Source organism: Giraffa tippelskirchi, chromosome 9 (genome assembly GCF_054371585.1).
Source record: "Giraffa tippelskirchi isolate mGirTip1 chromosome 9, T2T-mGirTip1v1.2.pri, whole genome shotgun sequence".
Classification (NCBI taxonomy): Eukaryota; Metazoa; Chordata; class Mammalia; order Artiodactyla; family Giraffidae; genus Giraffa; species Giraffa tippelskirchi.
The window spans coordinates 148,463,720-148,535,808 of NC_137283.1; the positions used below are offsets into that span (position 1 = coordinate 148,463,720).

The window sequence follows — 72,089 nt, forward strand, 5'->3', positions numbered from 1 at the left end:
GCTAAACTTAGCTGCAGACTCCACTTTCCATTTAACTTTAAATGTATCGCTACTTGGAGCAACTTGGGACCCTCCCTTGTGTTGCAGATAAAGCCTGAGGAATGAGGAGGAGAATGGATAGGTACTTGGTCAGAATGAATATTTCTCATCATCCCAAATTCTCTTTCCATGCCCTGGTTACCAAGGAAATAGAATTCCCAATGTTTTGCTTACAAATGTATATTCTTTACCTTGAAGTGGGAGTTCTCTGAGCCAGGAGGAAAGGGGTGGGTGGGAGGTCAAAAGAAGCTATACCTGGAGTTGATGGAGGATCTTGAATCTGGCTTCAGGGTATCATCAAGGGTCAGAGGGAACAAGATCATGTTGCTCCCTCACCTTGTTGGAACTAGGATGCACAAAAGATGGATGCATTTCTGTACTTGGACTTTTGCTCCCGATTACAAATTGGGCTGGACGGATGTAGGTGTTTCCAGGCAAGTTGGAAGTAGATAAGGGTGGGTCAGGCTTCTATGGCCTACCTTCTGCTCTCATACAAAGCCCTCACAATCACTGCTGTTAATTGCAAGGTACACTTTCTCCATTTACATTTCATATTATCTGACAGCAAGGGTCTTTCTAAAATGTGAACACAGCCCCTACAATGTAGTATAGAAGGTACAGAGTTAAAACATCCAAGTCTATATGAATAGGGGAAAAAGTTTTGTTCCAAAATCTCCATCTGCGATTAGATCATTGCTTGTCTAGAAATTAATGTCTTTGACCTGAGTCATGAACTTATTTTACTTCCCATTTTAGGTAAATTATTAATTCAGCAAGAATTTATCATACCAGGGCCTCTCTGGAAAGAAATTATAGTACTTTGCGGGGAAAGACATCAAAGCTTTATAGAAACAAACTTGAAAGTACAGAAAACAATACTAAATAATGAATAAGTAAGTAAGTAAGTGTTAGTCGCTCAGTCGTGCCCGACTCTTTGTGACCCCACCAGGCTCCTCTGTCCACAAGATTTTCCAGGCAAGGTTACTGGAGTGGGTTGCCATTTCCTTCTCCAGGAGATCTTCCCAACCCAGGGATCGAACCCAGGTCTCTTGCACTGCAGGCAGATTCTCTACCGACTGAGCTATAAATAATGAATAGTGAAATGCAAAAAAGGAGTACACGCAGGTGCAAAAAAAAAAAATTGGTTGAAGTATTGTGTCCTGGGGTCTAGAATTCTGGAGTGTATAATTAAGAAGAGAAATCAGAGTGAACCATAAATCTCTCCTGTAAATGCTAAAAAAGCAAAAACAAAATACACTTCTCTCTTAGAGACCTAACTCAGGGCCATTTTAGGTGTGGCCTCATTTTCCCCTGAGTGAGTCACCTGGTCGTTTCTTGACCTTTTCAATCTGGAAGCTATATTTCTTTTCCATCACAGTTGTGCTGATGATGACAATCACAATTAGAACGCTTAAGTGAGAAGCAAGTGCTGTTGCCCGTGAACTTCCGTCAATATGCTGAGTTAGAAGTTGCTCTTGGTTACTGGTTCACTTGACCATACTTTTGGTGTGGGTGTGTAATGTATTATAATTGCCTATACAAATAGCCTTTGTCCTTTCAAATTTTGTGTAGCCTGATACTGCCAATATTGTAATGGCTCAGTTTTTCTTTTCAGATAAAAAGTGAGTTAGGAGCAGATATAAAGAGAAGCATTTGATTGCCCTCAGTCAGACTCTGGCTTTCACTTGTCATTAAATGAGAGGCTTATTTGAAATCTGTTATTGACAGTAACCCGTTCCTAACCTGCTTATGTGATTCTCGAGTTCGCATGTAATTTCATGTTTTATTTGTTCTTCATGCACTGTTTCCGAGATGTGCTCATTGTTATGCACCATTTCTGGGGAGTCTCACCTTGGAGTGTGCTTAGAAAGCTGGCAGAAAACAGAATTCAGTCTGTAGGTTAGCCATGTGGAAATGACAGTGTAAAAATCAAATTGAAATTTATAAGCCTGGTTCTTTATTCATTGCTTAAGATGATAACTGCAATTTGAAATGGTATCATTTTAGCATTTTTTAGTTTCTTTACTATATATATGGGAGGTATATATTGCTCAGAGTCAGCTAAATTATTAAAGCTTTTCTAATTCCCACCAAAATTCTCTTTGGACTGAAAAAATGTGACAACCTCAGGCTGAAAGTGAACTGACATCTACGTGTAAAACTAGGTGGAATGTATTCATGTTCCACTTCTCTGGTGATTAAAGATTCAATATGAATGTATTTTACATACACATATATATGTGTATATGTATATATGTACTATGCATGTATGTATATGTATTTTATATGTGTGTATATATGTATATATACATATGTATTTGTGCCTATGAATATATACATATATATTTTCACATTGATCTGCTCTACACCTTGTCCTCCATGCCAATTAAATTTCTCTCAAAGAGTAATAGTCATGTCATACATTATTGTAAGTAAACAAATGTGTATGTTAAGATCATTTCTTACCCACATGTCACCTCTAACCTTTGTGTAAAATGTCTTTTGCATTAGCATAAATATTAAGAAGATGCCATTTCTGCTATATATAGGGCTGCTTTCAGCTAATCAGTTTTTCATGCATTTAAATAGGAATATTAGAATGATGGTAATTACTTTAGTTTTCCATGAATGATCCATCAAGACATTGCCTTTCACTGGGTGGTATTGCTCAGAGAAAGTAGGACAGAGTTAAATTGTTAGCTGTTTTGGAATAGCTTCAATGTTTTGTTGGTGACTTTTAAACAAAATTCATTTTTAAGCCTATTATCTTTTCTAAGAGTAAATGTACAAGCTGCTTTGGAAGGACTAGAATAATCTGAGGCACATGCAGACTAAGTGAAATTGTAATGAATTGTAAAATAAGAACTGTTTATTAAATGCATGAGAGACAAAAGACATTCAGACAGATGACAAAACCTTACATACACACACACACACTCTGGCTGAATGTGGAAAATTTCATACATACTTTTTGAAAAGTGCCTTTTATCAAAATGAGACTTTTCCTCGTTTGCACAAACATACTTCTATGGTTTCACAAATTATTTTCACATGTAAACTCAAACTTTAGAAGGTTGAATTTCAAACAACTTGCGTTTTTAGGCATTATACACTTATATCATTAAACTGCCTTTACTCTGCTGGAATTAGATGTCATTAATGAACAAATATTTTAAGTTGCCTGGTAGCTGATGATTTCTGTTTTCAGCCGTGTTTCCTGCTTTGTCGGTACAGCAGTGTTTGTTTACACCAAGATATCAAAATAATTGCATATTTTGCTTCATTGTTTTCTAAAAATTAGTAGGAAATTAGAGAAAATGATTGGTTTGATACTGCAAAAAAGCATAGTCATTTAAACCTACAACCCAGATAAGGACAGCAATCTCAACACATGCTGAAAACAGCTAATCTTTAGCTCAATGAGATAATTGTTGAACTTAAGCCAGGCAAATATACATTCACAGAGAAAGAACAGAAAAAAGATTGAAGCATTGTATTTTCATCTTTAAAAACCTTCCAAAAAATGGTATGTTTATACATGTTTACATACACATGTATAGAAATATACATGCATTCTTATAAATGTATGGAATGGCACATAGCAAATAGACAGCAGTAGTTACCTGGGGGGTGGGATTTATGAAAAAAGAGAAAGACTTTTACTTTTTATTTTAGCATCATCTTTATTTTTTTCAATATATTTGTACGTTCCTTAGATAATCTTAAAAACAGTTAACACGTAAATGACCAAAAGAACATGTATAAAAAGCTTGAAACACCTAGAGGGGTGGGATGGAGTGGGAGGTAGAAGAGAGCTTCAAGAGGGAGGGAACTTATTTATATATACCTATGGCTGATTCATGCAGATGTATGGCAGAAACCAACACAATATTGTAAAGCAAGTATCCTTCAATTAAAAATAAATAAAATAAATAAATAAAGCTCAAAACATATTGACAACATGTCCATCTAAAAGGTGATGTTTAATTAGATTTTAGAATACTTTTCAAAGCTCAGAAAATAGGAGCTCCTTCCAACCCTGCTGTCTATCTTTGGGACAGTAGTCCCTCTTACACAGTGTCAGGAAAGCTTTTTGCACCAAAACACAGGGCTACCTACACACTGTGAAATTTCCTCTTCCTCGCAACTCAGCGGTGTTCACTGGGCAAGCGTAATGATGTCCATGTTATCAGTCAGGTGACTGAAGTTCAAGAAAGCTTATTGGAAATCTGCCCAAGTTCATATGGTCATAGATAGTAGAACTGAACATGAATAAGAGCAGATCTTTGGGTACAGGTCCAAAGTGCTGCCACTGGCTGCTGTGGCCTGAATGTGTCTCCCTAAAATTCATTCGTATGTTGAAGTCCCAACCCCCTGTGGGACTGTATAGAGATGAGCCCTTTAAGAATGGGATTAAAGTTAAATGGGGCTTCCCTCGTAGCTCAGTTGGTAAAGCATCTGCCTGCAATGCAGGAGACCTGGGTTCAATTCCTGGGTCGGGAAGTTCCCCTGGAGAAGGAAATGGAAACCCACTCCAGTATTCTTGCCTGGAGAATCCCATGCCCAGAGAATTCTTGCCTGGAGGAACCTGGCAGGCTACAGTTCATGAGATTGCAAGAGTTGGACACGACTTAGCGCTATCTTTCTTTCTTTAAAGTTAAATGGGGCCATAAAGGTAGTGCTCTGAACCCATAGACCTAGTTTCCTTACATAAAAAGGAAGAGAAACCAGATCTGTCTATCTCTGTCTCTCTGTCTCTCTGCCATGTAAGGACACAGTAGACATCCACAAGCATGGAAAGTGTTCTCATCAGGAACTGAATCAATTGATCTTGAACTTCTCAGCCTCCAGAACTGTGAATAAAAAATTCCTATTGTTTAAGCCACTCAGAATATGATATTGTTGTAATGGCAGCTGAGCAGACTAACACCCTGGTGGGAAGGCAATTGTCTTCCCCAAAGTCAAAGACATTCCAGCATACTTGTGTCCCACAGAATCTTTTTCAATTTACCAAGGAAAAACTACATTATCTGCCTTTTCCAGATTATCAGCCACCAACATTTACAATCATTGCATAGTTTGGTCTGAGGCCTGCTCGCATTGCACAGAAAATAATGCTGGGGTAAAGCACAGACCTCTTACCAATCTAAAAAAGTACTTTGTCACACTATTTTTTTTAATGGTAGCTCTTTTTTTAATTAGAGGAACATTGCTTTCCAATGTTGTGTTGGTTCCTGCTGCACAACAATGTGAATTAGTCATAATCATATATATAGATATAGATATAGATATATTCCCTCTGTCTTAAACCTCCCTCATCCCACCCCTCAGGTTGTCACAGAGTACCAGGCTGGGCTCCCTGTGTTATATAGCAGCTTCCCATCAGCTATCTATTTTGCACATGGTAGTGTATACATGTCAATGCTACTTTCTCCATTTGTCCCACCCTCTCCTTCCCTCGCTGTGTCCACAAGTCTGTTCTCTACATCTGCATCTCCATTCCTTCCCTGCAGATAGGTTCATCAGTGCCATCGTTCTAGCTTCCATATATATGCATTAATATTAACAATTCCAAATGACTCCTGAAAGGTAACCCTTGAGCTTTAGTCCAGTAGTAATCTAGAAAGAACAGGACCTTTGGATTCAGACAGACATGGATTCAAATTCCAGATCTGATACTGAAAACTGTAGAACCAGTTCTTTAGCCTAAACCTCAGTTCTGCAGGAATCAGAGTTGTGCTCGAAGTTTGACTTGTACCTAATAGAATTGCAAGATTTAAATGTAATGATACACATCAAATAATTTACTGAGATTCGGGCACATAATTGGTAACCAATAAAACGTTCTTATTGTCCCTTCTCTTGCTTGCTTCCTTCATATACTTTTGCTTCATTTCTTCTCATACCTTGTTTCTATTTCTGCTCTTTTACAAAAAGTTATTTTTCTTTTGCCAGTCTGTTATGCAGGTCTTAAAAACCTATGGAAGACCTCTGTTATACTTGACATTTCCGTAACAGGTTGGATTTTAACAAAATGGTTCCACATTGTTATTGTTCAGTCACTAGTTGTGTGCAACTCTTTGCAATCCCATGGAGTGCAGCATACCAGGCTTCTCTGTCCTTCACTACCTGGATTTTGCTCAAACTCATGTCCGTTGAGTTGGTGATGCCATCCAACCATCTCATCCTCTCATCTTCTCCTCCTGCCCACAATCTTTCCAAGGATCAGGGTCTTTTCCAATGAATCAGCTCTTTGCATCAGGTGGCCAAAGTATTGGAACTTCAGCTTCAGCTAACATCAGTCCTTCCTGGGAATATTCAGGGTTAATTTCCTTTAATATTGACTAATTTGATCTCCTTACAGTCCAAGGGACTCTCAAGAGTCTTCTCCAACACCACAGTTTGAAAGCATCAATTCTTTGGCTCTCGGCCTTCTTTATGGTCCAACTCTCACATCCATACATCTCTATTGCAAAAACCATAGCTTTGACTGGACAGACCTTTGTCAGCAAAGGGATGTCTCTGCTTATTAATATGCTGTCCAGGTTTGTCATAGCTTTTCTTCCAAGGAGCAAGCATCTTCTAACTTCATGGCTGCAGTCAGCATCTGCCATGATTTGGGAGCCCAAGAAAATAAAATCTTATTTGCTCCTCTAAAAAATGTGTTATTAAGCATGTACTGGGGCTTCCCTGATAGCTCAGTTGGTAAAGAATCCACCTGCAATGCAGGAGACCCCAGTTTGATTCCTGGGTCGGGAAGATTCACCAGAGAAGGGATAGGCTACCCACTCCAGTATTCTTAGGCTTCTCTTGTTGGCTCAGCTTATAAAGAATCTGCCTGCAGTGTGGGAGTCCTGGGTTCGATCCCTGGGTTGGGAACATCCCCTGGAGAAGGGAAAGGCTACCAACTAGATGGACATGAATTTGAGCAAGTTCCAGGAGTTGGTGATGGATAAGGAGGCCTGGAGTGCTGCAGTCTATGAGGTTGCAAAGAGTCAGACAGGACTGAGCAAATGAACTATAAGCACAAACTATGCCAGTTTATGTTCAACTTGACATCACTCCTGTTCCCATTTGTTTTGGACTGAATGTGGGTGTGCACCTAAAGTATATATGTTGAAGCCCTCATCCCCAACGTGGTGGTGTTTAGAGATGGGGCTTTTGGGAAATAATTAGGATTAGATTAGGACATGGAGTGTGGGCCATCGTGAAGGGACTAAAGCTCTTATAGAAGAAGTAAGATACATGAGATTGTCTTGTTGCTATGTGAGGATAGAGTGTCCTCACATGGCCATCTCTCAAGCAGGCAGAGCCGCTCACACCAGACATGCGAGCACCTTAATCTTGGACTTCCCAGCCTCCAAAATTGTAAGAAACAAATATTTGCTGTTTCAGTCAAAAAACATATATTATTAACCATCAGTCCTCACTAAACAACTTTCCCCTGGATCAGCCAGTTGCTCCAGTGTTCCTGGAATCTCGAATATTAACTCTTGGAGAATACAAATTTAATGTCAACCTGAAGCTCAAGATTGTGTTTTATGGGGCCCCATGTTTCATGCCATCAGCATATTATAACACTTTGAAAAAAGTTTAAGTAGATATTGGCTTTTGTTGCCGATATCAAGATTTATTGGTTCAAGAGTTATTGATCATGGGCAAATCTTGGCCATTATTATGCCTTGAGGACAAATAAATCTTTATCAGCTGAACATGAATCAATATAATTATGCTTCACTTATGCACATCTTTTTCCTAACCATATTGGGTTTTCAACCAAATCATGAAATATGAGAGAAACTACTTAGGGAGGCAGTTGTGAGGAATTATGCCAAGAACATTCATGTTTTGCAACAGTGCCAATACTAGCTAAAGCCAACCAGCTCTTGCTGACAGAATTGAGGTAATTTCAGCAAAAGGTAGAAGCTAATTTTTGAAGAAACTGGCTCAGATATACAAATTATCAGAAGATAGAATGAAAGACTTTAGAAATGTAAAGAAATCATAACAATCATATCCTATACTAGAACAGATAGCTTCAAGAATTCTAGAAAAGAAAAGCAAAAATAAAGCTGCAAAAAGCCCAGGAAATCTGAATTTATTTTAAATATTTTTCAGTAATTCTAATGTGCAGGCTTCAGGGAATGATTGACTCCTCTGTTAGATGCAAAAAATATCTTTCAATATTTCCTTCTATTAGCATAGACTAATTTTATGGAGGATTTTTGTTGTTGTTAAACACAGCCATCTCACCTTTGGTGAAAATGAGCGCTTTGGCTCTTGATTAGATGATCTCTGATTCTTGCTTATGATCTATTGTAAATCTACTCTAAATCCCAGGTATTTTTCCTGTTACAATTCAGCTTGTTTTTGTCTGGTGTTTAAGCCTCCAAATCCTTTTGTGTTTTGATTCTGTCATGTTTGTTCATTATCCTGTTCATCTTTGTTTCATGTGTACATTTGATCAGCATCCTTCTCTATCTCCATCCCAGGTACTGATGAAAAGTTGGACCAGAGAGAGTCCTATTGTACCTCCCAAATCTACACTGTTTCACATAGTTATAGTTAATACCTAATGTGGCTTCTTTCCAGCCTGTCTCTACATCTTATACACATGGTCTTATGTTAGGCTTTATAAAATACAAGGCTGAATTTTTTTTAAAAGGTCTTGAATAGGATTTAAGGTGATTTCTAGTTAGCACCAAGCTGCCTGTCAAAACACAAGCACAACATTAATTATGTGGGAGTGTGATTAATATCAAGCATACAACTCTGAACTCTTAGATACAGGAAATCTTTCTTCTATATTCTTTTGTACTGACCCCACAGTAAAATGCAAACTAACTCTGTTTTTAATGCCTTTTGATTTCCGGTTGACCCCACAGATAATTTGAAAACTCACCTAGGGTTGCTGTGACAGTATTACTGATGGAGACTGGAAAGCTGCATGCTGTAGAAGTCCATCCTTTATCACGTGTTTTTTTTTTTTTCTTGCTCATAACCTAGGTGGACATAGCTAAGCAAATTGAAGCCGATCATGGATAATTTCATAGGATGTAATATCCAGTTCTAAGAATTCATAAAAGAAAACAAAGAGCCTGGAGAGGAAAAGAAATAGTGATATGCTATCTTATAATTTCACAACAAAATATGTTTTCTGTGATGTTCAGAAATCAAAGGACAGTGCCTCAAATGTGGGTGGCACAGGAACACAGCTCTTAGAAGCGGGCTGCTGTTGGACTACCAGATGTACAGACTGACGTTCCTAAAGTGCACGCGATAGTTCTGTGGAGGGACACAAACATACCTCACCATTTGCCAAATGCCACATCTGGGGTTTGCCACGTGGCTACATGAACTGGTATACCAAGTCAGAGAGCAGCTGGGGGTGGGAGACATCTGTAAAGCATCCACTGCAGTTTGCGGAGGTGGCTGTACTACAAGTGATTGGCATCATCATGACAAAATCACAGCCAACTATTACAGCTGTAGGTGACAATCTATCCTTCACACTCTCTTCCTTTCTGCATTGCTTTATGATGTACAAAGCACTTTCCCACTTAACTCCTCTAAACTACTTTGTTATATGAGCCCTCTTCCCGTGACATCATTGAGTCAATGGACATGAATTTGAGCAAACTCTGAGAGATAGTAAAGGACAGGGAAGCCTGGTGTGCTGCCGTCCATGGGGCCACAAAGAGTCCGACAGGACCGAGCGACTGAACAACAAACCACCTTCACAGAAAACCCTGAGGCTCAGAGTCGTCTGGGAATCTACTGCAGGACTCCAGCTTCTCATGGCAGCCCAGGCACTGCCTGGAGCTACTCGCTTCAGTCTCCAGCTCTCTCTTCACTAAAACAAGCTCCCTACTTTTATGCCTAAGGTTTTTCTCTACTTATTCCCCCTATATTTCCAAATGTATCAAAAGCCATGAAGATGCTCTGCACCTTCTTTGTGATGGTGGTGGCTGGAACTGGATATTTTCTTAGACTCATACCCTGTCTTTCCACCTAACTCCTGGCCCTTTTGGGAAAGAACTTTTATCATGAGCATCCTATACACAGTGTGCATTGGATACGTGCTTCTTCGGGATATCAATATGAAACCCTTGCAGAAGCTGTTATTTACAGATATATTTCTAAACTCTCTCTTTAGTAATTTAGCGGTGTGTTTGTCCGTTTGCCCATATTAATGAACCCATAATAGGTCTGTAGTCATATATGGATGTGAGAGTTGGACTATAAAGAAAGCTGACCACCGAAGAATTGATGCTTTTGAACTGTGGTGTTGGAGAAGACTCTTGAGAGTCCCTTGGACTGCAAGGAGATCCAACCAGTCCATCCTAAAGGAGATCAGTCCTGAATATTCATTGGAAGGACTGATGCTGAAGCTGAAGCTCCAATACTTTGGCCACCTGATGCAAAGAGCCTGGCATGCTGCAGTCCATGGGATCACAAAGAGTCAGATCCGACTGAGTGACTGAACTGAACTGAACTGAATAGGTCATTGCTGTACTTGGAAATGGATATTTATCCTGTGGTAAAGCAGAGATTAGACTTGAAGTATAGGCCTAGATCTACTGTCAAATTTGTAGGACACCTCTGAGTGTCCTTCCAAGTGTGACAGAGGGAGGAAAATCAGAGGAACATCAGGAACACTGAGACTCCAAGGGGCATGACTAGCATAATAGAGCCTTATGAGTTGGAAGGCCTGGGTTCTAAAAGTGGCTTTGCTGATACTGTATTATAGGACTTTGGTTGAGACCATTCATTTAGTCCCTAAGTTTCCGTTCTTTCATCTGAAAAACAAAGGTTAATGTTACCATGTGAAAGCAGCCCATGAAGTCCTATAGAAATTTAAGATAAAATTGCCATAGTATACACATTTTATGAAAACCATAATAATGTATTTCATTTGCAAATGCTGAGTCAGTCTCTTAAAATATACCCCATGAAAGCATTTTTTTCATGCAAACTCCTATCATTCTCTTTGGTCACTATTATAAATCTCAATATATAGAGAAGGCAATGGCACCCCACTCCAGTACTTTTGTCTGGAAAATCCCACGGACGAAGGAGCCTGGCAGGCTGCAGTCCATGGGGTCGCTAAGAGTCGGACATGACTGAGCGACTTCACTTTCACTTTTCACTTTCAGGCATTGGAGAAGGAACTAGCAACCCACTCCAATGTTCTTGCCTGGAGAATCCCAGGGACGGAGGAGCCTGGTGGGCTGCTGTCTATTGGGTCACACAGAGTCGGACACGACTGAAGTGACTTAGCAGCAGCAGCAGCATAAATCTCAAACAGCAAAAATAGAGAGACATGGCACCTTCATAACAGTTTCAAATCTTAGGGAGACAGAATGCTAAGGGCTGGATCGTCTTTGACTCTATGTAACTCTTTTTCTCATTCACTTGATCATAATTCTGCATTTCATAGGTGATCACGACTCAAAGAAGAACTTACCTTCAGTGTAAAGTCATTAAGTATGCACTGTGCATCTGCTGGAAGTTTAACAGGGCTCCCTTTGCCTTTGTTCATGTTCAAGCGGTTGAATTTTTATTTCCTCCTCAGCATTCAGAGATGGTTGAAAAGGTGATGGCACCTTCATAACAGTTTCAAATCTTAGGGAGACAGAATGCTAAGGGCTGGATCGTCTTTGACTCTATGTAACTCTTTTTCTCATTCACTTGATCATAATTCTGCATTTCATAGGTGATCACGACTCAAAGAAGAACTTACCTTCAGTGTAAAGTCATTAAGTATGCACTGTGCATCTGCTGGAAGTTTAACAGGGCTCCCTTTGCCTTTGTTCATGTTCAAGCGGTTGAATTTTTATTTCCTCCTCAGCATTCAGAGATGGTTGAAAAGGTGAACACTTGAACAAATGTTTGAGGCAAAAAGTTGAGACGTGTCTCCACTTCAGCCTAGGACAGGAGTCACTGCTATGAGAAAACTGCACACATCACAGGAAGGTGTTACTTGGATGGGGAAGAGAAGCAAAACCAATAATGCTGGCCCAAGATAAGATCATGTCACCACTGCTTTATAAACAAAAGCTCTTCAACAAAACCAGTGTCAGCAAAAGGTTCACTAATTCTTGCTTTACTGAGCATGAAATGGGATTGAAAGATGGTATTAAATGGATTATTAAACTGAAGAAATGATGTCTTGTGATCTTTCACACCAAAGCCTCCACTTGAGACAGGCAACTTCTCAGTAAAAAAACTCTCCAAAGGCTCAAGTTTTTATATGGAACCCAAGCCTCTTAAATGTTAGACTGGAAGTTTTATTTTCCATTTTCTTGCTGAACTGTGATTCCTTGGGAGATTACTGTTGCTCTTCATTTATTTTATTCTTATGTCAACATGTAGAAAAGGAATGTTTATGAGAACTTCTAAATTTCACACAGAGAAAACTCTTTCATGTACCAAGAAAGAAAACAATAATTCATCTTAAAGGATATAAAGCCTTTTTTATTTCTAGCATTTCCTTCCCTATTTTTAAAATTTCTGTACGACTCAGCTTAAACATTAGCAATGTGTTTAAAACCTTGCTTGGTTTAGGCTTTTGAAAACAAATTATACAATGAAGCCTCACTTATTAAAAGTCTAAAGAACTAGCAAGATCAAATGATCATTATTTCCTATCCTTATGCAAATGAAAATTGACATTCTCATGTAATTAAGACCCAAGCCACAGAATGACATTAGCAGTAAATATATACTTTACGATTTTAAAAGTTGTAATTGTTTTAATGAACTAAATAACAGTAAATCTAAATATGGTTTCCCAGCCTTCAAAAGAACTCCAAGGTTTGTTTTAGGCAATATCATAGATGATCACAGATGACATACTCTGAATAGAGCCTCCCTTTGAGAAGAACTTAAAATAATGGACTTTTTTAAAAACTTTAAAGGCTTACATGAGATAGTAGGAATGTTAAAAATTCACAGATACTGAAAACCACTTGAAGAAGAAAACAAAGATGTGAGCTGATGATGGAAGCCAGCATATACACTGAGGATGTTTGCTTAAGTTGATCTTGAACTTTATGGTCTCAAGGTGAATGAGAGTTACAGACTAAGGGGGTCTCTCCCAGGAGGGTGAATCTAATAGCAATATTTCCAACATAAAGTATAAAGGCAAACAGAAATAATGTAGCCCTTCAACATTTATCCTTAGCCAAGGAAAATTACCTGTCTGTGTAAAACAGGAAAATTCATACCTAAAGGGAAATGTTTTCCCCTGAATCTCTGTAATAACACCAGACATCAAATGTGATCACAACCCAGATTTCCACTCTCCAATCATTCATAAACTTCAAGTTGGAAATGTACTTTACAGGAGTATTGGATTTGAAGATTTCCTCAGTAACTTTGCAGAGACAAATGTAAATCCTCTTAACTTTGCAGAGACAAATGCAAATCCTCTGTGGAAACTCACCTGCAATCTAAGGTTGGGAAATGTCATGGAGAGTATAAAGGAATAATGACCTTATAATGGAGAACCTAAACATATAACAAACAAGGCTTCATAAGCAAGACTTCAGATACCAGGATTATCAGAAATATAAAAATGTGTATGTTTAATATGTTTTAAAAAATAAGTGGACTTGAAATATATCCCAGAAGCAAGAAACTATTTTTTAAATGACCAAAGGTATTTGAAAAAGAATTAAATAGAACTTCTGAAAAAAAACATGTTGAATGGAACTGAAATCAACAGAGAATTAGACACAACTGAAGAGGGGACTAGAAAACTGAGAAAAAGATTAAAAGAAAAATATCAGATTACAGCACAGAGAGTCAAGAAGCTGGAAAATATAAAGCAAAAGTTGAAAAACAGGATCAAATAAGAAAGACTAACATTAGTATAATCGGAGCCCAAGGAGGAGAGAATGTAAAGAGGAGAAAATACTAATGCTCAGCATCAGGAAGCCCCACAAATCTAAAGCAATAAATACAAAGAAATTCACTCTTTGAAGGGTCATAGTAAAGCTATAAAACACCAAAGGTAAAGAGATTACAGACAAAGAGAAAAATGCCAATTACAACAAGGGAATGACAGTTATACTGATAACTGATCTCTTGAGTAGAAACAAAGGAACCCAGAAACAACACAACGGTATCTTAAAAGTATTAAAAGAGAATCAGCCAACCAACAGTTGTACACTCCATGAAAATGCTTTTAAGAGAAAAATCAAAGATACTGTTAAACAAACAAAAGTAGAGGGAAATCTCTGTCTGTGTATCTTCATTAAAGAAATTCAAAAGGATGCACTTCAAGGCAGAGGGAGGTTCCACATGGAAGGCCTGAGATGTTAGAAGGAATAATGAGCCAAGAAGGTGGTAAACCTTTTTTCATAGCTATATAAAGTAATAAAATAGTATCTTGTAAAGGTAGACTGAAATGTACAATTATATCACATAACTCTAAAGCAGTCAGACCATAGAGAGAAAGTGAAAGATTCTGGTATTACCTAAGGGCTAGAAAATACATTTATTATTTTTGAACATTAGTTAAGTGTACATGTAAAATGTGCCTAGAATAGTCATAAATAGAGAATAGACAAAGTGTGCATAAACTGCTAAACTAATAGAAGGGGGAAATATAATGAGAAAAAAACTCAACCTAAAAGAAGACAAAGGAGATTTTTTCCAGTAGTCATGTACAGATGTGAGAGTTGGACCATAAAGAAGGCTGAGCACCAAAGAATTGATACTTTTGAATGTGGTGCTGGAGAAGACTCTTGAGAGTCCCTAGGACTGCAAGGAGATCAATCAATCCTAAAGGAAATCAACCCTGAAGATTCATTGGAAGGACTGATGCTAAAGCTGAAGCTCCAATACTTTGGCCACCTGATGTGAAGAGCCAACTCATTGGAAAAGACCTGGTTGCTATGAAAGACTGAGGGCAAGAGGAGAAGGGGTGACAGAGGATGAGATGGTTGGATGGCATCACCGACTCAATGGGTATGAGTTTGAACCAACTCTGGGAGATGGTGAAGGACAGGGAAACCTGGCATGCTACTGTCCGTGGGGGTCACAAAGAATCAGACACAATTTAGTGACTAAGCAACAAGAAAAGAAGTGGAAATAGACAGATATAAAATGATAGAAATACATCTAAGTATATTACCTAATTTAAAAAACTGTGAATTTACAGTTTTTTTTAATTTGTTTAGCAGAGACAACTAACACTTGAGAATCAGAGTAATTGGAAGTCAATGGATGACAATAAAAAGAAACAGGAAAATACAACCCAAAAATTAAAAAAAAAAACTGTAGCTAAATTAATATGAAATTAATTCAGCTTTTACAACAAAACATTTCTAATAATTAAAATGCTAACTACAGAATGGTGTGTGTGTGTTAGCCACTCAGTCATGTCCAACTCTTTGCGACTCCCATGGACTGTAGCCCACCACGCTCCTCTGTCCATGGAATTCTCCATGCAAGAATACTAGAATGAGTTACCATTCCCTTCTCCAGGAGATCTTCCCAACACGGGGACTGAACCCAAGTCTTCTGCCTTGCAGGCAGATTCTTTACTGTCTGAGCCACCAGAGAAGCCCATAGAATGGTAGGAGATTCAATTCCACAATCCTCTTCACTAACTGATAGATTCCCCATTGACTCACCAGTAAAGAATCTGCCTTCGATTTAGGAGACATAGTATATGCAGGTTCGATCCCTGGGAAGATCCCCTGGAGGAGGAAATGGCAACCTACTCCAGTGTTCTTGCCTAGAAAAGCCCACAGACAGATGAGCCTGATGGGCTACAGTCCATGGGATCTCAAAGAGTTGGAGACGACTGAGTGTGCCCATACACACACACAGGGATCTTAGACTTCCCTTTGTTTGTAGAAGGGAGTAAGCATTTAAGGAAAGAGAAATATGCTTTTCCAGTATTAAAACTATTATCTTCCCCCATATTTAGATTGAAAATAATTATACACTTTTATTTAAAAGTCAGTTTGTTTAATGTCAGCAAAATTAGTCAAATTATGAATTTCTTGTACCCTTTTTCCCATTAAATTCTAGAAGATCACACATTTCATCAACAATGTCTTTTTCACAATGATTTTCGTTGTCGTTCAGTTGCCAAATGAGTCCAACTCTTTGCAAACCCATGGACTGCAGCACACCAGGCCTCCCTGTCCCTCACCATCTCCCAGAGTTTGCCCAAGTTCATGTGCATTGAATCAGTGATGTCATCCAACTATCTATCTCATCCTTTGTCACCCTCTTCTCCTTCTGCCTTCAATCTTTCCCACATCAGGGTCTTTTCCAATGAGTCGGCTGTTCACGTCAGGTGGCCTCAGTATTGGAGTTTCAGCTTCAGCATCCGTCCTTCCAATTTCACAGTAATGGACTGATACAAAAAAGCAATATGCAGGGCCATTCAAAAAAAAAAAGGATTTGATTTAAATAGATAATGTTCTAATGCTGGGGAATCTATGAAGTAGACCAACAGCAGGTGAGGGAGAAGACTGATAAGTAAGCAGTTAGTTGTCTCAGGATTAAGGAAAGTGGCCACAGTTTTATCTCAGTCCATTTTGTATACAAATACAGCCTAAAATGAAGCCAAGTATTAAGTTTTCCAAGAGAAAGCAAGTAATGCAGGTCAAACTAAAACTGGAAAATTTCAAAACGCAAAAGCAAACAAAAACTGCAAAAGAATACATGTGTATATATATTTTTTGTTTTGTTTTGTTTTTGTTTTTAACAAGTCTCAAATTCAAACACAGTGCAGTGCTTAAGAGCAGAGAAGATACTGTTAAGTGAAAGACATTATCATCAGCTCATTTTGCATTTGTACATTTTGGGTAGCTATGACTGGCGCATTAAGTATCCCCAAAGTAGGATAGCAATTTGCCTGAGAAAAGATGGGGAATGGTAAATGGTGACCTTCTCTTTTAAAAAGAGATTGATGAACCACATTTTGGGGAGGAAAAAACAAAACACCAGTTTTTCCTTTAGTTTGTGATGAATCCTGTCCTGGATGTCCAATTAGAGTACCAACTACAGAATCTTTCAGATTCATCAACTGGAGTGAAATCTGGGTTGCCTGAAGTTTCTGAATTTTGATGAACTGTTTAACAACAATACTTCTTGAACTACAATAGCAGAGTTATCTAATAAAAGACTTCTTGGGGAGAATTAATCTTTAAAGGGAGAGTATCTTTTTTCCCCGTAAAAGAACTTTTACCCTTCATAATGCAAAATGAATTTTATATAATTAGAAAAGGGAATTATGTACCAATGGATAAAGGGGTTCTTGCTAAACCAACCTAGCAGGATTCTTGCTGAAGACAATCCAGGGTGATCAGACATCACCTGGGTGATAGAGAGTGGGGGGCCTGATCAGATATCAGGGGTAGGGGATTCTGGTTAAACTGACTTGGCGGAGTCCTTGCTAGAACTGGATTTTACAAGGAGTGCGGAGAGGGAGAAGGTTTAGGAGCCTGACTAAGGTTTGATCAAGCAACAAAATTTTGTTGCACCTTAATCTCAGACTTCTAGGCTCCATAGCTGTGAGACAATAAATTTCTGTTTTTAAGCCCCCCCCCCCCATTCTGCGGTACTTTGTTACAGCTGCTCTGGCACATTAATAGAATCCATCTAGATGGTGAGTTTCTTGAGAGCAGAAACTGAATGTCATGTTTAACTCTAAGACTTAGCAGTCCACGTTCTACTCAGATTTAACTGCCATTTAGATCTTCTTTTATTGCTGTTTAGCTGCTAAGTCATATCCAACTCTTCATGGCCCCATGGACTATAGCCGGCCAGGCTCATGTGGGTACACTTTATCTGATTGTTATTTTTTCACCTTTTGCTTTTTCATACTAAAACCTATGACATACCTAGAAAGCGTATTAACCCTGAGAAGAGTTGGACATAACTGACTGAACAATATTTTTTCACTATGGATGGAGCAACTAGACAAAGAGCCAGTGAAATGTCTGAGGACTTAATTTGCAGGGTTAAATTATCATTAGAAAGTCTTTGTAAGAGTCAGATAATGGCTCCATAAGCAATCTGGACCCAGCATCATAGACTGAAGTTCATTTTACTGGCTTCAGCTTTATACCAACATGAAAATGTCCTTAATGCTATTTCTCTTTCACTTGCTCTCATTTAGGTGATTGAGCCCAATTTACAGGGAGGGAAATCTTTCCTCTGAATCCAATTCATGGGACCCCCATGAATTGCGTTGAGCCCATATATGACTTTGTCTATGTCTTTATGCTATATGTTAGAGGTGTTTTTAATCTGCTTTGTTGAAGGAGGTGGGTACCTGGGTCAAGTACCTCTTTGATATATTAGTAATTATATTCTGATAATTTATTGAAAGGAGGGAGAATAATATGGGGAGCTTTGGCAACCTGCATGAATAGAATTGATGATAGAGGACAAACCATGTTATGAATAGCCTTGGAAGTGGAATATATTTGAATGGGATTAAAGATATTTATCAGCAGTAAGGGTGACAGTTCCCAGTGTGATTTGCTTGGCTCTTCAGCTACCTGAATATGATGAGATCCCTCTAATGCCACTTCCACTGATAATCTCAGAACTCATAGTGTAATTGCCCACAAGCAGTAAGATTATCATTAAAAACCAACTTCAGCAAAAAGAAAAAAGACACAAGAATGTCAGCAGAAATGCAAAGTTTGAAAATAAATCTGAGAAATTAGAATACAGGATTTGGAACTGCCTAAAGTGTACTTTCAGATGCCATCGCTCTTATCTATCTATATATAGAGAGATAGACTGGCAACTTTTTAAAGCTTTTATACATCACTGCCCTCTTGTATGTAATGTATTTATATTATACATATCAATATAAAACCTTAAACAATAAGGTTTTAAATCTATAAAAGTGAACACAGTGCAGGAAGTAAGTGAACTAGTTGTTCCAATTATTTGTTGCTGTATAAAACATCATCTCAAAAACTAAGTGGCAAAAACAATACTATCTCTTATGGTCTTGGGTTTGAGGGGGTTCAGCCAGGGTTTCTCATTTGGGGTCTGTCATGTGGTTGTGACCAGACAGTGGCTAAAAACTGGAGTCACCTCACAGGACTTCTCACTCAAGTATCTGGAAGTTGACTTTGGCTGTCCACTGAGTTCTTAACTGGACTTTCAGCTGGAACACCTCTACTTCCTCACTGTGGCTCAGCTGGTAAAGAATCTGCCTGCAATGCGGGAGACCTGGGTTTGATCCCTGGGTTGGGAAGGTCCCCTGGAGAAGGGAAAGGCTACCCACTCCAGTATTCTGGAGTGGAGAATTCTATGGACTACAGTCCATGGGGTCGCAAAGAGTCAGACATGACTGAGCAACATTCATTTCACTTCACTTCCTCATTGTGTCGCAGGGGTTCTAAGAGCCCAAATGCCAGGTGAGAAGGTAGAAGCTGCATCACTTTTACAACGTACTCTCAGAAGTTGTATAGTATCTCTTCCTTTGTAGTCACAAGCCCATCTGTGTTCAAGGGGTGGAAACAGGCCCCACTTCTCAATGAGAAGAGAAACATCACTTTGTAAGTGCTTTGAGAGAACTCCCTTGAAAGTGAAAGTGTGAAAGTGTTACATGCTCAGTTGTGTCCAACTCTTTGTGACCCTATGGACAGTAGCTAACCAGGCTCCTCTATCCATGGAATTCTCCAGGCAAGAATACTGGAATGGGTAGCCATTCCTTTCCCCAGGGTATCTTTCCACTCCCTTGAAACAAACTATCCTCATTAAATTCCACCAACATTTCTTAAATCTTGATTCTGTCCTACACACTTAAATCTGTACCCCTACCTCCCACTGCAACCCAAGTTTTAGAGGATACAAATACCAATAGTCGTGACCCTCAAAGAATTTATAATCTAGAAAAGTACAAAAGTACAAGGAGGGAAGGGAAAGATATAAGACATATACATAACTATTAAGAGAGCGCTGGAAACATGGTATCAGAAGATCCCATTTTAGCCAAAGCTTTCCATTAACTGGTGGGTAATTTCTGACAAGTCACTAAATCTCTTTACACTAGCTGCTTCATAATAAATACTGATTTCCTTCCTCGCAATCATAGTATCTTCTTAATAGAGCTTTTTGTTAAAAATACATGATATAGCTCATGTGAACTGCTTAACATGGCTCCTGGTACATGACAAGCCCTCGATAAATGTTCATTTCATTATGATAGAGTGGAGTGGTGGTAGGCGAGGTGGGAATGCTTTGTAAAGTGTGAAGTCTTAGATCAACGTAAGATATTTCCATTCATAACAGACAGAATATAGAACATCCTATTGAAACCTGTAATTCTCTGCTCAGCTACAAGCTCCCCAAACACTACCTTTTTGCTGTTTCCAGAGACTCTGAGGGCTTCCTTGCTCCACCCCACCCCCTTTCCTCACCATTCAGAGCCCAGTTCGAAGACCATCTCAGCTCTAAATTAACCTAACTCTATGAGGCCAAATAGGTAACCCCAACCCATATTCCCTTCACACTTCACCTACACGATGGCACTAGGAACGCTGTTGTCTTACCCATGTTTGCATCCCCAGTGCCTCGAATAGCACCTGCCCATGATGCACATAGATGTGCCTCAGTGTTAATGCAGATGGTGGTGTTAATGAGGATCCAAGCAAGGAGATGTGTGGCACGCATTACGGATGGAGCCCTGACCTTGGACCAGATTTCAGTTGTATCTCTGACTTTTCCGAACTCACTGTTTGACTGTGCACTTGAACTTTAACCTAACCCTGCTGAACTGTCGTTTTCTCATCTGGAAAATGGTAATTGACAGACAAAAATAATTGTGATATGCTACAAAGTCTTCATAACTCTGTCAGGAAGATATCATTAACAGATGAGGAAATCCACATTCACAGAGCTACAGCATTACATGGCTTATATGTGCTATAGCCAGGTCCATCCACCTGAAGGGCCCCAGTTCATGGCCGCTTTACCACACGGTGGCTTATTGCAACAGATACGATCTTGTTTCTTCTGGCTCTGAATTCCATAATGTCATGACACAATTTCTCTTCTTTCCCTCCTATTCTCTGCCTGTCACATGAAAGACATTCTAAATTTACCCTGTTCTATTATTTACTGTTATTCAAGCCTGGACTATCAACCCAGTGGAAGCCAAGGCTATTACTCTACCTCTTAATTTTCTCCCCAAAATGCAGCTGCCAGACCCAACAGGAGTGCTCAGCAGTGATTTACTGCAGTTTAAACAGGTTTCAAGTGGCTAAGAGTCAGGCCATAGGAGCCAGATAAGACCTAGGCAAAAAACACATCACAAAATTGCTTTTCAGTTTTGTTTTTCTGTTGGACTCTTGTCCCAAGGCAAACTATTAGCCATTTGAGCAGCTTTTTGGTAAATATTTTTTAAATTCTAGATAATCCTGTTATGAAATAAACTAGACCAAGGTTTCTCAGCCTTGGCACTCTTGCCACTTTGGACTGGATAATTCTTTGTTGTGGCAGGCTGTCCTGGGTACCATAGGGTATTTGACACCATCCCTGGTTTTTAGCGTAGCAGGGGTAGAGTAGGGTAGCACTCAACACCAGTAGCACCATCACTCTCAGTCTTGACAATCCGAAATGTCTGCAGACAGTGCCAAATGTGCCCTGGTCATTAAATACCCAACCCCCACCCCACCTTTGAACTAGACTGAATGGAGTAGGTGGGCTAAATCTCATTCCTTACTTTACAGAGTCCAGTTTCGTATCAAAGACATTTTTACCCAATGAAGTTAGAAAGTATGATATCAACTGAGGAAGATTTCTTCTCGCTGGGCCCCTCAGGCTCCCCCCTCCCTGGTAAGCCACCATCCAGGGCTTCCTCAGGACTGTGATACACAGTCCTTAATAAGCCGAAGCCGCAAAAGCAGTGTTATGGTTTTGTTCCACCAAAGCATCCCTGAAATTTAAACCTACGTGTTTATCAAGATGTATTCCCCTGTCACCGTGATTACCTGCATCGCCTTGAACTGCAAAGAAAAGACAAGGAGTGATTGAGTGGGTCTTTTTTTCTGTTCCTGTATTGTACCTGAGTTCTGTCTTAGTCTGCTTCCTAAATAGAATAATCAATGCCATTATCTCTTCCTCCCTCATCTAAATCACATCAGGACTGTACAGTAGATCGATAGTTACAACAAAGAAGGCCGAAGCTCTCATTCCAGGGGGACTCATTACTCTGCAGCCCAGGACCTGGGTATGGATCCCAGTAAGGTTATCTACTCCAACGTGGGAGTTAACATCAGCTGTCGGTTATTAATACCGCACCGCGACCCCACCGTAACTGGCTGCCTGTGTGCCGAGAGCACGTCCGAAAACAAACCAGCCAGCTTCCTTCTTTCCCATCTTCCGCTGGTTTCCACTTTCTCTTTGTATTATTTTAAATGGTCTTCTCTAGCCATGTAAAATGTTTGGGACTTCATTGAGATTCTTAACCAGCACAGGTAGCCTGTAACCATTCTCAAGTCTGCTGCAGTATTACAAAGACTAATTAAAATAAATTCAGGTCTTAAATTAGCCCTTTCAGTAACATTTAGTGCTTAAGTCACTGGGCGATAAAATAAATAATTTGGTTAAGCTGGAGAGAACAGTATTTTTAGAATTGTATTTCCTGAGCAGCCATTAAAAGGAGAGTAAAATAGAACAATGATTATGCACCCACTTATCAATTTTTCCAATAGCAGTTTTGTTTTCTGTGGTTCTTCCTCACTTTGGGGCCACCCTGTCTGTCATTAGAGACTAGCCTGTCTGCAGTGTGAGATAAAGCAATGTCAGTGACAAATCACATAACAAACCTTTTTTTAGTGGAAAGGACTGAGGCTGAAGCTGAAACTCCAACACTTTGGCCACCTGAAGTGAAGAACTGACTCATTTGAAAAGACCCTGATGCTGGGAAAAATTGAAGGTGGGAGGAGAAGGGGATGACAGAGGATGAGATGGTTGGATGGCATCACTGACTCGATGGACATGAGTTTGAGTAAGCTCCGGGAGTTGGTGATGGACAGGGAGGCCTGATGTGCTGCAGTCCATGGGGTCACAGAGTCGGACACGACTGAGCAACTGAACTGAACTGACTGGTCATTACCATCTCCAAGTTCTCCAAGATTCTGCAGCTTCCAGTGTTCAGCAGACAGATTTGTGTTATGTAAGCTCTGTAACTCAGGGAACACCAAAATTATGCTTTCCTGCCTCCTATTTTTCAAATTCCTTATATGGATTGTTTTTTTCTGTCTGCCAGTGCGATATTTTAGCATTTTCACTCTATAGCTGGAATTCAATAAAGTTTCACCTACTTCTGTGTATCCCTTTGTGTTAGAGTTTCCCGCAGACTTACTTCAAAGACCTAAACTTTGTTTTTTCAAAGAAGAGATTCATTTTTTAATTAAAAAAAAATCTTTATTGGACATCTGCTGTATGCATAGAGCTCAAATTCTGACCCAAGGATGTTTATTGTTCTTCTGGGCTTATTTTAAAGAAAAATATAGCAAAGAAGAGAAGCACCATGATATTTTTATACCTTATGCAATACTCCAGATAAAAAAGTGAAAAAAAAGTGAAAGTCGCTCAGTCATGTCCGAATCTTTGTGACGCCATGGACAGGGGCCTGCCAGGCTCCTCTGTCCATGGAATTCTCCAGGCAAGAATACTGGAGTGGGTTGACATTTCCTTCTCCAGGGGATCTTCTGAACCCAGAGACTGAACCCAGGTCTCCCACATTGCAGACAGATTCTTTACCCTCTGAGCCACCAGGGAAGCCCAAGAATACTGGAGTAGGTAAACTATCCCTTCTCCAGGGGATCTTCCCAACCCAGGAATAAAACCAGGGTCTCTTGTACTGCAGGTGGATAGTTCCTTTTTAATATTGACCAGCCAAGTTTTTGGTTTATTTGTTATTTTCTTTTTTTTGGACATGCTTTATCACCCTGGTAACTGCCACCAGTGAGCAGATTCATTCAATCTATTGGCAGTTATGCTGTTTTGTTTGTTGTCCTTGGAGCACTGGACCTCTCAGGACCTCTCCTTTTCTGTCACTTTGGTAAAATATGATATGAGGACACAGAGGCTTAATCCAGGTGCAGCATCCAAACCCCCAAAAATCAGAGCAGTTTGTATATCTACCACCACCAAAATGCTTCCGATACAGGACTGGAAAGCTCTAGATCTCTGAAACTTTAGATCGTTTCAGACCCTTGAAGAGACAACTCTATTTCCAGGCCATCTGGTTGATGACTGGGCTGTTGGCAAACTTTGTTCACTGGAATTCAGGCCATTAAGAAAAACATTTTAAGTTGTGGAATGTTAAAACATTGCCTCTTACAAACTGTATTTAAAAGAAAGACACCTTCCTTCTTACAGTATTGAGTTCATTTGTATTTGACTTTACATGTGATACTACTTTTATGGAAAATAACTGGCATTGTATTTATGTATTCTGTTTACTGTTTGACCTTAATTATTTAATAGCAATTTTTCTTATATGTTTTTCCTATGTTTTTATTCCCTGTCCCATTGCTATTTATACTATACCTCTTTAAAGTTCAAAGACACTACTTTGTGCTACAGTGTTTTCCTCTGTGATTCAGCCCCAGCCTCCTTCCCATCCCCTTAGATATAAATGCTGCTGCTACTGCTAAGTCACTTCAGTCATGTCCGACTCTGTGCGACCCCATAGATGGCAGCTCACCAGGCTCCGCCGTCCTTAGGATTCTCCAGGCAAGAATACTGGAGTGGGTTGCCATTTAGCGATAATAAATGTCCCCTGTGCCTTCTGAACTGTTTCCTGGGACGCCTGATGCTGGATAACCTCTATGGTTTCTCTCCACCAGCTGCCCAGCTCTGGTGTTGAAAGCATGAGCTACTCTCACTTTTATTTCTTTGCAGATGAAAAGTTTTTATTAGACACTATTATACAATTTCTCCAAGGACTTTTGTAATTAATCATCTGGTACCTGTCCTGGTGTTAAAAGATACTCCCAGCCTTCCTGTGGTGAGAAAGTAGATTAATGGGTGAAGGCTTGTTTTTTTGGTATTTGTTTAATTCCTGTGTGAACATTTTGATTCAAGAATAATTTATATCCCTTTCTAATTTCTACTGTAGTTTTCTTCTGGGGACCTATTCTTCTTAAGTTGCAATTAGAGGAAATTGTGTGTGTTTATATATAAATATCATGAATACATACATGTTAAACAGACTACACTTAGGAGCACTTGGAGTAAGAATATGTTCTATTCCCTGTTGTTCAGCTCTCTCTTGCTTCAGAGTAACAATCAGGAGGGGAATGTTGGGGAACCCCCATTATCTTTTTAATTCTTACAGTTAATTTTTTAAAATTAAAAGCTGTCAGCATTGTTTACATAGGGAATGTCCAAGGAGTTGGAAGACTGAGAAAAATTGTGATTTCATAACAACAGCTTAATTCAACTGGCTGAAACAGTATGCCCTTCTACCATGATTTTTAGGTTTACTTTTCTGTTGCTGTAAAATTTTTCCAGACATTTGAAGGTTTCTAGGATGTAACTTTTTCTTGTCTTTCTTTTTTTAATATAATTTTACTTTTTCTTTAAGCAGAATTCCAGTGTGAGCTATTGACTGAGCTAGGCCTCTGTTCACTTGCACCAGACCAATCCTAATTAGAGGCTGTTTAATAAATTGGGAGTGTGTTACCTGCAGCTTTTTTGACCTTTGTTTCCCAATTGCCTCCCATTAATCCCCTTGCCCTCTGGTGCTCCCTGTAAACTTTGGGAATTCACTGATTCTGGTTCATTTTGTGAAGCTTCTGAGCCTGTTCGAGCCCTTTAGGAGGTTTCCTTGTGCTAATAACCATCTGTCACTGCCCGTGTTTTACGGCTACAGCTCATGCTGCTGGAGACCAAGGCAGGGCCCTAAGCATACTGCTTGTATCTTTAAATCAAAAGTGTGATCGTTAAGTAACATACCCCCAACATCTTTGTCGTATAAAACTGCAAAGTTACATTAGGTGTAGCACTTTAACCTTTGCCATATTGAAGAGGTAATGATATCAGAGTTTGGCTTCCATGCCTCAAGGACCCATAAATATGCTGTGTGGATACCAGGTTATAGATCACACATGGGCTTACAATATGTGCTCCAGCTTTCTTGCCTCTGTTCCTTTAAAAGTAAAGCAACTGGTAAACCATGCCCATCATGGATAGTCCTACACCTCACCTCTTCAGGATCCTCTAACCATTTGGCATTCAAAGAAAGAATGACTGGCTGCCCACTCCTTCAGTCAGTTCAGTTCAGTCGCTCAGTCGTGTCTGACTCTGTGACCCCATGGACTGCAGCATACCAGGCCTCCCTGTCCATCACCAACTCCCAGGTTTACTCAAACTCATGTCCATTGAGTCAGTGATGCCATCCAACCATCTGTCGTCCCCTTCTCCTCCCGCCTTCAATCTTTCCCAGCATCAGAGTCTTTTCAGATGAGTCAGTTCTTCGCATCAGGTGGCCAAAGTATTGGAGTTTCAGCTTCAACATCAGTCCTTCCAATGAATATTCAAGTCTGATTTCCTTTAGGATGGACTGGTTGGATCTCCTTGCAGTCCAAGGGACTCTCAAGAGTCTTCTCCAACACCACAGTTCAAAAGCATCAATTATTCTGTGCTCTGCTTTCTTTAGAGTCCAACTCTCACATCCATACATGACTACTGGAAAAACCATAGCCTTGACTAGACGGACCTTTGTTGGCAAATAATGTCTCTGCTTTTTAATATGCCATCTAGGTTTGTCATAACTTTTCTTCCAAGGAGCAAGCGTCTTTAAATTTCATGGCTGCAGTCACCATCTGCAGTGATTTTGGAGCCCCCCAAAATAAAGTCTGTCACTCTTTCCACTGTTTCCCCATCTATTTGCCATGAAGTGATGGGACCAGATGCCATGATCTTAGTTTTCTGAATGTTGAGTTTTAAGCCAACCTTTTCACTCTCCTCTTTCACTTTCATCAAGAGGCTCTTTACTTCTTCATTTCTGCCATAAGGGTGGTGGTCATATGCATATCTGAGGTTATTGATATTTCTCCCAGCAATCTTGATTCCAGCTTGTGCTTCGTCCAGCCCAGTGTTTCTCATGATGTACTCTGCATATAAGTTAAATAAGCAGGATGACAGTATACAGCCTTGACATACTCCTTTCCCGATTTGGAACCAGTCTGTTTTTCTATGACCAGTTCTAACTGTTCCTTCCTGACCTGCATACAGATTTCTCAAGAGGCAGGTCAGGTGGTCTGGCATTCCCATCTCTTTCAGAATTTTCCACAGTTTGCTGTGATCCACACAGTCAAAGGCTTTGGTGTAGTCAATAAAGCAGAAATAGATGTTTTTCTGGAACACTCTTGCTTTTTAGATGATCCAATGGATGTTAACAGTTGGATCTCTGGTTCCTCTGCCTTATCTAAATCTAGCTTGAACATCTGGAAGTTCATGGTTCACATACTGTTGAAGCCTGGCTTGGAGAATTTTGAGCATTACTTTGCTAGCGTATGAGTTGAGTGCAATTGTGTGGTAGTTTCAGCATTCTTTGGCATTTCCTTTCTTTGGGATTAGAATGAAACCTGACCTTTTCCAGTCCTGTGGCCATCGCTGAGTTTTCCAAATTTGCTAGCATATTGAGTGCAGCACTTTCACAGCATCATCTTTTAGGGTTTGAGATAGCTCAACTGGAATTCTGTCACCTCCACTAGCTTTGTTCATAGTGATGCTTCCTAAGGCCCACTTGACTTTGCATCCAGGATGTCTGGCTCTAGGTGAGTGATCATACCACCATGATTATCTGGGTCATGAAAATCTTTTTTGTACAGTTCTTTTGTGTATTGTTGCCACCTCTTCTTAATATCTTCTGCTTCTGCTAGGTCCATACCATTTCTGTCCTTTATTGTGCCCATCTTTGCATGAAATGTTCCCTTGGTATCTCTAATTTTCTTGAAGAGATCTCTAGTCTTTCCCATTCTATTGTTTTCCTCTATTTCTTTGCACTGATCACTGAGGAAGGCTTTCTTATCTCTCCTTGCTATTCTTTGGAACTCTGCATTCAAATGGGTATATCTTTGCCCACTCCTTGGCACTACTCAAAATAGTCCAAGATATTGAACTTGCTCTCTGTGATGGCCCCTGAACTTGATCTCGTGATGGTGACCTTATTCTTGAGTCCTCAGAAAGAACTGAGTACCAAAGTCAGCTGCATTACCATATCAAAATTCTCCTTTTCCACATTTATGAAAGGCAAAAGCAAAAAGCTGAACATCCAAAAGAAAATCCTATTATTTACAGTGGTTTTAGAAAAATTTAAATAATTCAAGTCTTTTTAATTGGAGAGGTTGGGCAAAGGGATTTGGGAGCACATTAACTACTGAAAGGTCACATGTTCAGTATACTCTAAATCATAATAGCCTCAAAGCAAACATCTCTTGGAATTCTAGAAACATAAGCAAAAAATTCTATCATCATAATGATTACTGCAGGCTATTCATTTCCCTCCCTTCCTTCCTTATTTCCTTCCTTCTTTACATCTTAACGTCCTTCCTTCCTTCTTCCCCTCCCTTTCCTTTCTCCTCTTACGTCCCCAATCCTTAAAGATTTCTCCTTTCAGATGCTATACAATTTCTCTCCACTTCTCAAAAATAAATACTCTGGAAAGAGTACTCTTACCATTTCCACTTCCTCACCTATTATTCACTCTTGAATTCACAGGAATCTGGTTTCTATCTCCAACAGCCCACTAAAGTCTCTTTCACTAAAAGCTTAAACGATATTACTCCAAATCAGGAAATCCAGTCTGATTCTTACCTTTTTTTCTTATCTGCCTTATTTGAACTTAGGGATCATTTCCTCCATTGTAACCTCTCTTTTTTTTTTTTTTCAAAGTTCAGTGCTTCAAGTTCCCCTTTCAGCTCGATAATGACTCTTCCTCTTCCTTCATGGGCTCTGGCCATCCTGTCAATGTTAAAGAGGAACACCAGGCTAGTTCCAGGGAAACAGGAAGCATCACAGTCATGAGCTCTGCAAGTGCACATACGAAGTTAAACAACAATGAGAGGGACAAGCCCAAGACAATACAGATCTCCCTCAATTGATGAGAAATGCATTGAATACACCCAGTACCAAGCATCATAGCGTAGCTGAACCTACCTTAAATGTGCTTAGAACAATTACATTAACTTACAGTTCAGCAAAATCATCTAATACAAACCCTCTTCTATAATGAAGTGTTGAGGATCTCATGCAATATATTGAACACTGTACTAAAAGTGAAAAACACAATGGTTGTCTGGGTACAGAATGGTTATAAGTGTATCAGTTGTTTACACTCGTGATGGCCTGGCTGGCTGGGAAAAGATCAAAATTCCAAATTTGAGGTATCATTTTTACAGAATCCATATCACTTTTACATCATCATAAAGTCAAAAAATCATAAATTGAACCACTGTGAAGTAGAGGTGTGGGATCTGAAATATGGTTCAGAGAAATCATTGAAGAGTAGGGGTCGAAAGCATCATGGCCACACAGAATATGTGTGGCCCTAAGGGTTTTCAGACTGCATTTGGATCTCAGCCCTGATCATCATAGGACCCTCCTTGGGCACGTTACTTGAGTACAGTGAGCACTTAATGAAATAGTAACACTTACATGATAGGAGTGTTGAGAGAATTAAACAAAACAATGTGTCATTATTTTTGTTGGTATGTGCTTCATGAATATTTGTTCACTTTCCTTATTTCATAGAGAAGAGGAACCTTGGGAAGTCCTTAAAAAAATTAAGTATTTGGATAAGCAGAGAGAAAGAGGAAAAATATTTTAGGAGAGGAAAAAAACAGTGTGAGAAAAGGACTAGAAAAGAAAGTTACTAATAATGTGCTTGAGTCAGTGTGTGGCACTGGAGGGGAGAATGTGTGTGGTAAGTTGAGGGGAAAGAGGTGTAAACAGGTAGATTGTGGCCGTAAAAGGGTTTTAGAGCAAAGAAGGTGGTCTGGCTTATTTATGTCATATTTATTAATATAAATGGACCAACTTCGCTTTGTTATTGTTGTTGTTTAGTCGCTAAGTTGTGTCTGACTCTTTGCAACCCCATGGACTGACGGTAGCCTGCCAGGCCCCTCTGTCCATAGGATTTCCTAGGCAAACATACTGGAGTGGATTGCCATTTACTTCTCTAGGCGATCTTCCAGACCCAGGGATGGAACCTGTGTGTCCTTTATTGCAGGCATGTTCTTTACCACTAAGTCACCCAGAAGTCTTCCAACTCTGCTTAGTTCATTGGACATTTTGTTTAAATATATCATCTTAGTTCACTTCCAGTCAGTAAGGTGTGGGAATTTATGTACTGAATCTCACTGTCCTCTTCAATACATAAGAATGAAAGATAAGCGAAATTAACGTTAATGATATGGTGCATCAGAAAGTGAAAAGGGTGGCGGAGAAACACAGAAAGTTCTGGGTTGAGAATCACATAAGGGTGCAATTTTAAATAAAGTATTCAGCGATATGGGGCTTGAGCTGGTGAAGGAGTGAGTCGTGTGGGTGTCTATGAGAAGGGTAGTCCAGACAAAGGGACTAGGCTGCAGAGCTCCCAAAACAGGAGGCTTCCTGGCATATTTGAGCAACAGCTCATCAACCTGCATGGCTGGATCAGAGTGAGCTGGGGCAGGAGGGTGCTGAAGATGAGGTCAAGGGTGAGTGGGACCAGATCTCAGAGGGCCCGGTTGGCCACTGTGAAAGATGGTGCTATTTCCCTGGAGTGGAATGGGAAGGCCCTGAGGACCTCGGAGAGCTTGATGTGATCAAACTTAACCTTCACTGGGGTCACCCTGCTGCTGGACCAAGGAGGAATGTCTTGGGGCCCTTTCCCTCCTCTCTTCCCATCCAAGCCTAAAGAGGTAGGGGGAGCTCTCAGAGGGGAGCAGAAGAGCCCAGGGGAGAACCAATGAGTACCCCCTCCAACTGTGATCTGCTCAGTCTGAGCTGGGAGGGAGCTTAGGTGGCTGGAAGCCTTTGATTAATGCTGGAAAGATGCCCAGGAAAGGTGAGGGACCTGGTGTGTCCTTCAGGGTTCTCCAGAGAAACAGAACCAATAGGACAGATAGGGTTATGGATATAGAGATAGAGATGTGGATGTATAGGAGAAGACTTACTACAAGGATTGGCTCACATGGTAATGGAGGCTGAGAAGTCCCATCTCTGCCATCTGCAAGCTGGAGACTCAGGAAAGCTGACGGCATAATTCAGTCCAAGTCTGAAGGCTTGAGAACCAGACGGGGGAGCTGCTGGTATAACTCCCAGTTCAGTTCAGTTCAGTCGCTCAGTCGTGTCCGACTCTTTGCGACCCCATGGACCGCAGCAAGCCAGGCCTCCCTGTCCACCACCATCTCCCAGAGTTTATTCAAAGACATGTCCATTGAGTCAGTGATGCCATCCAACCATCTCATCCTCTGTCATCCCCCGCCCAAGGTCAAAGACCTGAGAACCCAAGGAGCCACTTGTATGAGTCCTAGGGTCCAAAGGACAAGGATCATCAGTGTCCAAGAGCAGGAAAAGATAGACACCCCAGCTCAAGATCAGGGAATTTTCCCTTCCTTCACCTCTTTCTTCCATTTGGGCTCCCATATTGATGACACCTGCCTACACTGGTGAGGATAGGTTTTCTTTACTCAGTCTCCTGAGTCAAATGCTAGACTCTTATGGAAACACCTTCAAGACACACCCAGAAATAACGTTTTCTCAGCTACTCAAGCATTCCTTAGTCCAGTAAAATTGAAATATGAAATTAACCGTCATACCCAGTTAAGATTTCACCTGGGTGCCATTCAAAGAGCTTACTGGAAGAAGTGATGAAAAAAAAAAATCCAGTTCTTGTTTTGTTGTTGTTGTTCAGTCACTAAGTCCTATCTGACTCTTTGTGACCCCTGGACTGCAGCACGCCAGGCTCCCCTGTCTTCTGCTATCTCCCAGAGCTTTCTCAAATTCGTGTCCATTGAATCAGTGATGCTATCTAACCATCTTATCATCTGCCGCCCTCTTCTCTTCCTGCCTTCAATCTTTCCCAGCATCAGGGTCTTTTCCAGTGAGTCAGCTTTCGCATCTCGTGGCCAAAGTATTGGAGCTTCAGCTATAGCATCAGTCCTTCCAATGAATACTCAAGGTTGATTTCCTTTAGGACTAACTGGTTTGATCTCCTTGCAGTCTAAGGGACTCTCAAGAGTCTTCTTGACAGTTCTTGTTTAGTTTCATCTATATCAAGACCACCTTATTTGAGATGAGTTTTATATACTTGTAATCCACTGTAGATGTGTAGTACTGTCAAGTCATACATTAAATATAATAAGTGTTAAATTCTTTCCTATTCTAGATAAAGAAATGTCAACACAGGCATCCCAGAAAATGGCACTGCACTTCTCCAATTTGGAGAAAACTGCAAAGGCAGGGCGCTCAATTTGGGGGCAGGCAGTGATCAGTAAGCAGTGTAAATAGAGAGATAGGAGATGACAAATGAAGGTTGTGGCTGTGGTGCTTGACATTTCTATGGTAGAAAAATGGGAGGAAGATGCAGTGGGACAAGAATTGAGGCTCTTGAAATTCATCCCATGTCAGGGGAGGAAGGTAAAGAGCATTCTGAGAACAATCAGAAAAGAAAGAACAGGAAAGAGAATGAGTGATGCCCAAGGGGAGAAGAAGAGGCAGGTTATTTGTGTTACAGACCAAAGAGGAGTGGTTGAGCATGACGAAGATGCAATGTTTGAGTTTCCCAAGGAGGCTTATGAGAAGAGAATTTTACTAAGAGATCAGGCAATGGTTGTGAAATTGAAAAGAACAAAAGGTAAAGAAACTAAGACAATCGACAGACTGTGGAGCAGGTGGAGGAGTCCCCAGGATAGTCAAACATTCTAAAAAGAACTGCTAAAAAAAACAGTCATCTCAGTAAGGCAAGATTGGGTGAGAATTTAAGGATATTCTTGTCCTGGATTGGCAGGTGATGGGCAGAATAATCGTGCAGACCATCTTCTGCTCAGTTCCTGGGATGCAGAGATGGTGAGCAGGAACTTTTTGAAACACAGCAAGGTGATAGATGGAAGGCACTTGGCTTTCTGAAAAGTATCTCTTCATAGTAATGTTCTTCTATTTCAGAAAGAATTTAAATTGAAAACCTTATTGCTCTCATCATGTCTGAACACACACTGAACGCAATGAAAAGCACCCTCCATAGGAATTTCTGATCTCCCTCTTTCTTTGTTTTCATTCAAGTCTCCCCTCTTGGCTTTTATGTTTGAGAGTCCTTCTAACTTGAGGGGGGAGAGGCCACCTGCTCGAGAGGTGGCAGAGCCTCTGGAGAGTGGTAGCCATTGATGATGTAGAAAGAGAGGCTGGACATTTGAATCCTTTCCCTTTGTGACAAAGACTAGCTATTCACTGACCCATTTTCACTTCCTGCTGGGCACACAGGAGACGGCAATGGCAACCCACTCCAGTGCTCTTGCCTGGAGAATCCCAGGGACAGGGGAGCCTGGTGGGCTGCCGTCTCTGGGGTCACAGAGTCGGACACGACTGAAGCGACTTAGCAGCAGCAGCAGCTGGGCACACAGACTACGATCCTATGCACCTGAGATCTGCCCCAAGGAGGGTGGGCAGAAGGGATATGCGTGCATGCTCACAGTCGCATCTCTTTGCGACCCCATGGACTATAGCCTGCGCGGCTCCTCTGTCCTTTGGATTCTCCTGGCAAGAATACTGGAGTGGGTTGCCATTTCCCCCTTCAGGGTTTCTTCCCAATCCAGGGATCAGACCTGTGTTTCCTGCATCTCCTGCCTTAGAAGGCGGATTTTTTACCACTGAACCACCTGAGAAGCCCTGCCTTAAAACCTCTCTCACTACCGTTCATCTTTTCCTAGCTATAATTAAGAGTGATGCCTGCCACAATGTTATCAATCACTCATGCATTCATTTCTTTCATTCATTCCCTGAGACAGGACTTGGGGGTACACCCTCTCAAGAAGTTTGCTCAAATGCCCTTGTATTAAGCTGATTGTGACTGGGGACGAGACAGACCACGGCAACCCCATAAAGAAGCCACAGAATCAGTCTTCCTCTGGTACTTCTGTAGTACCTCCTGCAATGGCTGCTCATGAAGCACTGTGCATTAGGCCCATTTTCTGTCCTTTTCCTTTCAAAAATGATGATCGTTTTAATTGAGTGCCCACCCTGCCTCCAGGTGTTTCTGAGACCTTATGCTGTGATAAGTACAGAAATGTAGGCTTATCACTAAGTGGAGGCTGTAATGAATTTAAGCCTCATTCAGCATGTAGGCAGCCTGGATCTTCTTATTAATATACAAGGAGTGGTTGATGATAATAGACTCATCATGAGGCCCAAAGGCATCTTGGCAGCACATGCCGGGAAATGATGGACGTATGAGAAACTTCCGAGGAATACTTCTGTTATTTTTGCATCCATATGCATGTATGTTTTTCCAGTGTTTTATCCTAAGAGGATCCTTAAAAGCAGATACAGGCATGCTGTGAGTATGTACATTTAAGAGGTATTTCCCAGATCTGTCCCTCTGCTATTCTTCATCTACACTTTATCAATCAGTTGCCCAACAACTCCTGTGATTCTCTGCAAGTCTCATTAAATACATGATTTGATGCCTCCAAATAAATGATTAAAAAAAAGGATTACACTTCATGATTATCAATTCTCATAGATACTAATTATAGCATATAATTATTTATCTATTTATTTTTTAATTTTTTGGTGATGCCCCGCAGCATATGGGATCTTACTTCCCCTGGCAGGAATCGAACCCATACCCACTCCCAGCAATGGAAGGCAGAGTCTTAACCACTGGACCGCCCCACTGGGGTATGAGCATGCTCAGTCACTAAGTCGTGTCTGACTCTTTTGTGACTGCATGGACTGTAGCCCGCCAGACTCCTCTGTCCATAGGATTTCCCAGACAAGAATACTGGAGCGGGTAGCCATTCCCTTCTCCAGGAGATCTTTTCAGCCCAGGGATTGAACCCACGTCTGTTGAGTCTCCTGTATTAGCAGGCAGATTCTTTACCACTGCATCACCTGGGAAGCCCCCTGTGGAAGGTTCTACATAATATACTTTTTTTTTCAATTCAGTCCTTTTTTAAATAAGGTTTGCACAGGAAAAAAAAACATTTCGTTGGTAGCCTTCTTGAGATTCTAAGAGGGTTTAAACTCTTGCTCCCAGAGGAGGAAGCCACGGCTGCTGTTTGAGTCCTGATCTTGGTGAACACTGTACAATGCTGCTTTCCAGAGCGAGCTGACTCCCACCTGCTCCCTTTCCTGAGGAAGGTGGACAGAGGTGGAGTGGTGAGAGTAGGGACAGACAGAGGCAAAAGCTGCAGTGTCCTAATCCCCTTGGACTAGAAATTTTATTACAGATACTTCTGCCCATCACATGCATTGCTGGATCGAAGTGTCACATATTCCTTCACAGATGTTATTTCAGATTAAGCCACAGGCAGCAGGGAGTGGACGTGGCACGCATTTTCCTCTTCATCTGGTAGCATCCCGTCTCGCAGCAGTCATTTGCAAAGCAGCATTACTTGCATAACAATTGAGCTGATCTGATGTTTTAGGTTATGATGTCAAGATATGTTATACTGCAGCCTACTGACTTAAAAAACAGCCAAAGAAAGAGAATGACTTGGGCCAAGTTGGGACTGAAAAGGACCTAAGGGAATGTCATCTGTTATGAGAATCTTAAAAGCTTCTAATGACCTGTTATTCCCAAGAGACTCTTGCTACTGTGACTATTGAATTTATTTTTGCTAAACAAGCTTTGCATTTAATGATAGCTTTCTTTCTGGTCTGAAATGCACAAGAATTTATTTTGCCTTTTTCTGAATGAAATACTTGGTCAACAATTCATCATGCAGACACCGTTTATGCTTCCATCACTCTGGTTAGTATTGTATATTAAATGTATTTATAAGTTCTTCTGTTAAGATTCTTATCTGTTTTAGAATATTTGATGGGCTATAGCATTGAGGCTAAGTGTCATCTTTGCTCTTCTAAATATATTTTATATTCTTAAACTGAAGACATTGTTCTGAGCATTTTCCTGCATAAAATGCACTAAGAAAAGCAGAGAATTAAGATAAAGCTTATAAAAATAACAACCATGATTGTATCACAGTGTTTCAAGGGTAACATCCTATGAACAATTATACCTTCCTCCTACATGGTAGATGCTATGACAGCAGAAGTTTTGTCTGTTTATCCATGGCTGTATTTTCAGGTACATAAAGAGTATTTAATGGAGAAGGGCATAGTAACCCACTCCAGTTTTCTTGTCTAGGAAATCCCATGGATAGAGGAGCCTGGTGGGCTTCAGTCCATGGGGGTTGCAAGAGTCGGACATGACTTAGTGACTAACCACCACCACCAATAGGTACTTAATAAATATTTTTTGGATAAATAGATGGAAGGATGGATGGATGTAAGTGGTTTGGTATTGAGGGCAGTGTTTCTCTGTGAGCCTAGGCTTAAGTCAGGGTATTTGGAATTACTGAACTTGACATACATTTACTGGGAGTCAGTGTCCTTCTGTCCATGGGAAGCAGTGAAAGTTCAGAGGGCTAATGAACTCTTAGGAGAATGATACCACTTTCCATCAAGTGAAGCCACTTTATTTTTGGCTTAGAAAATCAAGTTAAAGTTTGAAATTGCTTTCCCCCAAATAGTGGCAGTCCTTCACACTGAAGGGCCATCCTGGAAATAGGAGAATAAATAAAATTGGAGAAACATCCCTGAATCCGATTCATCGAGTGAAAGAGTCTTTCCTCTGGCGGGTGTGCACACAAGGATGGACATGGACACAAAGGCAAAAGAGGCAGCCACTGCAGACGTTTTTCTGAAATGTGTTTGGGTGTGAGTTTCTGAGAAGACAAATCACTTGTGTGGGGCCTTGAAAAGAACTTGGTTAGCGCAACCCCAAGGAAGGCTAAGAGTGGAGCTGGGAAGCAGAAATAATGTATTATTCTGCTGAGCATATTAATAATTGGGCAGAAAAGGGTAGATTCTTTTTTAGTTAGGCATCCTTTTAACATGCACACTGTAGGTGGTGGCTTTTTTTTCTTCTTCTTCTTCTTTTTTTTTTTTACAGAAATAAATGTAGCTGTTCCCTAACAGGAGCAATTTCCCTTCATATTTCTTGCAGCTCTTGTCCCATGAGGCGACAGATGAGTATGTGATAGCAATACTGATTCCAGTGCGTAGATGCTGTCTGATCCACCGGGAGAGCTGGTGGATTCAAATCAATGTCAGCGCATGCCTTCTGGGCAGCAGTCTTTCAGTGCAGGGTTTGTTCTGTGGATCAGAAAAACAGCTGGCGACTTGCAATATGTTATACAAAAGACCTTTTAAATGTTTTGTTGTTTCCAGCTATGATGTAGTGAGAGACTTCAATTTTTTTTTTTTTTTTAATCTGTGGACCTGCTCGATGGAGCAAAATCCTGTTAAAGTGGAAGTGAAGTCGCTCAGTCGTGCCCAACTCTTTGTGACCCCATGGACTGTAGCCTAACAGGCTTCTCTGTCCATGGGATTTTCCGAGCAAGGGTACTGGAGTGGGTTGCCATTTCCTTCTCCAGGGGATCTTCCCAACCCAGGAACTGAACCTGGGTCTCCCACATTGCAGGCAGATGCTTTACCCTCTGAGCCACCAGGGAAAATCCTGTTAAGCAACTGGTAAAATCACAGCACCAACATAAACTGGTGTCTGCAGAATTCTGAGGCTCAGAGGAGCTAGAAATAAGCCTCTGCCTTACTGTACATTTCTTTTTTAATATAAAAGTTTTATCCAAGGAAAGCATTTCCTGGAAATTTGGTCCTGAAATTGCCTGTAAAACATAAGTAAGTGCTAATATATACATATGTAAACCCCATAGGTTACTCAGAATTCTTAGAAACCAAGAACTTTCACCCAGTTATTTTGTTGAGTTGCAAGACAGAGTTATTTATTTCTAGTGTATGTTGTTTGCATATGAAAGCATTTTGGAGTCTCTTCTCTGTTTTTAGTTTTTTCCTCCATAAAATATGTATAATCTTCTGAATGTTCAAAACACATTTCCATGTTTTCTACTCAATGCTTTCAACCCCAGAAACTAAACTGCTTTCCCTTCACTGAGGTTTTTTTTTTTCTTTCAGTTTTTATATTTTTTTAATGTTTTTGTTGGCTTTTTCCCTGAGGTTTCTTTCTCACTTTTTTTTTCAATATTTCATTTCCTGCCCCTGTAATCCAAGTTTCTGGTAACAATGAAGATCACTAGTGCAGAAATACCATATATGTCTAGATAAAGTGGCAAAGGGGAAGGTAACGAGATATTTGGGAAGATCCTGATTGACTAAAAGAGAAGGAATTGAAATTTTCTGTGTTAGATTTTAGTCCAGTTAGACAGGGTTGGATAGTATCAAATCAGTATCCCAAATCTGAGGTGATAACCGAGATTCCCACATCAAACATCCAGGGCGGCCAATGCCAGCATGATGATCTAACACACATCAATTCAGTGGCTATTTATAGCTTCCAAATTGTTTTCCATAGCTCTCAATTGAATACTTTGATGAAATAATTAAATGGATGTCAGCCATGTGTCTCTATGGATGAAGAACTATGTGAAATACTATCATACTTGATATTTGTAAGGGGCAAGTGTTGTGACTATAGTTTTAACAAGGAGTGTCTCGCTGCATTTGACTGCAAGCATAATTAGCTGTTAGTATTCAGTGTACAAAAAAAATTTGATTGATTGGTCTTGTGGACATGCACAAAATATATCACTGAGTTCATCCATCTTGCACAGCTATTTTATATGTACTTTAATATTCCGGCAATTCTAATGTCTACTGTACATGCTATGCTGTGCTGTGCTTAGTCGCTCAGTCATGTCAAGTCTTTGTAACACCATGGACTGTAACCTGCCAGGCTCCTTTTTCTATAGGGATTCTCCAGGCAGGAATACTGGAGTGGGTTGCCATGCCCTCCTCCAAGGGATCTTCCCAACCTAGGGAACAAACCTAGGTCTCCCACATTGAGGTGGATTCTTTACCATCTGAGCCACCAGGGAAGCTCAAGAATACTGGGGAAATTAGCCTATCCCTTCTCCAGGGGATCTTCCCAACCCAGGAATTGAATTGAGGGTCTCCTGCATTGCAGGCTTATTCTTTACCAGCTGAGCTACCAGGGAATCCCCCGCTGTACACAATCCCCTCTAAAGGTGCTAGTGGTTAAGAACCCAACTGATAATGCAAGAGACATAAGAGACGTGGGTTCGATCTCTGAGTCAGGAAGATCCCCTGGAGGAGGGCATGGCAATCCACTATAGTATTATAGCCTGGAGAATCCCATGGACAGGGGAGGCTGGCGGGCTACAGTCCAAAGGGTCGGACACAACTGAAGCAACTTAGGACACGCGCAAATAAGAAAGTAATTCCTTGAAGACAAATTTAAAGGAGCACAAAGAATACCAGACCAGAAAAGTATTTCCTGAAGTGTGTTTAGGAATATTCATTCTTGGAAAAATTAGTAGGACTTTGGGCAAAAAGTGAGTAAACCCAGTGAAATAAGTTTAAGAATCACAGAGACAACCCCTGAAGAGACTGTCTTTATTTTAGGACTCATCAGAACTTTTAATATGATATGAACATTGTAAATCTTGAAGAAAAACTAGTATACAGTGCATCCTCAACTTGTAAGATGAGACACTTCCCTTCTAACTTATCCCCAAAGAATATTTTGAAAAGCAACCCTCTGTAATACTTGCTTGGTAAATGTAGACTTAAATACTATGCTGTAGAAATCAATAAATATGATTTCTTTATAAATAAAATTAAACACCAACTGGAACAACTGAACACCCACATGCAAAAAAATTTAATCCAGACACAGATTGCTGTTCACAAAAATTAACTCAAAATGGATCAAAAACATCAATGTAAAATGCAAAACAGTAAAACTCCTACGAGGTAACATAGGAAAAATCTAGATGATCTTGGATTTGGCAATGACTTTTAAGGTATCATACCAAAGACATCGTCCATGAAAGAAAGTGAAAAGCTGGACTTCACTAAAATAAAATTCTTCTGCTCTGTGAAAGATGATGTCGAGTGAGTGGCAAGACAAGACACAGACTTGGAGAAAATATTTGCAAAAGACATATTTGATATGTTTGGTGGTTTCTTACAAAAGTAAACATACTCTTACTGTACAGTCCAGTAATTGCCCTCCTTGGCATTTACCCAAAAGGAGTTGAAAACATATACACGCCAAAACCCAACACATGGATATTTATAGCAACTTTATTCATAACTGCCAAAACTTAGAAGCAACTGAACGTCCTTCGGTAGGTGAATGAATAAGCCGTGCTGCATTCGTACAATGGAATTTATCCAGCTTTGAAAAGAAATGAGTTATCAAGCCATGTCGAGGCATGGTGAGAAAATACCTGTTACTAAATGAAAGAAGCCATTCTGAAAAGACTATGCACTCTACGATTTTGACCGTATGATACTCTGGAAAAGAAAAAACTATGGAGATAGTAAAAAGGCAATGCTTACCAGGGATTGGAGGGAGGAAATGATGAATAGGCAGAACACAGAGGATTTTTAGGGCAGGGAGACTATTACTCTGTATGATATATACAATATATAACAGGATGCATGTCATTAAGCATTTGTTCAAATTCATGGAACGTACAGCACCAAGAGTGAACTCTAATGTAAGCTATGGACTTTTAATAACAGTGACCTGTCAATGTATGTTGACTAATTGTAACAAATGTGCTACTGTCGTGGGGGTGGGAGTGTTGCAGGAATCTAGGCAAGTGTGGGGGTGGGGGACATGGGAAATCTCTGTGCCTTTGCTCAGGTTTGCTGTGGAGCTAAAAATGCTCTTTAAAAAAATAAAATTATTTTCAAAAAAGGCGTAGAACAGAACTTTAGAAATAATCTAATCCAGTGAATTGTTTGCTTTAGATTTTTTTTTTTTAACTTCTTCAATTTATTTTAACCTGTCATTTATTGAGGGCCTCCTGCTATGGGCCAGACACTGAGTTCAGTACTTTTACAAATATTTAAATTGACAATAACCCTATGGAGTAGGTGTTATTTTCCTTATCTAATGGGTAAGGAACTGAAGTTTAGAGAGATTTAGTGATGTTCCCAAGGTTGCAGAACTAGTAATGGTGAAAGTGGAATTCAAACTTGGGCCAGAACTGGCTCTATTAAACATGGTATTATAACAAATAGAATACTAACATATGCCCCCAAAATGCATGTATCTGGATGTGTGATTAGAGAGTTGGATGAGTTTTCATCTTCTTCTCAGAGGATCTGTAATCTAAACAATTTCAAGAGTCACTGAATCCAGTTTCAACATGCAGAGATCCAGAGCAATGATGTCATTTTGCAGCAACATCATTTTACTACTAATTGGTGAAAAAAAAATAGAAATGAGAACCATGTTCTCTTGACTTCCCTTTGATGGTAAGAGAGTACAAGATGTCTATCACTGATAGCTTGTAAATTAGCTAATTTTAGAAAATGAAGGAAAACAATACTGCTGTTAAAAATCTGCTGCTGTTGCTGCTAAGTCGCTTCAGTCGTGTCCGACTCTGTGCGACCCCATAGACGGCAGCCCACCAGGCTCTGCCGTCCCTGGGATTCTACAGGCAAGAACACTGGAGTGGGTTGCCATTTCCTTCTCCAATGCGTAAAAGTGAAAGTGAAGCTGCTCAGCCGTGTCCGACTCTTTGCGACCCTGTGGACTGCAGCCTACCAGGCCTCCTCCGTCCACGGGATTTTCCAGGCAAGAGTACTGGAGTGGGTTGCCATTGCCTTCTCCGTGTTAAAAATCTAGAGCCATTTTACTAGTAGCTTATGGAAATTTGCTATTAACCGCGTGGCTTCATGATGGAGCACTGAGAATGTTTCATATCCAAAACCAGGATGTTAATATGAAGGATAATTTAAAATATTTAAAATTATCTGAGTGTCAGAAAATATAATATCCAGGAAAAAAAAGAATGTCAGTCTATGACATTTGAGTAATAAATGATTCAACTCAAGTAGAAGTTGGATTTTTACTTTTGAAGATCAAAGCATAAGCCCAGCTTTATACAGAGGGGTGGGCTTCCCTGGTGGCTCAGCAGTGAAGAATCCGCCTGGCTTGCCAAAGGAGACTCAGGTTCAATATCTGGGTCAGCAAGATGCCCTGGAAAAGGAAGTGGCAACCCACTCCAGTATTCTTGCCTGGCAGGCTATAGTCCATGGGGTCGCAGAGAGTTGGACTTAACTGAGTGCCTGAGCACACATATAAAGGGGTAATAGTCACCTCTGTAGTGTAATTTGAGATGGAACAATATGTTCTTGCCTCACTGTCCAAATTTCTACTTTTCTACCTATATTATATTAAGGCAATAGGTTTCAATAGCCATTTCTTTATTTTTCTTACTATTTATTTATTTGATTGCACCAGGTCTTAGTTGCGGCATGTGGGATCTTTAGTTGGGGTATGTGGGATCTAGTTCCCTGACCAGGGCTGAAACCTGGGCCCTCTTCATTGGGAACATGGGGTCTTAGCCACTGGACCACCAGGGAAGTCCTAGTAGCCATTTGTTTAAATGAAAGTAACTAGAATAGAAATGCATAGAATATACTTTCAAATATTAAACCCAGTGTAAGCCTGGATTTGCTGTGTCTCTTTTTATTGGTGTCAGAAATTTTAAAAGATAGATTTTGATGGGAGGAGACTCATGGAAATGGTCAGAAAAATGTAAAAAAAAAAAAAAAAAGGTTGAGGCAAACAGTCTGCATAAAGGCAGCAATTATGAACAACAGTGTGTAGGATACGTAAAAAGTGAGATCACTCAGAGGAAAATGACCCTAAAACAAGATGTTGGACAATGCTAAAGACAGTCAATATTTTTACCTTTCAACATATACTCCTATTTTAGGTATTATCTCTTTACCATAGAGCAACATAAATTTGTAAGTTTTTCAGCTTTTATAAATTGTTTCACACCGCCCCCCCCCCCCAGAAAAAAAGGTTGGGAAAAGGAAAATCTGGAGAAATATATCTCTGGCACTGTCCTTGAAGATGTCATCAGGTATAACAGCTGCTGTGTATACAGGAGAAATGGGGGAAGACTGGGAAAGAAAATAAGCTGTTCCAGTGTGATCTCCTGAAATAGATAGAAGACTTGCAATTTCACACTAAGATCCACAGCCTGGCCTTGTTTTCTGGTTGCAAATCTGAAATAGCAGTAATCCATCTGTCAGCTTGACATCTTTTTATGCTCCCTTTCAATCACTCCCAGAAAAAAAATATATTTTTTTCTTTAGACTGATTCTAATTTGGCAGTTTTCTTATTGCCTATCACTTTAAAGACATTAAAAATAGCAGTAAGTTTTATTTCTCTGATCCTTTAGGTTTTTAAACTTGGAATTTTACCCATTCTATTTGAATCCCAAGAAGAGTAATATAACTCACAGATAACTGAGTCATAAATGAACTGTAGAACAACTATTCTGTTTGCCTTTACATCAGTTCTAAAAGATGGTAGGATAGGTTTATTCATTCATTAAATAAACATGAACCGAGCACATAATAGAAAATTGAAAAGAGATTTCTACAAAGGAAATGTCATTCTGGGTTGAACAAGGCTGTGCAAGAAGCAGCAAGACCATAAAGATGATGATAGCATCTTATATGGATGCAACGGCCAGTGGAATAGGCTACTAGTGGGAAATCAGTAACTTAGGAAAATTAGCTAACTGTAAAGGCCAGGAGATTAATTGATACCATGGCATGTGAAGCCCAAAGTCTGAGAGATGTGTCCTCAGGGGACACATAAGGAAGCAGGATTCATGGCCTCAGACCCTATAGAAAAACTTCTTTGCTTTCCATTTTATTTTGTATGTTGGGTTAGGATGACCTTGAGTGGTATCCCATACATCAAAAAACTCCATAATTGATTCAGGAGTCTATGTGTTGGGAGAGATTAATTTATATGATGCTGTGTATAAATCAGAATGTTCAGTAGAAAGTAGGCAGTGACACCATGGACTGGCCAATTTGTCAGAGTTCCTCTGTGCCTGATACCAGAGAGCTGAGCTTGCCTGATGTTCTCCGTGTCTTAGAGGGTAACTCCATTAGAAAGAACGTGAACTGTACAGGGATCTTGTAGACAAGTGAGAGGATCAAACCTTTACTGTATTTCTTTACTTGGAAGTAGGACATGTTGTTTTGTCTTGGTTTGGAGTTTTTGTTGTTGTTTGTTTATTGTGTTCTGTGAAAGAGTTTCGTGTTAGGATTCAGAAACGATCACTCTTTTAAAATGTAATTTCATTTGTTTAGTGTCCTCACGTTCTTTTGTTTCCTTGTATTAGAATTTCAGCTTATGATATAATTCTCTTAATATCCATAGATTCCACATGAGTATAAAATTAGCTGGTAGGCTTCTTTATGGAAAGGGACCAACTCTAAAGCCATACTTTACCATTTTACTTTGGAATTTGATTCATAAGACTGTGAAGAATTTTGAAGTCAACTGACAGTTTGGCAAATTTATAAAGATCTGTTTGATTTTGGAGACCTTCCTGTCTCTTCTGATTAAAATTAATTATACTCCCACACTGCATATGTTGCATTGTTTTATGTTGTATGTCTTGCACATCTGTACACATATTATTCATTTCCTTTATTTAAAATTCTTTAAGACAGAAATTGAGTCATTCATTTTTGAATCCTCAGTGGTAATCACAGAGCCAACATATAAAAAATATTCTGTGTTTCTGAGTAAAAGACAGCTGAGAAGACATCATAATAACAAGGAAGAGTAACTTTTTGTAAAGACAAAATTTTAAAACTTGGGAAATGGATGTTACTTTACAAGGTTGGAGAAAGTGAAGAGAGAAGGAGGAGGAGGAGAAGGAAAGAGAGAGGAGGGACAGAAGTTATGAGTGCCTAGGAAATGTTTGGTTGGAAAGCAGCAGATGATCTACCATAGAACATTAAGATAATATAGAGGAAGAGCACTTGAATTTTTTGAGTGGAATAGGTAAGAAATCCGACAAAATGTATAGTTCCCATCCTCAGTCATGCCTTCCTTACAATTATAGGCCTTTAAGTATGGGGCTTCCCTGATAGCTCAGTTGGTAAAGAATCTGCCTGCAATGGAGGAGACCCCAGTTTGATTCCTGGGTCAGGAAGATCTACTGGAGAAGGGATAGGCTACCCACACCAGTATTCTTGGGCTTCCCTTGTGTCTCAGCTGGTAAAGAATCCACCTGCAATGCAAAAGACCTGGGTTCAGTCACTGGGTTGGGAAGATCCCCTGGAGAAGGGAAAGACTACCCACTCCAGTAATCTGCCCTGGAGAATTCCATGGACTGTATAGTCCATGGTATCTCAAAGAGTCGGACATGACTGAGCGACTTGAAGAAGAAAGTATGAACAGGGGAAAATTAAATATCTGATTTTCCATGTTTAACATGAAATGGTAATGAAGTAACTGTGTATACTTAGGAGATTGGGGCACATGGATAATAAGGAATGTTTATTTATCATTTTTAACCGTTTTGTTGAGATAAAATTTGCATATGAAGAAGTTCACCTATTTAAAGTATACAAGTCAACGTTTTTTCTTTTATTTGCTGAGCTGTGTAACCATCACTATAATTTAATTTTAGGACAATTGCATCACCTCCAAAATAAATCATTTTCCATCCCTCTACTCACTCACTCCCAAATCTTAAGTAGCCACAAGTCTACTTTTCTCTATATATTTGCCTATTCTGGACATGTCATATAAACAAGATCATATAATATGTGAGATTATACACTCGTGAAATTAACAATTTGTGAGTGACTTCTTTCTTTTAGTATATGTTTGAGGTTCATCTCTATTGTATATAAAAAAGTGAAAGTGAAAGTGTTAGTTGCTCAGCCATGTCCAACTTTTTGTGACCCCATGGACTGTAGCCCCCCAGGCTCCTCTGTCCATGAGGATTCTCCAGGTGAGAATACTGGAGTGGGTTGCCATGCCCTCCTCCAGGGGATCTTCCTAACCCAGGGATGAAACCCAGGTCTCCCACATTGCAGGTGGATCCTTAATGTCTGAGCTACCAGGGAAGCCCAAGAAGACTGGCGTGGGTAGCCTATCCCTTCTGCAGGAGATCTTCCTGATCCAGGAATCAAACTGGGGTCTCCTCCATTGCAGGCAGATTCTTTACCAGCTGAGTTACCAAGGAATATATCAGTACTAATTCCTTTTTGTTGCTGAGTAATATAGATATCTCATATTTTTATCCATTCATCAGTTGATGAACAGTTGGACTGTTTCCATTTTTGGTTATTATGGGCTCTTTGTTGAAATCAATTGATTGCAAGTGTGTGGGTTTATTTCTGGATTCTCAGTTGTATTCAATTGATCTATATATCTATACTTATGCCAGTATCACACAGTGTCTTATTATAGCTATGTAATAAGTTCTAAAATTGGGAAATGTGAATATTCCAACTTTGTCCTTATTTTTCAAGATTCACTGTTTGAGTCCCTTGAATTTTCATGAAATTTTAGGATTGGCTTATACTTTCATGCAAAAAGAGGGGCAGTTGACTGATATTTTTAAAAGATTGCATTGAATCTGCAGTGGAATTTGGAGATTAATGCCATCTTCATAATATTGAATTTTCCAATCCATGAACATGGGATGTCTTCCCATTTATTTAGATCTTTTTTAATTCTTTTCAAAAATGTTTTGTTTTCATTATATAAGTCTCGCACTTCTTTTGTTCAGTGTGTTTAGTACTTTACTCTTTTTGACGATATTGCAGGTTACTTTCTCAGTTTTATTTCCTGATTGTTTATTGCTAGTGTATAGAAATACAATTGGTTTTGTACATCAGTCTTGTACCCTGCAATCTTGCTGAACTCATTCACTAGTTCTAATAGTTTTCTAGTGGATTCTTTGGGATTTTTTTAATATATACAAGATGATGTCATCTGAAATTAGAGAATGCTTTAAAATCCACAAAAAGTAGAAACAGTAAAGAGTAGAAGTACTTAATACAAGAATAAGTTAGATCTTTGGGCCAGTGTGAAAAATAAAAGCCAGGATACTCTCCTTAGAAACAGAAAAAAATCCACAGTGGAAATCAGTAGGAAATTCCAGTGAAAAGCTTATTATGGAGATAAACCTAGGAAAAAACTTGACAGTCAAAATAGTTTGGTGCTTAATGAAGAAGGGATGTTTGGGCTTGTATAGCTGCAACAACAAAGATTTGTTGGGGACTCCACCAATCACAGTGTGAGGCCCTAGAAACGTAAAGATGATGAAAAAACTGGTTTTTGCTCTCTAACTGCTCACAGTCAGTTGGGGGGAGGTGCATGGATCAAAATAGAAACCACAAAATGAGAGAGATACTATCAGCAGCATGACAAGATATGGTGAAATTTCTGGTAAGAGAGTGAGTGGTTCTACCTCAGTGATTACAGGACATAATGTTGTCATTGGATCTTAGAAATTTAGGTCAATTTTTAATACAATGAGAAAGGGGCCTGAGCATGAATATTCCAGAGAGCAGCACTGATCTGGGAAACATGAGCACAGCACAACACAACTGGGACCAGTGTGTTGCTACAACATAGGAGGAATGAATGTGGGGAAGAGGGAGGGTAGAGAAAGAGGGACAAGAAATGTGCATGTGTGCTCGGTTGTGTCCAGCTCTTGGCACCACATGGACTGTAGCCCACCAGGCTCCTTTGTCCATGGAATTTCCAGACAAGAATACTGGAGTGGATTGCCATTTCCTCCTCCAGGGGATCTTCCTGACCCAGGCATCGAACCCAAGTCTCCTGAGTCTCCTGCATTGGCAGGTGGATTCTTTATCACTGAGCCACCTGGGAAGCCTAAGGTAAAGAATCTGCCTGCTAATGCAGGAGACTCAAGAGACGTGGGTTTGATGCCTGAGTCAGGAAGATCCCCTGGAAGAGGACATGGCAACTCACTCCAATATTCTTGCCCAGAAAATTCCATGGACAGAGGGGCCTGATGGGCTACAGTCTATAGGGTCACAAAGCTTGAGGCTAGGATGCCATCTAAGGAATTTGGAATTAGTCCCTGGAGGCAATGAAGACCATTATAGTTCTATAAACAGAGGCTAATTCCTCTTTGGTTTTTGTGCACTGACCCTGGCAGCCTTGTGAGGAATAGATTGGAGGAAAGGAATGGGGACAGGAGATGGCGAGGGCCTAAGCTAAGGCAAAGTCAGCTGGGCTTGAGAAGGAGCTGCTACTGCTCCTAAGTCGCTTCAGTCGTGTCCGACTCTGTGCGACCCCATAGACGGCAGCCCACCAGGCTCCCCTGTCCCTGGGATTCTCCAGGCAAGAACACTGGAGTGGGTTGCCATTTCCTTCTCCAGTGCATGAAAGGGAAAAGTGAAAGTGAAACCGTTCAGTCGTGTCCGACTCTCAGCGACCCCATGGACTGTAGCCTACCAGGCTCCTCCGTCCATGGGATTTTCCAGGCAAGAGTACTGGAGTGGGGTGCCATTGCCTTCTCTGTAATAATGTACACATATATCAAAATATCAAGTTGCTACATATGGCATTATTTCATTCTTTTTAATGGCTGAATCATCAGTCCAGGTAGTTTGTATATTTCTAGGAACTTTTCCAGTTCTTTTAGGTTATCCAATTTGTTGCTATACGTGTGTATGCACGCTCTGTTGCTTCAGTCATGTCTGGCTCTTTGTGGCTCTGTGGACCATAGCCCGCCATACTCCTCTGTCCATGGGATTCTCCAGGCAAGAATACTGGAGTGGGTTGCCATTCCCTTCGCCAGGTAATCTTTCCAACCCAGGGATCCAACTCGCATCTATGTCTCCTACATTGGCAGAAAGGATCTTTTACCACTAGGACCACCTGGGAAGCTATATAATTGTTCACAATAGTCTCTTTGGGTCCTTTTTCCCTGAGGCATTGGTTGTAATATCTCCTTTCCATTTCTGATTTTATTTATCTGAATCTTCTCTTTTTTCCTTCTTTAGTATCAGTTCAGTTCATCGCTCAATTGTGTCCGACTCTTTGCGACCCTGTGGACTGCAGCATGCCAGGCTTCCCTGTCCATCACCAACTCCTGGAACTTGCTCAAACTCGTGTCCATCAAGTTGGTGATGCTATCCAACCATCTCATCCTCTGTCGTCCCCTTCTTCTGCTGCCTTCAATCTTTCCCAGCATCAAGATCTTTTCCAATGAGTCAGCTCTATGCATCAGATGGCCAAAGTATTGAAGTTTCAGCTTCAACATCAGTCCTTCCAATGAATATTCAGGACTGATTTCCTTGTGTATTGACTGATTTGATCTCCTTGCAGTCCAAGGGACTCTCAAGAGTCTTCTCCAACACCATAGTTCAAAAGCATCAATTCTTAGGCGCTCAGCTTTCTTTATAGTCCAACTCTCACATCCATACATGACTACTGGAAAAACCATAGCTTTGACTAGACAGACTTTTGTTGGTGAAGTAATATCTCTGCTTTTTAATATGCTGTCTAGGTTTGTCATAGCTTTTCTTCCAAGGAGCAAGAGTCTTAATTTCACGTCTGCAGTCACCATCTGCAGTGATTTTGAAGCCCAAGAAAAAAAAGTCTGTCACTGTTTCCATTGTTTCCCCATCTATTTGCCATGAAGTGATGGGACCGGATGCCATGAACTGTTAGCTAATGGTTTATCAACTCTTAGTTTAGTTTTGTTTTTTTTCTGTTTGTTTCCTATTCTCCATTTTATTCATTTCTACTGTGATATTTAGTCTTTTATTCTGCTAATTTTGGCCTACTTTGTTTTTCTTTTCTAGTTCCTTGAGGTGTTCCTTTTTTAATGTATGCATTTATTGTTATAATCTTGTCTCTTAAAAACATAACATAACATGTGCTTCTTTCTTTTTCTCTCTTTCTCTCATATAAGCACAGGCCACTAGCCTTTCCTTATTTACTTATGAAAACTGGAGTCTAATAAAAAATTGTTTTAACTAAATCAATATTCTTATTTTTTTAAAGACAGAATGCTTAATTAAAGTTTTACATTTTCATACTTCTAAGTTCACATAAATAAAATAGGCCCTGAATAAGTATTTGCTAAATCCTTTTTCTTTTTACTAGATTAGTATTTGCTAAATTAGTATATTAGTTCTGCCACTTCTATTTAGAGGAAAGGTAAGATGATAGCCTATGTTTTCCAAATCAGATGATTATAGTTAGAAATAATCTTTCCATGTTTAGAGAGAAAAGCAATTTGTAGTGGAGGATACACTCTCAAAGGCTCTAAGTTTCAGTGTAATTTATCAACTTTATGAGCAAACTTTTATTTAGTTCTCTCTCTATAGAAAGAGGTAGCTAGTGCTAAGATTATAAGTCAGTTTTTAAAATAGCTAGAGCCTTTAAAGGCTTATAGTATAGTCCAGAAAGAAGGCATGAATAAAACTGAATTATTTAGCACAGCATTTAAAGCTTATTCTCACGTTACTCTCATCTTCTGTTCCTCCTTCCATTTAGCGCACAAGACCAAGTTGTCACGGGATACACTCATACTCGTCTGCTGCCTGTCTCCCTTGTGCTGGCTTGGACCACCTGGCCAACGTTGGTGCCATTCAGGGCAATAGGAAGCTGAGGAGGAGGTTTTGAAAAGAAGCTGATGACTAGAGTGATGGACATATATTGAGTTTCAGGTGCTGATGGAAAATGCACGTAAAGGCATTGAGTGACAGTTGGGAAATTTGGTAATCACATATGGACTAAAGGAGAGGAAAAGTTTTAAGCCTAGATTTTTGAAAGAAAGATGACAGAAAGTAGGAATTCAGGGAGAGAGCTGATTTTGAGAAAAAGAAGAGATCCGTTTTAGATTTGTTGCATTTCAGATAATGACGGAACGTTAAAATTGATGGTGTTTATGTGATCTTCAGAATGAAGGTGAAGGAGAGGTTGAAGAACTATTCCAGATTGAAGGAGATTAGAGTGACATGACAGTCGGGTGCAACAGGGATGCTGGAATGATGTTTTTGCTACAAAGGCTGTGATTGGGACAATTGGTAAAATTTGACTGGGGTCTTTGGACAAAAGGTATAAAAGAATTCTTCAGACTATTCTTTTAATTTTCTGTGAATTCAAAATTGTTTTAAAATAAAAAGCAGGAATTTGCCTGATGGTCCAGTGGCTAAGACTCTGTGCTTCCAATGAAGGGGGCCCAGGTTTGATCCCTGGTCAGGGAACTTGATTCCACAGGCTGTAACTAAAGATCCCACATGCCAAAACGAATATTGAAGATCTTGCCTGCGCGCAACTAAGACCCGCACAGTGGAAGAAGGGAGGAGGGTAGGGGAGGAGGGTGGGAGAGAGGAAAAGAAAGAAATAAAAGCTCCAGAAGTAGTTAAAAGTGCGCAAACTCGGGACTGATGATCTGCGTTAAGGATTATTGGCCACAGAGTTTTAAACCAAAGTCTTTGAGAAAGAAAGTATAGAGAGGGGAGATCAGAGTGGGCCAAGAGGGAGCTATAGAGTGTTCCTGCATTCGGAGGAGAGGGGAATGGTGCATGAGTTCATGGAGGATTGACTAGAGAAGAAAATGCTGAAAAGTGTGTTTCTGCTGCTGGGGCTGAGAAACATTGGAGCTTTGCAATATCACCCCCTTGAAAGAGATCAGAGAAAAAAGAGGCTGAATGAGAACTTGGCTCTGCTCACTAACCATTTCCCACCATGCGGCCTTCAGTAAAGGCCAACACGTCTGATTTTTTAAAGTTAATTCTTACGGTTCACATTGTGTTTTAACATGGGAAATGGAGTTTAGAAGCTGCAGCAAGAGGTATTTGAGCTGTGATTGTATGTTTGTAAGCCTCTCCCGATGACCTTGGAGGAGACGCTGCTCTCCTGTGTCAGAGAAGGTTCTGGACTGCCCTTGCAGCAGCATTTTATCATCAGAAAACGGTTCACTTCATAAGGTTTATAACGTTCCATAAAACTGCAGAACATTTTATTCTTTTTTCATTAAGCCACCTTTGGAATCATTTTGGTCCCTTTATAGTCTCTTATTTAATCTGTTTTTTCATAGACTAAAGGGAGAAAAAATTCTATCAGTGGTCAAAATAGTAATTAGATAGCATAAGTCACAGCCTAATGGCTTGAAGGCACATGTACTTACTAGTTACCTCCTCCATCTGCCTTCATCAGTGAATTCCTTTAACCCCCGAACACATATTTACCTCATTCTTAAACAATGGAAAAGAAGAAATGATGAAAATGTACATTTTCCCAATTACAAGAGTTCCTAATATTTGTACTTTTTGTCTCTTAAAGCAGAATTCCCATGTTGTGAAACCTCTTTTACCAAACTCTAAGGACAGCATGAATTAATAAAACATCAAGAGATTTTAGTTCCTATATTGAAAAAATCTTACATTTGCATAAAATCAACAACTGAATCTTTCAGAAATAAATTTAATCATAAGGAGAGGAGACCATAAAAACACTACAAAATAAATCTGAAAACCACATTCGGGTTTAAAAAGAGGAAAATATCAGTTCTACTTATTCCTGAAGGATTAAAAAAAAAAAAGATTTTAATTAATGACAGCCCTCAGGGCACTGAGCAATTGTTAATTAAAACAAGGAGGAAAGGGAGAGGAAGCAGGCAAGAATGCTGAGATGAACACATTTCCTTTTCTCTGCAGGGGAATAACATTACTAAGGCGACATTAATAAATATGAATATTTTTGAGAGAAAGTATATAAAAATGTAAAAAAAAAAGGCTTAACTCAACTTGGCACCCAGTAGCAGGTGCATAAATTAATCGGGGCTCCTCAAGAATTATCAACCCTAGGGTGTCATCTTTTGTGTAATTGAGTGATGTTAGTGATCTCCCACTCAGGACAGGATGGAGTGCTGCCTTTTTGGTACAGGCTGACTCCTGTCAGGGGATGGTGCCTGATCAAAGGTCTTCTAAGAAATTTCATTCGCTTTCATTCTAGCCATGGGTGGGCAAGCACATGGGCAACCACCATCATTATGAAACATTTCTTAAATGCTTCGAGTTAGGAACCAGACCTACAGCCCATTCAATTCATTGCCCCTTCCCTTTCCAACCATTAAATTTTTACTTAGAAAAAAATAATTATCAGATCTTTTGGTTCACCCCCTGTGCTTGCCTAATTTGGCAGGTTATTAGTGATAGCATTTCTCAGGCCTTCCCTACCACTTTCCCCTGCACCCCACATGAAAAAGGCTTTTTATCTTTCTCCTGCACTCAGAAATCTACTTAACAAGCTGCGCTTTAGAAGCCAAGAACAAAACAAAACAAAAAAAAATAAGAAAATCTGTTTCTTACTTTATTTGGAAGGTGACAGAAGCCAGAACCCATAGGCTATATGTTTAGCATGAGTAAAGTCATTCTTTGAAATTAGGAAACTCTGAGATTGTTTCCTCCAATTTTGTCTATGGCCCTAGTTTTACATACAAAACTCATCACCTTAGGATTTGGTGGGGTTTTTTTTTGGGGGGGTGGGGGAATGGAGGTTGTTTTTTAAATTTTTTCCCCATGGTCTGCATGCGTGCATTCATTTGATGTTCTGCAAGCTAGGAAACCAGGGTCGGTTCATGGGGGTCAGTGTTGTTTACAAAATTTCTCAGATGCCAGCTAAGATCGGTAGCTAGGAGACAACTTTGAATTTCATTTTGCTGTTTGTAGTCAAAATACATTCCTCACCACAGATAAGACCTTATCTCCCTGGTGCTCTATCTCTAAGAGAACAAATTCTAGGTAATCAGAAGACTATATTTCATACAAAATTCCAAATCCCTGATTATTTTATCAATACCCAACGAATCACAGGTGCCAGGGCAAAACAAATAAAATAAAATTGTTTTCTCTTTTCAATGAGTGAATAATTTCCATTGGAAATCTCCTGATTTTTCTCAGATGCCCTAAAAAGCTTTGTCCATTGCTTGCAGTAATGTCGTAGGTAAAGGAGCCCATTTACAGAGGTACAAAGAAAAACTACCCACAACCATCTATACTGTGTCATTTTTTGTTATTCTCTTCACCTAGTCATTGTGTCTAATTTTCACTGGGGGCAGTAATTTTCTTTTCAAAAGGAAAAAAATCTTAACTGTAGTTTTCAAAGTGGACCTAAATAAGAAATAACCTGGAGTAAATCTTTTCTGTTTCCTTCCCCAATCTCACAAATTTGAGAGTGGAACCCAGGAATCTGTATTTCGAAGACATGATGGTCATGCACATTCAAATGTAAGAGCCACTGCAGCCAAACCTTTTTATACAGTAATTTGATTTTTAAATCATATATATGTAATATATATGATATAATAGGTTTTGTTGATGTTTTATTTACATATAAAACAGGTATATTATTAAATATATGTAGTTATCATATGTAATTGCAAATATATATATGAACCTCGATTCAAAAGACTACCTGTCAGTAGTAGCAGGTACATCAGACTCAGAAATATAACTCAGAGTCAAGGTCCTGGAGTTTGGGCCCTGGCTGGAGGGCAGAGGGCAGAGTTGGAAGACAATGCCAAGATGGGAATGTAGAAGAGGAAGAAGAAAAGGTGTGCTGGAGAAAGAGGAGAAGGAAAGAGGAGAAAAAATCCAAGATACCAGGTCTGAGAAAAGACTGCAGGCAGATCCAACTCAGGGGCTTCCTAGCCAGGCCCAAACATCACTAACCACATGCCAGTTTCCAAACTTTGACTTACCTTCCCCTAATGAGATTTTTAAACCAGAGACTGGTATTAGAGGTGATTTATTAGAGGAAATTTACATTTAGTCTCAAATGTACCCTCCAACCTGTGTGTGTGTTAGTCACTCAGTCATGTCTGACCCTTTGCAACCCCTGGACTGTGTGGCCTATCATGTCCTCTGTCCTTGGGATTTCCTAGGCAAAAATGCTGGAGTGGTAGCCAGTCCCTTCTCCAGCGAATATTCCTGACCCAGGGATCGAACCCTGGTCTTCTGCATTGCGGGCAGATTCTTCATCATCTGAGCCACCAGGGAAGTGCATAGAGAGAGTGAAACCAGCATCCCTAGGAAGCAAGGACCTTGAATCATTCTAACTTAGACACTTCCTAAAGTTCTAAAGACACTTCCTAAAGTTCTGAAGCTCAGGAGTTGTTTTTCGCCTCCTTGTGACCCATAAAGAGATGTCAGTCTCTGAATCCAACCCACGTTCGTTTGGGAACTCACTGAATAGAACTTTGAAATAAATTTTAATGGGTATCCAATAGGGATTAGGGGTGGAATGAGGGATGGAATTATTTTTAACTCTAGTTTTGTTTCACATAAAGATAGATGACACCTAAATTTTCCAGAAAACTTTAAAGAAGCTTTGATCTCTCTAAGATTTTCTCAGCCCACTTCAGTCTCATTGGTTGTTCTCATGAGATTGCCTGTGGGATAATGCATTTGATATCAGTGAGTAGGAACACAGACTTCTAGATGCTTTTGCAGGCTGATACAGAAGCTCTCTTTAGACTTTTGCTAATGATAACTTGCTCAATAAGGAATTTGTGAGCTCTTTACAAATTGCCTACCTCTTAAGATTTATGTAACTATGATAGATTTATTGATACTGGCTGGAAAAAGATTTTAATCTTTTTTTTTTAATGTTCATTTATAAATATAGGAGCCTGCACTTTTCATAAAGGGGCTTCCCTGGTGGCTCAGTGGTAAAGAATCCACCTGCCGATGTAGGCGACGCAGGTTTGATCCCTAGGCCAAGAAGATACTCTGGAGGAGGAAATGCCAACCCACTCCAGTCAGTATTCTGGCCTGAGAAGTCCCATGGACAGTGGGTCCTGGTGGGCTACAGTCCATGGGGTCACAAAAGAGTCAGACAGGACTGAGCAACTAAACAGCAACAACTTTTCATAAAAGTATATCCAGAAACCTTTTCAATATATTGATGGTTTAAACCAACAATACTAATAATGTTTAAGTACGCTTACCAGTAGCAGGCCCACACTTCACACCTTTATGTCTATATAAATTAGATGTAATTGTTAAACCTGTGAAGATGTCATGGTATTGGGGAATTTGGATTTGTTTCTTTGTATCATTTAGAAATTTTGTACTTTAAATTTTTAAATAAGTTAATACATAAAGAGACTGTTACACTCTAAATGGCAGCCCCTGATTAGTTATCAATCTTGCTATTATAGCTCTCTCATGCCCTTCCTAGTGTTGCAGAAGAATGGGGCATGAGAGGATGGTCATGTCCTAGGCCTTGGGAGAATCCCTTGGCTGCCAAGTGAGGGTTCTTGGCTTAGCATAGGAAAGAACTTAAGAGCGAGCCATAGTAAGTGAAAGTAGGATTACTATATAATCTGTAAAGATACACATTATATAGGCAGAATGGGGCTGTCTCAGAAGGCAGAGTGTCCTGGTTTGTGGAGGTGGTTAGTTTTTATGTCCTGGGTAATTCCATACACTAGCAATTGGGAGGGATATTCTAACTATATTGGAGATGGGGTGGAGATTTCCAGGACTTGGGCCACTGCCCACGTTGGGGACTTTTATGGTCAGCCTTGGAACTGTCCTGGCACCCGTGGATGTGTCATTTAGCATATGCTAATGTATTACAATGAGTGTATTATGAGGCTCAAGGTCTAGGGAAGTCGAATCTTCCTCCATCTTGGGCCTCAACTTGGTTCTAACCAGTATTTGTCATTCTTTCAATGGCTGTGCCCTGCCCCCTTCCCTCCTGTTTCACTAGCAGAGCTTCCTGAGTTACTTCCTACAGTTACAGTCTCTGCTTCCTCATCTTTCCTTCCCTCCACAGTTTGCTTCCATTCTTCTGGTTCTCAGCTTGTCAGAAACCTCCTAATGACCAAATCCAGGGGTGCATGTCTCTGCTTTTCTCGCTTGATTTCAGCTGCTTCATTTGCACCTCTGGGCCACTCTTCTTCAGACGCACTCATCTGGCCACCATTCTCCTCAGTTCTGGTCACTCCCTTCCATCTTCACTAACTTCTCTTCCCATGTTGACTTGTCTAGGAAATATTCACTGTTCTTTCTTTTGTTCTCACACTCACAGGAGTTCCCAGATGTGTAGGTAGTCCCCCACACTAGTCAATTCTGTGACCCCCAACTAGGTGACTTAAAATTCAACTCACTTCTGACACTAATCAGGGTTAGCACAGACCTCATTGGTTAAAGCCTCCATCCTTCAAGATTGCTCCCACTTCAGATGCCAGTCTCAAGTAATGTGTCTGAAGATTACCCACAAGTTTTATATGACATGGCTGCACATGAGAAGTTCCTGTGATTCCCCTCCTCAGGTTCGATAATTACAAGAACAACTCAGAGAACTCAGGAAAACAGTTTACTTACCACTGCCAATTCAATACAAAGGATATTTTAAAGGATTGAAATGAACAAGCTCAGGAACCTCTGTCCTGGGAGAGTTGGGTTGCATCACCCTCCTAGTATCTGGATGTGTTCACTAACCAGGAAGCTGTCCAAACTTCTCATTCAGGGATTTTTAGGAAGCTTCATTGTGTAGGCACAATTATTCCTTAACTCAATCTCCAGCCTCTCTCCCCTCTCCAAGGATGGAGGTGGGGCTGAAAGTTCCAAGCTTCTAATCATGGTGACCAGCCCTAAGACAGGAGTCTGCCAAGAGTCACCTCTAGAACTGAAGATGTAGTCTTTTCCCATCACTCAGGAAATTCCAAGGAATTGGGGAGCTATGTCTCTCAACTGGTATCAAAGACCAGTATGTATACATATTTCTTACTATTTCACAACCCTTTAAATGCTATTGTTCTTTCATAGGCATCATGCTTGTCTTCCTCCCGCCTCAATCTCTCATATTGCATATTTGCAGGTAGATAGTATTAAAATCCTAAAAGATGATGCTGTTAAAGTGCTGCACTCAGTATGTCCCAGAAAAACTTCTGCTTCATTGACTATGCTAAAGCCTTTGACTGTGTGGGTCAAACAAACTGGAAAATTCTTTAAGAGATGGGAGTGCCAAACCACTTTACTGTCTCCTGAGAAACCTGTATGCAGGTCAACAAGCAACAGTTAGAACCGGACATGGAAAAATGGACTGGTTCAAACTGGGAAAAATGTATGTCAAAGCTATATATTGTCACCCTGCTTATTTAACTTCTGTGCAGAGTATGTCATGCATGCTGGGCTGGATGAATCACAAGCTGGAATCAAGACTGCCGGGAGAAAAATCAACAGCCTCAGCTATGCAGATGATACCACTCTAATGGCAGAAAGCGAAGAAGAACTAACGAGCCTCTTGATGAAGGTGAAAGAGGAGAGTGAAGAAAGCTGGCTTAAAACTCAGCATTCAAAACAACTAAGATCTTGGCATCTGGTCTTCACTTCATGGCATCTGGTCTTCACTTCATGGAAGATAGATGGGAAAAAATGGAAACAGTGACAGATTTTATTTTCATGGGCTCCAAAATCACTGCGGACGGTGACTGCAGCCATGAATTAAAAGACTCTTGTACATTCAAGTACGAGAACTCCTCATAGGTGAAATTTTTTATAAAGTAACATTTTTAGGGAACCAGAAACTGAGGAGATATCCTCTCATTTTCCCTCGCCCTATACCACAACCAACAGGTCCCTAAGCTGTACTGATTCTATATGTTCTCTCCTGTACTCTTCTCCTCTGTTCCATCCCCTCTTTGCTCTTTGCGGTCCAAATACATTATATGTGGCACTTGTGCCTCCAACCTACTACCCACAGTGTCTATGTGTCCTTGGTTAACACTAAAATCTGATTATGTTTCACCTATTTAAATTATTCATTGACTCCCTAATGTTTATAGATTGAAGTTCAAAGTTTTTAACACGGTTTATGAGGCAAGTCCCCAAACTCTTATTCATTCTCATATATCCCACTTGACATGCTCCACCCATAAGCATACAGAAGAGCCTTCAGTCTGTAAAGACATACACCCTCTTGGTGTACCTTTGGCCATGTTTCCACACTCCCCAAACCCCACCCACCTCACCACTGTCCTTGTCCACTGGGGAATCCTGTTCAGCTCAAGGTATACAGGTTTCTTTCTCTTTGATATGTGACTCCCCCAGGCTGACCTGGATTTCTCTACGCACCCGTGCACCCTGTACTGTCATCAATTCAAGCTTTTTTCACACTACATTGCAGTCCTGTGCTTGTCTCTCTGCACAGCCATTTCTCAGCCAGGCATTAAGGGAGCAAAAGGACCTCAGTGATCTAGGCCACGTGAGTGCCACGGACCAGGAGGAAGTCAGAAGCCCCCAGAAGTGAGTGAGTGTTGAAAGAAAGAAGAAAAATTTGGGCCAAGAAAGGATTATTTTTTTTAATTTAAACTTTTAAATTTAATCCCACAGAGCTCCTCATCATGCCTACATGAGATCAAACATAGGTTTAGAGTAAAGCAGAGTGTGTTTCAGTTGCACATAAGGAAGGATGGCTTTATTGCAAAGTGGTTGAGAGACTAAAATAGAAAAGCAAGAAAAGTTATGGAGCTGGAGTCTCCCTTAGGCTGTCTTTAAAATGAGAATCGGTACAAGTTTATCTGTTTGGGAGCCATGAGCCTAGGAAATATTTTACTTGCATTTTTTCCGTATATCTTGAACCGTGCTAAATTTCATTGTTAAATGTGTGCACACTTCCAATTATTTCTCTAGGATAATTTTCTAGAAGTGGAATTAATAGATCAAAAGATATAAGCATTTTGAATGTCCTTGATGTAAATTACTAAATTGATTTTTAGAAAACTTGTATCAGTGTTTTCCCTTCTGATAAGTAAAAATAGTACAAATGTTACTTTATTTTTTTATTTCTTGATTAGCTTGTCAAGTATGTAATGTTTATTAGCTATTTGTATTTCCTGGTTTATAAATTGACTGGTTATTTGGGGATGTTTTTGGTCGTTGTTTTTGCCCATTCCTCTCCTGAGATCTTAGCATCTTTCTTATTTATTCGAAACAGTCCTGTGTCAGTAAAAGATATTAACCCTTTGTTCATCTCTTTTTTCTCTTCATCTTCATCTTTTTCCCCTCATTTGACGTACGTATGCTAAGTCACTTCAGTCATGTCCTACTCCTTGCAACCCCATGGTCTCTTAGCCCTCGGGGCTCCTCTGTCCATGGGATTCTTCATGCAAGAATACTGGACTGGGTTGCCATCTTCTCCTCCAGGGGATCTTCCAGACCTAGGGATCAAACCCATGTCTCTTATGTCTCCTGCACTGGCACTTTACCACCACTGGGTGGGTTCTTTACCACCACTGTCACTTGGCAAGCCCTTCCCTTATTTGATATTTGACATTTAATTTTATTAATGTTGTTTTTGACATATGAGAATGTGTCCAAATCATAAATTTACTCAATACAGTGCTTCAATATGCAGCAACAGATGATACGTGTCCTTTATTGTAACTTCGCTGGTCTTGCCTACAAACTCTCACCCATTGGATAAGTAGGTAGAAACTAACTTCTAGAGCTTTGTTAAGTGTTTGAATTGTGTCTGAACTGATTGTTTCAATATCCCTTTTAAGTAGTTTTTGGTTTGTTGACATAATTGTGTTGGCTGTCTTATTGCTGATCCCCTTCCCCAGCTCTGGTCCGGAGTGGAGTTGAGTGTACTGGTCACCTCCTTGTGGGACTGAAGAACAATTTGGATCCACATGTACCACCTACTCTCTGTCTGGCTCTCTCCTCAGCCCAGCCCGGTGGTGCTGCCTGGATGGCTGGGTCCCTTAGGCTGGTTGCCATAGTGCCCTTTGCCTGCCACACTCTTCTGGGCACAAGGGCTTCACCCCCAGCCTCTGCTGGGAGGTCTCCCACCTTCACGCCAGTGCCAGACTTACAGGCTCTCCATTCAGAGCTAACACCTTCAAGGAGCAGGTCCCAGACACACCACATGGGAACCAAGAAGTACCCAGAAAATCTCCACCTCCAGGCCTCCCTGGGTCTAACCAAATGCACCAGCAGTTACCCTTGATGTGGCTGCTCCCGGATTGGTAAAAGGCAGCCAGAGAGGCCATTCATTGCCAAAAGACCAAATGGTGCTCTTTGGTGATCTGGAAGGATGGGTGGTTGGGGGGGGGCGGGAGAGGTCCAAGAGGGAGATATATATATATATATATATGTGTGTGTGTGTGTGTGTGTGTATATATATATATACACACACATATATATTCATTTTCAGCAGAAACTAACACAATACTGTAAAGCAACTATACATTGATACATGCATACATATATAAAACTAAAAGATGTAATGGAAATGGAGAGAGAGAGACCATTTCTGCCTCTGACCCTCAGATCAAGGGGCTTCATCCAGGCCACACATTTGGGACCAATTCTCTTCTTCCACCTTCTCAAGTCCCTCTTCCTTGCATGATCTCTCTGACTTTTTATTTCTGACTTCCCTTGTGCCAAATATTTTTCTTCCGCAGAGCAGCAAGCCTCCAGGCCCCAGTCTCAGGGGGCAGAAAGGGTGTCTTTTTTCATATTCTGGAAGAACTGTAGGGTCTGATCAGCTCTGTGCAGCCCTTGGTATGCAAAATGATGGCCTATGCAGATGGAGGCATTAGCAATCCTCACCGCCTGACTTCCCAGCCTGCTCCATAGAGAACATAGTCTCTTCCTCCCCTATTCTGGGCCAGTCAGCCTGTTGGCTCCACCCCTGGAAGGACCAGGCTGCAGACAGGACACGAATAAGAGGGAAATTGAGATGCATCTGTTTGATCTTAGCAAAATTTTGTCCTGGTTACATAAATTTTCAATTTTTGATGCTGTTGTCATGTCTCATCTTTTATTCTTGGAAAGTTCTTTTTCATTCAAATACCAGGTAAATAAATATTCATCTGTAGATTCTTTCAGTTTTTAAAGATTCTTCTCTTTTTATAAAAAAAAGTGTTAGTCCATGTAAGATGTATCTGAGTAAATACTGTGGATTTTTAAGCTCCAGGTAGTTTTATTTTTAAACAAATAGTGTTCTCACAACCCGTAATACATTCTGTCCCCTGATTTCACATGCTGCAGTTTTCTAGTATGTCAATTGCTCTTCGTCCTCTCTGCTCCAAAATGTGGACATTTGGTAAGTCTCTATCCTTTTTCCTTTTCTTCTCAACTCTCATTCCTGCAATATCACACATATACTTTCAATATCAGCTATGTCCAGTATATAGGCACTAAAAAATGTTCAAAAGCCTGGAGGCTGCATTTCAATCGCCCTGTGATCTTGCCCCAGCCCTCTTACTTAGTACATCCTACCCTTATGCTCCCAACCCCCAACCTGCCCCGCCCTCACCCACCTACCTTCTTTTTGTCTGTAAATGGGTCACCAGCCCCTCCCTTCTCAGACTCCAGACCTCCCACTCACACCAACACTTCCCAGCCATCCCAGACCCCTCCCTGCCACCTTCCAGTCCGTTTTTAAGCACTCAGATCCTTCTTATGTGGTATTTGAACTCAGATTCTTTTGTCCCTTGAAATCTTACATGCTCTTTGGAGCTTGTTAGAAAGGTAACCCCTTTCTAGAGCGTTTATCCTGCTTCCAAGTCAAAGCAACGTCTGATTTATCGAAATTTATCACAGTACTTAGTACTTTCCCGATAGCACTTATCTCACTTGACTTGTATTATAGATATTTACATAGGTCAGTTTCTCTTTCTCTATTTTAGGTATCTATTATGTGTGATTTCTATGCTACCAAATAATGATATACAAAAAGGAGTGATAGTTTCTATTTATTTATTTCTTTATGGCTCTGCTGGGTCTTCACTGCCACTCTCTAGTTGCGGTGTGTGGGCTTCTCTTTGCGGTGGCTTCTCGTGTTGTGGAGCACAGCTCTAGCGTGTGCAGACTTCTGTAGTTGTGGTACATGAGTTCAGCAGTTGCAGTTCCCGGGCTCTAGAGCACATGCATAATAGATGCACGTGGCCTTAGTTATTCCACAGCATGTGGGATCTTCCCAGAGCAGGGACCAAGCCCGTGTCTCCTGCATTGGCAGGCAGATTCTTTACCACTGAGCCACCAGGGAAGCACAAGGAGTGATACTTTTTAAATAAATTTTATATTTAAGATTAGGAAACCTGCCTAATGAGGGTTGGGTTAATTCATCTTGTAGAATTTATAAAACTAGAAATAACTTAGGTAAAGTTTATGATCGCCCTTTCCACCATAGCATGCTCTCTCTCCATCACACCCTCTCCTCACCCTCTCCCCTTTCCATTCACAAACTGAAGGCTGGAAGCCACATCATATGTTTTTTTTATCATACTCTGCACTGCTAGGAGAGAACCTTAAATATTACAGATCCTGAACACAAATTTGTTAAGAGAATTAATGACTGAACAGACAGATGGAAGGATGAGGGTGATGGTGCTCTAAATTCAATATGAAATGTATTGATACCAGACCATGAAATACACATTTGTATATACTCTTCTCTCACGGAAGATGCCACTCAACTGACGCCAGTCTTCCCAAGTTCAGCTCCTTGCGTGTAACCAAATTTATGATGGACCTCGTGCTGCTTATGCTAGGTTCCAAAATACTACTTGTAAGAAATGAGTAGAGCCATAAAATAACAGGGAGTAGGAGAGCTCACTGGAGGTGTGGATAGCAAAACATAAAACAGCTTTCACCTCTCTATAATCAAAATTATGTGAACCAAGACCTCCCCCATGTGTGTCAGAACACAAGGGAGCCAGCCTGTGCTTCATTTCGACCACTATGAACGTGTGAATTTCCAGCCAACCTCGGTATAATTCTGTGTCACCCAGCTAAGCAGAAATTTAGTTTAAGGAATGGCACTGTACATACAGATACTTCCTCTTTAGTTAAGGGAACCAGCCCTCCACAATCAACTTTAGCTGTTGCTATTCAGAAAGGCCTCAGGACAAAGGTAAGTGGGATAAATTCCTATTTACTGAATTAATATTACTGGTTCCCTGGGTGCCGTTCTTCTCCTCAGAAGCACTCTGGCAGTCTGATGTGGGATTTTTATCTGGCACTGTTCTGAGACTGGGGGTTGGGGGCCTATATTAATTTTAGATCCTAGTCTGTGGAGATTAGTCAATTCTATGAACTCTAATGTACTGGTGAGATAGTTTTCCAGAGCAAAAGTGCTTGCTTATCTGATCCGGCCTCTTCGGTATGAATTCCACCTTAACATTCCATGTTAAGGACGAGTATGATTAATTCATTACCCAAGATTACAGCAGTATGCTAAAAGCTACCTGGAGGCATTTCTTTTGGTGTGAAATATTAAAGATTCAACATTTATATCAGTGCACCTAACTCATATTCCTGTGGGCTGAGAAAGAAACTTGGAAATATTCAGTCATTTTCTACATTAGTTTGTTAAAATGTTTCAGAGGATTACTGCTTTAACTCTCACTTTGGTAAGAACAAGAACTATATTCAGGAAAGCTAAAATACTAAAACAAAAAGCCATACTGTCATTTATCTCTTAAAAACATGTTATAGATCAGGTTTTGACAGTAGTAGACTGTGGAGTACCTGAACAATAGTACTAATAAAAACTTTCCTGACCAACAGTAAGACTGATATCATGTGGTCGATAATAATAGAGGCTAATATATCGAATCCCATAGGGAGTAAATATGAGAATAAGCTATATGTCAGCCATTTCCAGAGTAGGAAACAGAAGGTTGGTTCGTGCAACTTAATTTCCAAATTTCTCTGACGTGGCTTAGAAATATATTTTAATGCTTACATTTAGGTCAAACTGTGACTGAAATTCACTACCACTTCAGATAAGATAAAAATATAAAGTAATGATGTCGTACTATGAAGAATTAACCTAAAGAAATGTCTATCTAGGTCTTCTGACCATTTTTTGCTTGGGTGGTTTTGGTTTTTTGTTACTGAGTTGTATGAGTTCTGTGTGTATCTTGGAAATGAAGTCCTTGTTGGTTGCATCATTTGCAGATGTTTTCCCAGACATACGTATGGCCAAAAGGCACATAAAAAGATGCTCAAAATCACTATAATTCAGTAATCATTAGATAAGTGCAAATCAAGACTACAGTGAAGTATCACCTCACATCAATCAGAATGGCAATCATTCTAAAGTCTATAAATAATAAATATAGAAGAGCGTTTGGAGGAAAGGGAGCCCTCCTACCTGTTGGTGGGAATGTAAATTGGTGCAGCTGCTATGGAAACAGTATCAGTTCAGTTCAGTTCTGTCGCTCAGTCGTGTCTGACTCTTTGCGATCTCATGGACTGCAGCACATCAGGCCTCCCTGTCCATCACCAGCTCCCAGAGCTTGCTCAAACTCATGTCCATCGAGTAGGTGATACCATCCAACCATCTCATCCTCTGTCGTCCCCTTCTCCTCCCACCTTCCATCTTTCCCAACAACAGGGTCTTTTCCAGTGACTCAGTTATTTATATAAGGTGGCCAAAGCATCGGAGCTTCAGCTTCAGCATCGGTCCTTCCAATGAATATTCAGGACTGATTTCCTTTAGGATTGATTGGTTGGATCGTCCTTCCAATGAATATTCAGGACTGATTTCCTTTAGGATTGATTGGTTGGATCTCCTTGCTGTCCAAGGGACTCTCCAGAGTCTTCTCAAACACCACAGTTCAAAAGCATCAATTCTTCCGCACTCAGCTTTCTTTATAGTCCAACTCTCACATCCATACATGATGAGTGGAAAAACCGTAGCTTTGACTAGATGGACATTTGTTGGCAAAGTAATGTCTCTGCTTTTTAATATACTGTCTAGGTTGGTCATAGCTTTTCTTTCAAGGAGCAAGCATCTTTTAATTTCATAGCTGCAGTCACCATCTGCAGAGATTTTGGAGCCCAAGAAAATAAAGTCTCTCACTGTCTCCATTGTTTCCCCATCTATTTGCCATGAAGTGATGGGACCAAATGCCATGATCTTAGTTTTCTGAATGTTGAGTTTTAAGCCAACTTTTTCACTTCCCTCTTTAACTTTCATCAAGAAGCTCTTTAGTTCTTCTTTGCTTTCTGCCATAAGGGTGGTGTCATCTGCATATCTGAGGTTATTGATATTTCTCCTGGCAATCTTGATTCCAGCTCATGCTTCATCCAGCCCACCTTTTCCCATGATGTACTCTCGATATAAGTTAAATAAGCAGGGTGACAATACACAGCCTTGACGTACTCCTTTTCTGATTTGGAACCAGTCTGCTGTTCTGTGTCCAGTTCTAACTGTTGCTTCTTGACCTGCATACAGATTTCTCAGGAGGCAGGTCAGGTGGTCTGATATTCCAATCTCTTTAAGAATTTTCCACAGTTTGTTGTGATCCACACAAAGGTTTGGCATAGTCAATAAAGCAGAAGTAGATGTTTTTCTGGAACTCTTGCTTTTTCAATGATCCAACGGATGTTGGCAATTTGATCCTTGGTTCCTCTGCATTTTCTAAATCCAGCTTGAATATCTGGAACTTCACGGTTCATGTATTGTTGAAGCCTGGCTTGGGGAATTTTGAGCGTTACTTTGCTAGCATGTGAGATGAGTGCAATTGTGTGGTAGTTTGAGCATTCTTTGGCATTGCCCTTCTTTGGGATTGGAATGAAAACTGACCTTTTCCAGTCCTGTAGCCACTGCTGAGTCTTCCAAACTTCCTGGCATATTGAGTGTAGCACTCTCACAGCACGTCTTTTAGGATTTGAAATAGCTCAACTGGAATTCTATCACCGCCACTAGCTTTGTTCATAGTTATGCTTCCTAAGGCCCTCTTGACTTTGCATTCCAGGATGTCTGGCTCTAGGTGAGTGATCACACCATCATGGTTATCTGGGTCATGAAGATCTTTTTTGTATAGTTCTTCTATGTATTGTTGCCACCTCTTATTAATATCTTCTGCTTCTGTTAGGTCCATCCCATTTCTGTCCTTTATTGTGCCCATCTTTGCATGAAATGTTCCCTTGGTATCTCTAATTTTCTTCCGGAGATCTCTAGTCTTTCCCATTCTATTTTTTTCCTCTATTTCTTTGAACTGATCACTGGGGAAGGCTTTCTTATGTCTCCTTGCTATTCTTTGGAACTCTGCACTCAAATGGGTATATCTTTCCTTTTCTCCTTTGCTTTTCACTTCTCTTCTTTTCTCAGCTATTTGTAAGGCCTCTTGAGACAACCATTTTGCCTCCTTGCATTTCTTTTCCTTGGGGATGGTCTTGATTCCTGTCTCCTGTACAATGTCACAAACCTCTGTCCACAGTTCTTCAGGTACTCTGTCTCTCAGATCTAATCCCTTGAATCTATTTGTAAGTTCCACTGTATAATCATAAGGGATTTGATTTAGGTCATACCTGAATGGTCTAGTGGTTTTCCCTACTTTCTTCGATTTAAGTCTGAATTTGACAATAAGGAGTTCCTGACTCAGCCACAGTCAGCTTCCGGTCTTGTTTTTGCTGACTGTATAGGGCTTCTCCATCTTTGGCTGCAAAGAATATAATCAATCTGATATCGGTATTGACCATCGGGTAATGTCCATGTGTAGAGTTGTCTCTTGTGTTGTTGGAAGAGGGTGTTTGCTATGACCAGTGCATTCTCTTGGCAAAACTCTGTTAGCCTTTGCCCTGCTTCATTTTGTACTCCAAGGCCAAATTTGCCTGTTACTCAAGGTATCTCTTGACTTCCTACTTTTCCATTCCAATCCCCTATAATGAAAAGGACATCTTTTCTGGGTGTTAGTTCTAGAAGGTCTTGTAGGTCTTCATAGAACCATTCAACTTCAGCTTCTTCAGCATTACTGGTCAGGGCATAGACTTGGATTACTGTGATATTGAATGATTTACCTTGGAAATGAACAGAGATCATTCTGTCATTTTTGAAATTGCATCCAAGTACTGCATTTTGGACTCTTTTGTTGACCATGATGGCTACTCCATTTCGTCTAAGGAATGCTTGCCCAGAATAGTACATATCATGGTCATCTGAGTTAAATTCACCCATTCCAGTCCATTTTAGTTCACTGATTCCTAAAATGTTGATGTTCTCTCTTGCCATCTCCTGTTTGATCACTTCCAATTTACCTTGATTCATGGGCCTAACATTCCAGGTTCCTATCCAATATCGTTCTTTACAGCATTGGACTTTACTTCCATCACCAGTCACATCCACAACTGGGCGTTGCTTTTGCTTTGGCTCCATCTCTTCGTTCTTTCTGGAGTTATTTCTCCACTCTTCTCCAGTAGCATATTGGGCACCTACTGACCTGGGAATTTCATCTTTCAATGTCCTATCTTTTTGCCATTTCATACTGTTCATGGAAGATTCCTTTAAAACCTAAAAATAGAGTTACCATATGATCCAGAAATGCCACTACTGGGCATATGTCCAGAAAAGATGAACACTCAAATTCCAAAAGATACTCGCACCCCAGTGTTCATGGCAGCAGTGTTTATAGTAACCAGGACATGGAGGCAACCTAAGTATCTGTTGACAGATGAATGGTTAAAGAAAATGTTGTATGTATATATATATATATGATATATTGCTCAGCCATCAAAAATAATGCAGTAATGCTATTTGCAGCAACGTGGTTGGGCCTAGAGATTATCATACTTACTTCACCTACATAGTGAAGTAAGTCAAAGACAAATATTAGATGATATCACTCATGCATGCTCAGTCACTCAGTTGTGTTCAACTCTGTGACCCTATGGACTGTCACCAGCCAGGCTGCTCTGTCCATGGGATTTTCCAGGCAAGAATACTGGAGTGGGTTGCCATTTCCTCCTCCGGGGGAATCTTCCCAACCCAGGGATTAAACCCGAGTCTCCTGTGTCCTGCATTGCAAGCAGATTCTTTACCACTGAGCCATCAGGGAAGCCCGATATCATTTATATGTGGAATCTTAAAAATAGTACAAATGAAATCATTTACAAAACAGAAATGGACTCACAGACATAGAAAACAAATTATAGTAACCAAAGGGGAAGGAGTGGGGGATGAACTGGGAATATGGGATTAAAAGATGCACACTACCATATATAAAATAGACAAGCAACAAGGATTTACTGTATAGCATAGGGAACTATAGGGAACTATATTCAATATCTTGTAGTAAACTATAATAAAAGTGAATTTTAAAAAACATATAGATATGTACATATATATGTACAACTGAATCATTTTGCTCTACACCTGAAACTAACACAATATTGTAAATCAACTTTACTTCAGTTAAAAAAACAGAATTAACTTAGAAGTTGGAAATAGTCTTTGGGAGCAAATCCTTGTGAGACCACAAAGATATCTATGTGTGATACATATATAAGGAGTATGTTAGAGGAATTCAAATAGAGCAATTCAAACTCCTAAGCAATTATTGAGCACCAAATGAACACAAGACAGCATGCCAGGTGCTCTAGAACATATGAGTAGTGACTATTAAAATAACCTCTGTGTGTGCATGCTAAGTTGCTCCAGTCATGTCTGACTCTTTGCGACCCTATGGAATGTAGCCTGCCAGGTTCCCCTGTCCATGGGATTCTCCAGGCAAGAATACCAGAGTGGGTTGCCATGCCCTCCCCAGGGTAAATAACCACTATATGCAAATAAAAGTTTATGTGAACAAGTGCATTAAAAAGTCTTTTTCTCAAAGAGAAATTTTCAGTTCTAAAACAGGTGTGTTGCATAAAATAATTCCCCAAGTTTTTTTTTTACTGAAAATAGCTTTTTTGGGGGCAAGAATAAAACACATGTGTTTTATAGACACACTTAGAGAAATTCTGTCCAAGTATATCAATATAGACTACTGATCAAGTGTTTGTAGAGCCTCGAGGAGGCTGGGGCATTAGAAATCAGAAAAAGATTTTTCTGAAGTTTGAAGATCATTTGAGTCATCAAGAGCAATCTGCAATATAGATGGGTCATTCTTGCCCCATTTAACTGGTGGCCTCCTCCATAATTCTGTGCCATTGTCAGCATACTTGGATAGAAAGAGTCCTAGGCTGCTAACCTGACGTTCAGGTGACCTTGCATAAGATAATCAACATTTGGGTTACCAGTTTTCTCATTGGTAAAGGGTTCAGATGGGTTTATTCTAAATTACCTAAATCATTGTCTTGATCTTTTTTAAAAAATGTCTTGATCTTTTTTTAAAAGTTGAAATATTTCAGACAAACTAGACTTGATCTCAAAGTAAATGATCTAAAATCAAAGAAATCATACAACAGACCTGTCACATTTTACTGTTGTATCTTTTCTTTCCCTTTGGTCCTACTTTTAATTAAATGATATAGCACCTTCTCCTAACCTCAGAGAAATCAGAACCTGGTGGAATTTTTTGTAAGCCACTGTGTAGTTTTGCTGGTCATTCCTGGAAGATGTGAGATGAATTGGAACCAAAGTTGAGCACGGTTCAGCAAAACTGAATGTACTTGTTTACCAGATTGCTCTTCCCTGTACATAAATAATTAGTTAAGCCTTATCAGACCCTGAGGGTAATTCGTCAAAATAATGTGTTTTTCTATTTCAGTGTTAACTCCCATTACATATTATTAATAGATTATTAACTTGATATAAATAGCTTAGGGAAAACTATTCAGTTAGATTTGTTTGTTTTCTAACATTTTAATGGGACAGAAGAAAGTGATCTTAAACTGTGCGATTATGCACAGTACAGGAACTTTAAAGCATAAAAAAAATCTAGCTCATCTCATAAGCTGACCAAAAAGTGCATTATTAATCAATTACAAATTATGAACTCCATGAAAAAATATTCTAAATGTAAATCAGTAGTAGTATCCCATGGTGAGTATGTTTGGAAAATATGAAAATAGAAATAGAGAACATGAATTTGACAGCATCGTTTAGTTAGAACAAAGGAATAAAAGCACCATGTTTCCTCTGCTCTAAGTTCTTAAAAGATCTCTAGATATTCTGGCCTTTCAGAAATCCTAGACCTACCTTAGCTGGAAGAACAACATAAAGTGTAATTTTGCATTTAACTGAAATATTCAATTACTGTGTTTCCTTTCTTGAGAACTGTGGTCTGAGCATCATGTGCTTTGGGGACAAGAAAATACCAGGGCAATTAGTAATAAAGGTCTGCTTTTATGCTAGACTCATGACTTTGGGGAATCAGAAGGAGATCAAGATGCATTTTCACAGTTCAGCACAGACAAGCAAGACAGATTGCTCTGGGATGGTTGATGGCTCTGCAAACATGGATGTTAAAAAAAAAAAAAGAATGAATGAGCAATGATATTCCAGGAGTGGATATTTACAAATGTAAATGCATGCTGCTTTGCTTGTGAGCACAGAGCACCTGCCACTAACACTGTTTGCCTCTTTGGATAAAGATCACTAGAGTATATTATTACGAGGAAAATATCAGAGAAGCTACATGAATTAGTGATCTGAAATAAGAAAATGTGTTTACAGAGCTTTCAGCAAGAAATCTTTCAATATTTCAGCAAAAGATTGTCCAGAGGCTGTGAAAAAAGAAATGGACCTTGTATTAGCTGGTTCTTCAGAGAAATAGACCCAAGAGGATATATGTGGAACTTTATTATGAGAAATTGGCTCATGTGATTATGGAAGCCAAGAAGTCCCACAGTCTGCTCTCTGCAAACTGGAGACCAGTGGTGTTATTCTGTCCCAGTCTGAAGGGGAGCCAGAGGTGTCAATTCCAATCCAAGAGCAGGAGGAGAGGAAATGAGATGTCCCATCTCAAGTAGTAGTGAGGCAGGAAAAATTTTAAAAAGTGCAAATTCCTCTTTCCTCTGCCTTTTGTTCTGCTCAGGCCTTCAACATGTTGGATGCTGTTTACTCACATTGGGGAGGGCAACATACTTAATAGAATCCACTCGTTCAGATGCTCATTTTATCCGGGGACACCCTCCCAGGCATATCAGAAATGATGTATAGTAATCGGGCCATCTTGTGAGCATTCAAGTAGGCACATAAAACTAAACCATTACAAATACTAAGAAGTGA

General features: G+C 40.1%; 4 long non-coding RNA genes across 5 annotated transcripts in view; 2 read left to right on the forward strand and 2 right to left on the reverse strand.

The window, feature by feature from the left end:
* The first annotated feature begins 249 nt into the window (after window positions 1–249).
* On the forward strand, window positions 250–22,062 carry LOC145521383 (uncharacterized). The gene is made up of 2 exons (XR_014065359.1): window positions 250–473; window positions 21,765–22,062. It is a non-coding gene; the product is annotated as an uncharacterized LOC145521383 (long non-coding RNA).
* LOC145521381 (uncharacterized) lies at window positions 6,190–12,308 on the reverse strand. 2 transcript variants are annotated; one of them, XR_014065357.1, is made up of 3 exons: window positions 11,646–12,308; window positions 10,446–11,369; window positions 6,190–6,242 (listed from the first exon to the last, which is right to left on the reverse strand). It is a non-coding gene; the product is annotated as an uncharacterized LOC145521381 (long non-coding RNA). The 2 variants fall into 2 exon arrangements; XR_014065358.1 differs by having other exon boundaries at window positions 6,190–6,253; window positions 10,455–11,369; window positions 11,646–12,307.
* LOC145521384 (uncharacterized) lies at window positions 8,967–15,129 on the forward strand. Its single transcript, XR_014065360.1, has 2 exons — window positions 8,967–11,479; window positions 11,756–15,129. It is a non-coding gene; the product is annotated as an uncharacterized LOC145521384 (long non-coding RNA).
* A 38,622-nt stretch (window positions 22,063–60,684) lies between the features above and the next one.
* Window positions 60,685–72,089, reverse strand: part of LOC145521385 (uncharacterized) — a 67,910-nt gene continuing 56,505 nt past the window's right edge. The window contains exon 3 of the long non-coding RNA XR_014065361.1: window positions 60,685–62,270. This is a non-coding gene — a long non-coding RNA (uncharacterized LOC145521385). The remainder of the gene's footprint in view (window positions 62,271–72,089) is intronic.